General features: G+C 44.4%; 2 protein-coding genes across 3 annotated transcripts in view; one reads left to right on the forward strand and one right to left on the reverse strand.

The window, feature by feature from the left end:
• Positions 1–8,451: 8,451 nt before the first annotated feature.
• Stx6 (syntaxin 6) lies at positions 8,452–47,830 on the reverse strand. Of its 2 annotated transcripts, XM_046419517.2 has the most exons (8): positions 47,562–47,828; positions 38,356–38,525; positions 35,248–35,342; positions 27,783–27,845; positions 24,360–24,485; positions 22,651–22,757; positions 18,126–18,220; positions 9,787–10,003 (listed from the first exon to the last, which is right to left on the reverse strand). In XM_046419517.2, exons 1-8 carry the CDS (start codon positions 47,594–47,596, stop codon positions 9,927–9,929), a joined length of 768 nt encoding a protein of 255 aa, XP_046275473.1. In that variant the 5' UTR covers positions 47,597–47,828; the 3' UTR covers positions 9,787–9,926. The 2 variants fall into 2 exon arrangements, with proteins under 2 accessions (XP_058427355.1, XP_046275473.1); XM_058571372.1 differs by lacking the exon at positions 18,126–18,220 and having other exon boundaries at positions 8,452–10,003; positions 47,562–47,830.
• A 13,912-nt stretch (positions 47,831–61,742) lies between these two features.
• LOC124075887 (major histocompatibility complex class I-related gene protein) overlaps positions 61,743–72,089 on the forward strand; it is a 19,675-nt gene continuing 9,328 nt past the window's right edge. Inside the window, exon 1 of the mRNA XM_046419532.2 lies at positions 61,743–61,894. Within this exon, the coding sequence (XP_046275488.1) occupies positions 61,840–61,894 (55 nt within the window). The 5' untranslated portion in view covers positions 61,743–61,839. The remainder of the gene's footprint in view (positions 61,895–72,089) is intronic.

Genomic DNA, 72,089 nt, shown 5'->3' on the forward strand with positions numbered 1-72,089 from the left:
GGCCTTGCGACCAGGAGGGGACTGTACAGGTGGCAGCAATCCCATCCTCCCTCCGGAGGCAACTGTGAGTCGCATTGGCACAGCAGAGTGTCGCCGTGAGCCTGGGCAGAACGAAGGACGCAGGACGCACCAGGCCGCCTCTAGCCTTTGTCCACACCACGCTCAGCAACTTCTCCGCCTCTACTCACGGGTGGCAGAGAATGCCGCGGCCTTTGTGACAAGGCCACTTCCTTGAGGCGGCATCTGGGCACAGGCTGGCTTGAGCTGCTGAAGTCGCAGAGGGCGGGTTTCGTGGGTTTTGCACGCCCTTGATCGCCAGCAGCACTGCGGATGCCCAGGCCCGGATGAAGAGGACCCCCCTTTGCCCTGGAGGAAGGCACAGTTGGGGGCAAGAAAGGGACAGACAACCCCAGCACGGTGCCTGGGTATTGTGAAAAGCGCTGGAGACAGGCGCAGAGCCAGGCTGGGAGGACGCAGCTGGCCTGGGATGGGAAGGTTAATGGGGCGACCTCAGGCCCTGTTTGTGTGGCAGGAACCCGGGGACCCAAGAATGAGCTTTAGTGCATGCAGTGTCCCCATACCTCAGGCAAGAGAGGGAGCCACAGGCATGGCTTGAACTTTGGAAACCAAAGTAAACCTGGGACTCCGGGGACTGTGCAGTCGCTGTCCACCCCACCCCCCTGCCTGCCAGCCTGCTTCAGGCTGCTGGGACACAGCCCTGAATCCCTAGGGCAACTCTGGGGGTGAGGGCAATATAGTACTTACCTTGGAGTTAGTCTGAAGAAGGAATCTGAGACACAAAGGTTAAATCACTACCCAAGATCCAAGATCCACAGCAAATAATTGCGGAGGCAAGATTCAAACCCAGTGGATTGCACCTCAACCGGAGGATCGCAGAACATTGCCTCCCTCCACCTCCTTAGCCTGACAAACCCACGTGTGGATGGGCCATAAGAGCAATGCTGCAGGAGACTAGCATTTGACCAAAAGAAAAAAGAGTGGACAGAGGCTGCAGAACAGAGCAGCTGGCCTAAGGCAAGGGCAGGTTCCGCCCACTCTGGTTGAGCTGCTGGGGAGCTGAGGAAACCTCCCAGGCCTGGTCCCTAGGGAAAGACAGCCTAGATTCCCATCACCAAGAAGAGGTGCAGGACTCAGGAGTGGTGTAGTGTCATGCCTGAGGACTTCCTAGTCCTCTGAGTGGGCTCCAGGTTGGGGATTACCAAGTGGGCATTTGGGGGCAGGGCTTCATCTCACCGCACCTTCATTCACTTACTGTTCCCTTAAATGCTTATTGGGGAGTCTTTGCTGGGGTGTCCTTCTCCTTGTCTACCCACACCACCTGGCAGCCTTCAAAGAGATTATGCTTCCTGTCTCGGGGAGCACCCAAGCATGCGGATTCTGGCCCCCTCTCATTAATTTCCATAAAATCTTGTGCCCAGGGCTCTGTAAGGTGACTCTCTTTAGGTCAAACTTACCTGCCAACAACTGGACTTCCCTGGTCCATCGGCCCAACCCATTTTCACCGCTCCCCCAATCCCCAGGCGAATTCTAGAGCTATTCAAAAGGCCCGGCTGTCATTGAAGCCCCTTCCCTCCCTTTCCCCACCACCCTCCGTGGAGCTTCTTTCCCACAGAGCCAGAGCACCTGCTTAGAAATGGCAGCCGCCTTCCTTGGCAAGCAGCTCTGCTCAGCTCTCTCAGGCTGTGGGTTTGGCCAGGTCGGAGTGCGGCCCCTGAGGAAGGGGCTGCTGGGACTGGCTCGGATACTCAGCCTGCAAAGCCAGGGCTTAACAGCTGCCTGCCAGTCCTGGAGGGTACTGCCGGCTGTCCTGTGGATGCCTGGCCACCCGCTGAGCCTGCCTTTGTCTCAGCCTTCTGCAACCTGGGCTCAGGCCCCTACTCACAATGTGGAACTGCCCTGAGGGCTCTGGCCAGGTGCCAGGCCTGGGGAGCGGACTGCTTTGCTCTGGGGTGCCCGCATCCCCAGCTACAGCTGTGAGAAAAAGGCAAGCCGGCATGCCCCAGGCCACAATGGAGGCACCAAGGCAGGAGGCCCCACTCTACTGGGACAGAAAGGCTTCCCTGGGGAGCCAGCTCCATGCCCTGTGGCCCCCAAGCTCACCAGCCTCCACCCGCTCCAGAGTTAACTAGGAACAAGGAATGCTGGCAGGAGCCGAGCTTCTGGCAGCCTTCAGATGCCAGTTTTGGTTCTCATCCTGGGCACCCAAGACGTCTCTAGGCTTTTCTGGGTTTATACAATCGAGTTTGGCTCACTTATTTTGCTTAATTGTAGCCAAATAAATAAAAGCTTCAAAACGTGTTATCAGTTAGGATGACCTGCCCAAGATCCTGGACCAGGTCAGCAGATTTCTTGAGTCTACAATGGGCTTAAAAAAACTGAGACATGGTCAAGTCCAAGGCAACTGGTATCCATGCTATATCCCGGCACTGCTGAGTTCAACGCCTTAATCCTCCACTAATGTGCACAGCGGCTTTGATGCCTCCTCCCCCTCGGCTCTGTGCAACCACTGCTCAAGTTAGAAGGATGGCTGAGACCCGCCCCCCACCACTGAAATCAGTCTCAAGGAGGAAAAGGTCAGACCTGGGTTCCAAGTCTCTCGTGTGCTTACTCTTGTTTCTTAGTTACTTCACACCTTACTTTTCAGGTGTAAAACAGATCTCAACAGCGTGTACCTCATAGGTTGTGAGAATTAAGGGGAAACTATAGCCTTGCTGAAAAGACCTGCCAGGTCACCAAGTACCACCCAGAAGCACTAGCTCTTTAGATAGAAAATCTGAGAAACTAGCTCCTAAAAATGACTGACGAGCTCTTCCCAGAGGCCAGCACTCCAGTAAGGGGGAAAGGGGACCTGAGTCTCTTTTGTTCTAGTCTCTGTGCTCCCCACACTTTGTCCTACAGAAACCCCATTCTGGCACATCTTGAATGTGTGGTGTGGCTGGAGTCCCAAGCTTGGCCAGAGGAAGCACAGTTCCTACTTCCCATCTTCCTGCCTGACCCCGCATCACAAGTGGGTGTTCATCAATGGGGGCAGGAGAACAGGGGCCTGTGCTTGGATATGAAAAAAAAAAAACTAAGAACAAAAATGAGAAACAACGACAGAACACCCGAGACAGTTTAAGGTCTCTCCATTTCTCTTTAATACTGAACAGTATTTTTCATACAGTTGTAACATGATCTCAAGAGAAGTAAGAAATATTACCGATAGACTTCGGGGTGTAAAAATATCACTCTTAAGGGTGGCTAGCTGAGTTTTTGTTTTGTTTTACCCAAGTATATTTTTTCAAGTTTTCAAGTTTGCAGTGTCATAAATCTTAGGATTACAATCAAAGCTGTAGATGATGTTTTATTTTGTAGGGATGCTTTCCTGTAGCCTGAAGTCCGAGATGCTGTGGCAGTGGTTCTCAAACTCAAGCATGCATTGGAACCCTCTGGACAGCTTGTTAAGACAGTACTGACCTCCAGACTTGCCGATTCAGCAGGTCAGAGAGGGGTCTGGGAATGTGCATTTCTAACAAGTTCCTGGGTGATGCTGTAGCCACCCTGGTCCCATACCACCTCGGAGGGCCACATATAAAGGAAACAAATCTAGCTGTGGTCAAGGCTGGTTAAACTTCCAGCCTCTGGCTCTGGCCCCTTCTCACCATCTCAAGGGAAGCTGCTCAGGTGTCTGCAGTTCTAACCTGACCCCATTCCCTTAGTGTGCACCTTCCAGTTACTTAAAATTAAAATGCTGCAAGGTTATTTATGCGTGGATAATATATAATGATTGATTTCTGCTGGGCTTTGCCTATCTCTAAATCATACTTATTTCTAATAACAAATAAGCCAAGGAAAAGCCCATTTCCACTTACAAACTTGTAACCCATCCATCATTTAGGGCTGGGGTCCCTTGGTCCTCCCCTCAGTGGCTTCTCGGCCCCCTCACCCTGGGTACTCTCTCAAGTCTGTCCGTGGAGAGCTGGGCCCACTCTTGGCCAGTTATGAAGCCATCGCAGGAGCTTAAAAGCAGTTCCAAAAGCTTCTCTGGGGTCCTGGCTGTCCTCTCCCCATCCCAGAGGGCAGGACACACACTGTTTGCTGGGGATAGAGACATCGGCCTCTCCCAAGCTGGACCTCAGCTCGGGGACACACCTCCCACTCACAAACGGCGTCTCGGCGGGATCTACATTCTGTGGAGCTGGCAAACAGCCCTGAGCTTGATCCCACCCCAGGGCTGCAGCTGCCACCAAGGCCAAGGAGCAGGGCCTGAGAGCAAACGAGGAAGCTGACTGGCCTTATTTTAACATCCCCTGAATAACCAAGTGGCTCTGAGTTTGACAGCTCATGACCTTAAAAGATAACCTGATACCACGCACTGTTCTCAGGAAGGTCTGGCTACAGTCGGCAAACCAGGGCCATGAGATGTTCACGTGAAGCCCAAGCAACAGGCAGGCATTCAGGACAACGCGGTCTCAGCACAGTGAACATCTACACAGGGAGGGCACCTCTGGACAAAGGTCACATCCAGAGGAAAAGAGCACCACATGTTAGTTTATGGCAGAGGGAAACCAAGTTTTTTCCTCTCCAACCACTTCCCCAACAGCTGAATTAGTGAAGAGACTGCAGTATACAAAGAGCTCCCAAATATGTCTAGGTCACTACAACCTGGCCTCGGTGCCACTGGAACTTTCAGAGCTTCTGTATTCAAAAGGAAAAAAAAAAATCACATAGTCTACAGCGAAGTGTTGTGCACAACTCAGTATCCAATGACCTCTGTCACCGAAGTCAGCCTCAACTTGTTCCACAAGCTGTGTGGGCGCCCGGTGGCCAAGTCCAGAATGCAGTGCACCCCCATGCACACTGGGGTGAGCTGTTATTGTTCATCTGCAACAAGATCACACTCAGTGATCCCAGGTCCCTCCGAGTTGACCCTCTAGAGGGCACAAGGCAGGTCTGCTCTGTTGGCATTTCTCTGCCTGAGTCGCCAAGCACCAGGCACAAGGCTCACTCGGGGCTGCCTGGGGCTGAGGGGCAGCTCTACTCCCTATAACACTCTTGCTTTTTGGATCCAACACCAGAGGCAATTCCCAGTGAGCATTACCAAGAAAACAGGCGACAGTGGCACCCATGTTTACAAACAGCTGACCAATGTGGCCACACCAGAATCAGACCATTTAAGCAAATTTTCTGAAGGCTGGGAGTTAGGGCAACTGGACATTAAAAGGAAGACCACCTCCTCTTACCAGGCTATCCGGGGACTCAACTTGCCCAACTGGGAAGGAAGGCCCAGGAGGAGCAAGGTGCCTAGCAAGGCCTCTCATCGGGTCCCATCTTTAGTGCCCTCTCCACGGCAATGGAGGGGGAGATACATCTGAGAAGCCTTTGGTTCACCTTCTCTCTAGGCAAAGAACATTCCTTTGGGAAAAAAATATTCTTGAAAACTTGGGAGGGAAAGAAATGCCGGTGAGAGAAAGAGAACTACAGGCTGCACATTCCATGTTTTAGCGTGTGGTTTCCAGACAGCCACTTCTTTTGCTTACAGATTCACCTTGTGGTACCAGGTGGAGCTGAGCAGTGCACCATCCACACAGCTGAAATGCAGCTCACAGTCGTCATTTGATTTCTTGATCTTCATATGCTCCAAATTCTTCAGAAAAGTTACAGGCAATAGATGTCCCTCTGGTCTCACTTTATAGCCAGGGAAATTACCAAAAGAAAAATCTTGGCTCCACCACCTTTACTTACAGAAGGTAAAATACTTAACAGAGACAGATTTCTGTTGAGTTAGACTCGATTTCTTTTCACAGCCCTTAATCTCACGAGGTGAGAAGGCATGGAAGTTGCCAAGTTGTTGGCTACCAGACCCATCAGTCTGTTTAACTCTGGCTAAGAGCAGAGAATAATGGGCAAGTTACCAAGTTTCCCCCCTTCAGCTCTGGTGTGAATTCTGAAGTTGTGCAAGATCCTCATGTAACACACACACACACACACACACACACACACACACACCACTGCAATTCCATTTGCCACACAGTCCAAAGCAAATGTAGCATTGTGATTTTTCACAGTCCTCACAAAGACAGGAACACAAATTAGAGGACTAGAAACTGAAGGTGTTTTGGTTTTCCAGCTGGACTCCCACTCGGGCCAACTCTCGGTGGTCCATTCGCACCTGCCCTCCAGATCGGTCACATAAATGTTCTTCTCACAAACATAGATGTTTATGAGCTCTTTGAGCTCCTTCTCTCTGATCCACCGCATTCTGCCAGTTCTTTAAAAATGACGACTGAGCCTCAGTGTGGAGGCTGAAGGGAAAGACCCTGGGCTGCCAGCAGGAGGCACTCACAAGCAGCGAGGGTGTCCCTATCGCCCCCACCCCCACCCCCGACTCTGGGACAGAGTGAAGGGAACACTTAGGTTATCTCCATCTCTGGGGAAGAAATATTTGTCCTTGAAAATAAATGTAGGCCCCTGGCCTCTGCACTTCACTGCCAGTTTAGGAGTCTGTGTGGAGGCCCTTCCAAGGAAGGCTGTTCTGCGGTGACTCTCAGCGGGCACAGCAGGGTCAGGCTGGCTCTAGGTCAGTCTAAGGTGGGAGTGGGAGTGCCTTGCAGGGGGAACCTGTATTTAAGTTGATTCTCCCTCTCAACGTTCCCTACTCAGCTTTACCCCATCATGTCTCAGCCACCGTTCAGCAATCACCTTCCAACAGTGAGGTCTTACTCCTCACACTTCAGACAGAGCCCTAATATCCAGAGTATACAAAGAACTCCAAAAATTAGACAATAAGATAACTAACAACCCAATCAACAAATGGGCCAAGGACCTGAACAGACACTTCTCAGAGGAGGACATACAATCAATCAACAAGTACATGAAAAAATGCTCACCATCTCTAGCAGTCAGAGAAATGCAAATCAAAACCACCCTAAGATACCATCTCACTCCAGTAAGATTGGCAGCCATTATGAAGTCAAACAACAACAAGTGCTGGCGAGGATGTGGGGAAAAGGGTACACTTGTACATTGCTGGTGGGACTGCAAATTGGTGCAGCCAATTTGGAAAGCAGTATGGAGATTTCTTGGAAAGCTGGGAATGGAGCCACCATTTGACCCAGCTATTCCCCTTCTTGGTCTATTCCCTAAAGACCTAAAAAGAGCATGCTACAGGGACACTGCTACATCGATGTTCATAGCAGCTCAATTCACAATAGCAAGACTTTGGAACCAACCCAGATGCCCTTCAATAGACGAATGGATTAAAAAAATGTGGCATTTATACACAATGGAGTATTACTCTGCATTAAAAAATGACAAAATCATAGAATTTGCAGGGAAATGGATGGCACTAGAGCAGATTATGCTAAGTGAAGCTAGCCAATCCCTAAAAAGCAAATGCCAAATGTCTCCTTTGATATAAGGAGAGTAACTAAGAACAGAGTAGGGACGAAGAGCATGAGAAGAAGATTAACATTAAACAGAGATGAGAGGTGGGAGGGAAAGGGAGAGAAAAGGGAAATTGCATGGAAATGGAAGGAGACCCTCAGGGTTATACAAAAGAACATACAAGAGGAAATGAGGGGAAAGGGAAAAATAATACAAGGGGGAGAAATGAAGGTCAATAGAGGGGGTAGAGAGAGAAGAGGGGTGGGGAGGGGAGGGGAGGGGGGATAGTAGAGGATAGGAAAGGTAGCAGAACATGACAGTCACAAGTATGGCAATATGTAAATCAATGGATGTGTAATTGATGTGATTCTGCAATCTGTATATGGGCTAAAAATGGGAGTTCATAACCCACTTGAAGCAAAGTGTGAAAGATGATATATCAAGAACTATGTAATGTTTTGAACAACCAACAATAAAAAATAAAAAAAATAAAAAAAAAGAAAAAAAAAAAAAAAAAAATGCCAATGCAAAAGAATGGAACAACATGCTGCCCGGGGCCACCAAACTTGGCCCTAAACTAACGGGAGTGTCTTACTCATAAAATGACCAGGCGTGTTCTATACAGGCCTTACTGTACTGACCAGGGTCTGGTGACAGCAGGAGAATAGCAAGGCTTTTGAACAGGGGACCTTGTCATTCTCTGAGGTGCTACTTCTCATAATGAGGAGTGAGCAGAACGGCGCTTAAACAAGGTCCCACTTATTTTTAACAAAATTTGACTTCTTAATGCAAACCTAAGGACCATCCCTGGTCTAAGTTTATAGAAGACTATCTGAATAAGTCTTAAAACTTTTAAAACATAAATAATCTGATATCCTACCTTTGAAGCCCTTTGTAACAGTCTTTTTCCTAATTTAAAAAGAAATAACTTATTTATATATCAAAATTTGAGTTGAGTGTAAACATGGATGCCAACCACCCTTTCAGCTTTATAAATTTGCTTTTAGCTTTCATTAACAGGCAGATTTCCTTACCTACCATGCTCCTAAACAAGATAGAATAGCCTTCTTTAAAAATTGTTACAAATATTTATTAAAAAGTGCAATTCAAAAGTTAGCTGGGCAAGCGCACTTGTTGCAAAAAATCACAAAAAAGGGGAACCTCCCCCCCATAAACCAATCCACAAGAAATACAAACAAAACAAGAAAAGTAAGAAAAAAGTTAGGGTGCCGAGGAAAGCACAAAAAGACAAGGACAGGAGGAGGCCAGGCTTCAACTCTGCCCGGGGGCTACTGCTCTTTCCAAGTGCAAAGGCAGCGGCGCCCAGAGGCCAGCAGCCCCCGGGGCCCAGCTGCGGCTCTGGGTCCAGCTGCTACTCTAACATCAGGTTATGCATCGGGGAAGCTATAAAAAATATCCTATATACATGTGCGCATTCAAGGCCTTTAAAGCCATCAGAAGCTTGAAGTGTAGTGTCTCAGCAGCTTCAGCTACTTAAGCTCAATTAAAGCATCTATCATTACATTTGGATTGGCTCAGTTATTAGAATGGATGATCCAGTCAAGCTGACATCTTCAGGAAGAAAAGAGTCAGGTTCACTTACCCGTCTTGCCATTACTCACAGGGTAAGGGAAATCTGGCCCAGAAATAGCCTTTTTGGGTCAAGATGGTTTCTGCGTAAATGTAATAAATGTACTAACCACTCCAACCCCATCCCCCAATGGAGAGTGCCACCAGAATAAAATAAGTGTCAGTGAGGACAAGCCAGCATCCTAATCCGTTTGAGTGCGCTTCTGCACTGTTCAGCAATGATGTATTCAAGGGTTCCCCTAAAAATGTAAGTTGCACCTCTGGGAAGAAGCCCTGGGACAGCGGCGTGCAAAGAGCAGGTCTGGCCCCCCCTCTGGAGACACCATCACCCCTTCCCTGGGCTGCGCCAGAGCAGGTCCTGCTGCGCCTTTTAATTGCTCTTGTCCATTAAAGCCAAAGGCTGTCAGCGACCCCAAGCCCCAGGGTGTCTCACTGTTTCCATTAGTTTTCCCACCACACAAAAAAAGCACCTGGAAAAGCAATTTTATCTCAGCCCTGACCCCTGAAAAATGAAACACGGCATTTGCAGTCACAAACTGCTTCTGAGCCTTCTGTCCTCGTCAACAACCAGCTCTTGGGGAGTGAGAAATGCTCTAGCGATGGGAAACGGCCCGCCCAGGCCGCCTCCTGGACAGGGATCTTTTGATGGACAGCAGAAGAAAGGAGCTGCCAGAGACGGGCGAATCAGGCTCTGCTGACCCTTCTGGGCGACTCAGTCTCTCCTCAGGGAGTGGGGTCCAGCAAGGCAAAGCAGTGGCTAGTGGCCCCCAAACAGGACGGGCAGCAGGGGTGTCGTCCGACAGGAGTGCAGTCCCTCTTCCTCTTCTCGCCAGTCCTGCCAGCGCGGGAGGGAGGGGCGTCTGGCGGTGGAGTCGGGAGGAGTGTGTGCCCAGGGCACTGCCCCTGCCCTGGCTCCTGTGCAGGAGGAACCCGGGCCACGGGGGCCACCGTCACAGCACCAAGAAGAGGACCAGCACGACCAGCAGGATGGCGAAGAGGACAGCGATGGCACACCACTGGCGCCGATCTGAAAGGCAGGGCAGAAAGATTAGCCCTCCTGGGGCTGTGTGTCCCCAGACACGGGTGCAAGGATTAAGGCAAAGGGGCAGAGGACCTGGACCCTGCCTGGTTGCCTGGGACGCTAATGGTGCTCTGATCTTGGGCTGCGCTTAAGACTTTGAACATGGGCCTGGTAATAAGTACGTGCTCTGAGTCCAAGTCTTTAATTAAAATCCGTGGCTCTTAGCTTTTTTCTGGGGGTTAGTGCGTCCCTGGAAAAGGTGCTGGAGTTGGCATTACAGATCAAAGCCTGCCTGCTTTAATCTCCCACCAAAGTCATTTAATTCAACAATGATCATGCTCTTTTCTCAATGAGAGGGTGGAAGGGAGATGAAAGCTACTGCTGGTCACTTCAGGAAATGAACAGCTGAAAAAGCTGCTCTCCAGTGAGAGAGGAGGATTAATTTCATACCATACCACTCAAGGAAGACGTAAGATTACTTAGCCAGTAACTGTGATAAAGTAATTTATATGGCTCATCTGCAAGTGCAAGTGGAATGCCTTTTCTTTTCTACACTGCCAACAGGTTAGAACTGCAGGCACAGAACACGGACCCGAGTCCCTCTCAATGGCCGAGAGCAGGGAGGGCAGCGGTCAGAAGAACCCGGGCAGGCCTGGGGAGGCGGCAATGCCGCCTGTGGTCCATAACTCTACACCAGCTGTAGCTACAAGGGGACAGTCACACAGTGCGCAAGCATGGAACACAGGAGATGCCATCATCATCAGGAGGCTTCCTTACCAGGGGAGAACCAGCTGGCCCTCATAGGTGAGCCCTGCTATCTTCCACAAAGGGTCTGACTGATGGAGAAGATTTTCACTAGGCCATGACGAGGCAGCTCAACCACAGGAATAAGAGTTCCAGCTGAGCAGCAGGATAAGGTACACGGATTCAGTAAGTTTACTGGAAAGCCCACAGGCCTTAGCACACCAGAGACCTAGGCTGTGATGAGGGCTGGATCTAGGAAAACAGATGGCAAATGGCAAACATCGCCACAAAGCAAAACATGCACTTAAAGTCATTTTAAATGTCATAGATATAAAAGTCTTAGAACTGGCCAAGAGAACTGCCAAAGACACTAGGTAAACACTAGAAAGACACTGGTATTATCTTAGTGTGCAAACAAACCCTGTCTACCTCAGCCGCGCCAGGACCCACTAAGTAACCCTGGGATCAGGACCAAGATCCCAGGTCACCCACGTCTGTGCTGAAGTCGTGCTGCTCCAAAGGACGCGGGAGCAGGTTCAGCCTCCCACAGCCTGTCAATGTGCTCAACTAACACATGCATGGTCAGGAAGGCTTGTGTATCCACTTTCTTTCTTCTCTCTAGAGAGCTGAACTTCCAGTTTCCAGTCCAGCATGGAGGGAGCTTAGAAGTTAGCACTTTTTGTCCCATCAAGTAAAAAGCTGAACTGAAAACTGAGTAACTTCCTAGATCCATCAGACAAATAAGGTCACAGGGTAGAAGGCTGCCTCCAACACTGAGAAATCTATGGTAAACACAGAAAATCACAACAGAACAGAAATCCTCCGGCAGCAGCCTCCACTGGAACCGGTGCCCCGAGGGAAAGCTGAACAACCATGGTCAACACTAGAAGCTCGGGGTGGCTAAGTCGCAGTCAGAAGAGCCCCAGGGAGTCTCCTGAAAGGGACCCCCGCACTCCTCTGAGTTTTACCTCCTGAAGCTCAACCAGATTCTCACAGAAAATGTGGAGAAAAATCTCTTCTCGCTTCTGAAAGATAAAGGGGTAAAAAAACATTTTGCAATAAGCCAGAGAACTCTGTTCTTCACAGGACCATTCCATTTTTTCTGCACAAACTGTTTTGCCAGAGCCTAACCTGTTGGGGTTTATCAGAACTTAATTACCAGGGAGATGGGAAATGACCAACTCCAATTCTAACCTAGGCTTCCTCAGAACCTAACTATAATTTTCCTGTGTCACCTGGATAACCCCAAGTGTGGAAATGAGTTAAGATACAACAGCAAAGAATGCTATCCACGAAAGAAAGAACTGATATCGGGACTTCACTAAAATTAAAAACTTCTGCTCTGTGAAAGACACTGTCAAGAGAACGAGACAAGCCACAGACTTGGGATAAAAAATTTGCATAAGACACATCTGGTAAAGGATTGTTATCCAAAATGCACAAAGAGGGCTGGGGTTGTGGCTCAGCAGTAGAGCACTCACCTAGCACATGTGAGGCCCTGGGTTCGATCCTTAGCACCACATAAAAATAAATAAATAAAATAAAGGTACTGTGTCCAACTACAACTAAAAAATAAAAATTAAAAAATGCACAAAGAACTTCTAAAATTCAACAATAAGGAAACAGTCTGGTTAAAAAAAAAAAAAAAGCAACAGACCTCAACAGGCACTTCACCAAAGAAGATAACTGGATGTCTTTTCATTCAACATCAGCTGTTATAAGGCAACATGGCAAATCTAGACAACAATGAGAAACCGCAACCCCATGTCAGAATGGCCAAAACCAAAACATGAGAATACCAAATGCTGGTGAGGCTGCAGAGCAACAGGAGCGCCTGGTGGAAATGCAAACTCGGGCCGCCACTCTGGAAGACAGTTCACTGACTTCCCACAAAACCAAACATACTCCTGCCATAACCATGAAGCAGCGATGCTCCCCGTATTTACTCAATGAACTACAAGTCCCTACAAAAATCTGCACATGGATATGGCAGCTTTATTCATAATTGCCAAACTTGGAAGTAAACAAGACGTCCTACAGCAGGAGATGCCTAAGTCAAATTAGTGCCCAACTATCCATAGTTTTGCTTTCCACAAATTCAGTTACCTCAAGTCAACTGTGGCCTGACAACCTTAAGTGGGAAATCAAAGACATGAACAATTCATAAGTTTTAAACTACTGCCAGGTACAGTGGCACACTCCTGTAATATCCCAAGGACTCGGGAGGCTGAGGCAAAAGGATTCCAAGTTTGAGGGTAGCCACAGCAATTTAGTGAGACCCCAACTCAAAATAAAAAATAAAAAGGACTAAGAACACAACTCAGTGATAAAGCAAAGAGTTCAATCTCTAGTACCAAAAACAAAAACAAAACAAACCAGTTTTAAATCCCACTGTTCTGATTTTGTGATGAAACCTCATGCCATCCTGCTGTATATCTTGCCCAGGGAAGTGCATTATTCCTTTGTCCATCATATCCACACTGTATATGCTACCCTCCTTTAGGCACGTAATAGCCATTTTGGTTATCAGAACTGTAGTATCTCAGTACTTGTGTTCAAATAACCCTCCTTGTAGCAGCCTCATGTTGTGTCACACTGCCTGTGTCACCCACTTCACTTCATTGATCATATAAGCCTGTATCATCTCACATCACTGTAAAAATGGTGAAAACCATACCAAAAATTTTAAGAGACCACAGTCATACAACTATTATTATAGTATATTTTGTAATGATTCTGTTTTATTATTGATTATTGCTGTTAATCTCTCCAGTGCTTGATTTGTTAACTGAACTTCATCACAGGTGTTACATACAAGGGCAAACAATATATATGGGGGTTAGTACTATCCATGGTTAGAGGACCTCTGGGGGTCTGGGAACCTATATAAGGCGAGAATGACTGTAAACTGTGGTATATCCAGTCAACAGAAAACTATTCAGTGCTAAAAGAGAAATGAACTATCAAGCCATGAAAAGGCATAGAGAAAACTTAAACGCTATTACTAAGAGTGAGAAGCTGATCTGAAAACGCTCTACACATCTGACTCCAACTGTATGCACATCTGACTCCAACTGTATGCACACTGGAAAAGGCAAAACCATGAGGACACTAAAAGGATCAGTGATTGCCAGGGGTTAAGGAGGAGGGAAGGATGAACAGGAATCAAAATAAAAACTACAATGAGCTTCCACCTCACCAATGACAATGGCTATTATAAAAAAGACAACAATGACAAATGCTGGCAAGGAGAAAAGGGGAGCACTCACCCACTGCGGGGAATGTGAATCAGCACAGCAAATGGGAAGGAGGTTCCTCAAAAAAGTTAAAAATAGAGCTACCTTGCAACCCCGCAGCCTCCCCTCTGGGTCTATGCCCAAAGGAGATGAAATCACCATATTGAAAACACACCTGCACGCCCAGGGCACTGCAGCGCTATCCACAACAGCCAGACTGAGAATCAACCTAAATGTCCATCAACAAACAGAAATAAAGAAGATGTGGTACATCTGCGAGATCCAACACTCTTCAGCATGAGATCCTGCCACTTTGGACCTAAAGGAGACTGTGTTGACTGAATAAGTTAGGTTCAGAAAAGTAAACACTACATCACCTAACTCATATGTGAAATCTAAAAAAGATCTCATCACAGTAGAGAGCAGAATAGTGGTTACCAGAGAAAGAGTGGGAGATGGGAGAGGTTGGCCAACAGGGACAAGGTTGTACTGTTTGGCAGGAGAACTAAGTTCTGGGGTTCTATAGCACGGAGAGTGAATAGAACTAACAACAGTGCATCACAAAACTTAAGAGAGTCAGGAGAGAGGATTGTGAATGTACCCACCATAAAGAAATAACACAACTTCAAGGTGATGGACATGCTAAGCACTGGGTGGGGATCACTCACTACCCCAAGCATATGACAATCGAAACATCACACTGTACCTTGTAAATATGCACAAATATTATGTATCAATCAAAAGTTAAAAGAAAAAAGAAATTTTAGGGTACTGAAACTTCTGTATACGATAGTGGATACAAGTCATATTTCTGTCAAAATCTGCAGAATGAACACCAAAAGTCACCCTAAAGTAAACTATGGATTCTGGGGGTGATGATGACATCTCAACATAGGTTCATGGATTTTAACCAATGTACCACTGTGGTATCAGAAGTCAAGAGAAGCTTGGTGGAGGGAGGAGGGGTTATAGGGGAAATCTTTGTATTTTCCTTTTCATTTTGCTGTGAACATAAAACTGGTTTAAAATATAAAGCTTATTGATTAAAAAAGAGAAACAAATATTTTCAACAATTTAAAACCACTCGTACTAAATGGTTAGTTCATACTCTCACTGGGCAAAAACACAGAAGGTAACTGCTTGCCCTGCCCCAACCTCCACACACCTCCTGTGTGCGCGGGGTGGGCGGGCAGCACCAGGCCATCCTTGGTGCATGATTCCCAGACCAACTCAGATTCCCAGTTTCTGGCTTCGCATTAGCCTCTAGCCAGATTCCTACCCTCCCCAGTCACTTTCTTTTCTACAACCGCATTAAATAGGGGTTTTCCTCAAGTGAAAACACACAGCACAAGAGCTAGCACAGCCAGGCCTGCTCTTTTAAAGCCATTTTCCTTTGAAGTGGTTAAGCTGTTTCTCTGAGGCATGAACTAGGTAACTCCAGGGAGCTGCTGCCCTGGCGGACTCCTCCCAACGCTTCTTGCAAGGCTTCAAGCACAGAAGGAAGGGGCAGAAACCACAGGGGCTTTTGTGACCTCAAGTGAAAAGTTTAACCTGTGTTTTCTTCTTTCTTCTTCTTTTTATTTTTTTGTTGTTCATGCTACCCCCACACCCACACTGTACCCCTGAACTCTACCCCCAGCCCTCAATCCGCCTTGCAGCCTTGCAAGCGCAGGGCCTGGTAGACAAAGGGGAATGAAGGGAAGGGAGGGGAGACGGGACAGGGAAAGACAGCAGAGTGAATCGGACATCACTTTCCCGTGTTCATGCGTGAATACACGACCAGTGAAACTCCACATCACGCACAACCACAGGAATGGGAAGTCATGCTCCATGTGTGTGTAATATGTCAGAATTCATCCTACTGTCATGTGTAGCTAAAAAGAACAAATTAAAAATTAAAAAAAAAAATTAAGAGGGGAACAAAGAGAACTCCAAAGGTAATTGTTCTGACTTCCCCTCTTGCTCTCCAAACACTTTCCTCTGTTAAACAGAAAGATGAACGACAGAATGTTGGGAAGTAAGGTGAGTGTGGGGGGGATTCTTAAGTATATTCACTTAAGAATATACTTCTCCGGCAGAAAAATGATAAAAGTTAGTGTTTCTCTTGAGTCATTCAATAAGTGAATGTGGACTCTGGGCTGACTTCTTCGTGAGCAGGGGCGAGGGCTCGGCCTTGAGCACTGTGGAGGTGTGTGCAGGGCTGCCTCATCAAACTCTGGTGAGTAGATTTGATTTAAAAGCAGTTAGCGTCATCAAAAGTTAGGAGGGGAATAGAGGCAAGTACAAACTGCCTGCTCCACAAATTGGAGCAGACCCACCTGCAGGAGGCGGCCCTGGGGTGTTTCTCTTGGTAGTGAGCAAAGGTGAAAGGAAAACAGTGAAGAGCTTTTAGGACAACTGCTGTTTCCAGGCTCTTTTTCTTGTGCAAATATAACCAAAGTTCTCGATCTGCTTCCCAAACTTCCCCTTTGGAAGAAGACAGAATCAAGCACAAGCAAGACCAGTGCTGTTGTACCCACAGAGGCGCTGACCACAGTGCACTATTCAGAGCAGGAACACTGGGGACAAAGACAGTGCATCTTTGTTCAGTTGCCCTTCCCAACAGGGCTGGCGCTGAAGTAGCTACTTGACTTTACAACTAACACATACACTGGTGAGGGGCCGCTATTTAATCTGCTTGTATAATACTTCATTAAAACTTTTTTTTTGTTTTAAGTGGAGGGTGGGAGAGGAGAGAACAGAGGGAATAAAAAAGAAGACGCTGCCAGCCTTTCTCTAGGCATGTGACCGATGCATGAAGCTGGTCCTGCTGCCGTTTATACACAGCTGCAGACAAGGAAGAGCCTGCTCTAAGCAGAAAAATACTAGCCCCTGGAGAGAAAGAAGGAAATAACTAGATTCCCCTTTGTTTTGGATTTGACAGGTCCTCTGCTTCCTAGGACCATCTGGTGCCTTAGGTAATTTTTAAACTTTTCGTAAGTACTAATATGTAGTAGACAATGTTAAACACTTCTATATTATTAAATTTCATTTAATCCTCACAAGTACTTAAGAGGTAGGAATGAACCCTTTTTGGGGTGGGGGGGCAGGCTGCTGAGAATCAAACCCGGGGCCTTGCACATGCTAGTCAAGTGCTCTGCCGCTCAGCTGCATCCCCTGCCCTCAGCCTATTTTCAAAGATAAAAACTGAGCCCAGAGAGCCGTTATGTAACCTGGCTATGTCTTAAACTGCTGCAAAGTAAATGCGCATGTGTACTTAGGGCTTATATGTCACATGTACCTCATAGCAAGAAATTAACAGAAGAATGAGGTGTCAAGAAGCAGGAGCTCGGGGCTGGGGATACAGCTCAGGTGGTAGAGTGCTTGCCTCGCATGCACAAGGCCCTGGGTTGGATCCCCAGCACCACAAAGAAAAAAAAAAGAAAGAAAGAAAAAGAAACAGGAGCTTCTAATGTGTTCTGTGGTCCACAACACTAAAATTACCTCAGGGAGTCTCTCCAACCACCAAGCCCCTCTACCAGATAAAGATGATGTTGGAGATTTTTATTGTTTGTTTGTTAAATATATTACTTCCCAGATAATAGGGGAGGTGGTTTCTAGTAGTCAAAAAATATAAAGCATCATTGGAATATATCTTCCTACCCAGTAACCGATTTGAAAACTGTTTGTTACTCCTTCATCCTCATCCTCTGGTATAAATTTGCTAGGACATTTCATTGTGAATTTAAATACAACAATTTAAATTAAATCTACAAACAAGGCCATCTTACTCTGACATAGTAGACATTTTTCTATCAGTGAAAGAAAGTTCCTAGAAAATAACTGGCTTATTTATTGCTTTAAATAAGTTCCCTATTTTGGCAAGGAAATAGGAAAAAAAAAAAAAAAAAGGATTTCGTAATTACAAAGAAAGTTGCCCCACTAAAAGAAAAATCACCAAACGTTGCAGGGAGGGTCACAAGGCCCTTTTCCCAAGTTAGGGGTACAAGAAGAAGCTGAGGCCTCTGTATTCCTGTCTTTTATTCTCTGATCCTAAGGCACCTCAAACAAATGCTCCACAGGAAAGGGGTCTGCGTGGGCATACCTGTGAGGGGACCCCAGAGCACTTCGGAATTAAATACGAACTCATGAGATTTAAACATACATACCACTGGTCATGTGAGACACTTTTGCAAGTTTCTTCATCACATTGTCTAGCCGAGACTGAGTGCTCTCCAACTCGTGAGAGAACTCATCCAACATGCTAGAAAGAGGAGGCAGAAGGTTGGTGATACGCACAAAACTCAGCAAGGCACAGACCATGGAATGACGTCAGGATCTAGGTTCTATTTCAGCCAACTTAAAACGGGCAACATTGGGATTCAGTACCCAGTCTATTACTCAAAAATCCTTGGGACAAGATATGCTTCTTTTGATTTTGGAATTCTGGGAGTTTATAAAAAGATAAGTTATATATGCTACTATTAGTCAACATCCCCAGCCTGGTCTGAGGCATGCCCCCCACCCCCATAATCAACACATTTCTTTTTTTTCTTCATTTTTTTGTAGTTGTAGATGGACAGCATGCCTTTACTTTATTTATTTATTTTACGCGGTGCTGAGGATTGGATCCAGTGCCTCACACATGCCAGGCAAGCACTCTGCCACTGAGCTGCAGCCCCAGCCAACACATTTATTCTTCTGTGGAAAAAACTATGAAAATTCACAGGTGCAGTCAGTTCAGACGAGGTTTTCTGTAAGACGAGCATGCTGCATATTAAAAAAGAGAAGCTTGATTTTTAGAGCTTTCTGGATTTCAGAATTGCAGATACGGCAGCGTGGACCTGACTGCACAATACTACAAACTTACTGATAGGGCCACAGGGCAGAATGCGACTCTGAGAAGTCAGATAGCCAGGCTCTGTCCTTCTACCTTGGTCAAGGTACCCTACAACTTTGGGGGGACTGTTTTCTCACTTGTAAAATGGGGTGATCCTACCAGCCCCATTCCCCTCATGGGGTACTTGTGAAAACCACATAAAATACAAAAGCGCCGTGTGTCAACAAGGGTTAAGGAACGTACTTTAATGAGATATATTCTCCCTTAAATCCCTCTTTGCTTGATCATAATCGGAAAGCGTCGGCACCAACATCCCTGAGGGGCATCACCACCTCCCCTACTCAGAGGAGCCACAGTTTCCTCCAGGAAAACCAGCACCAGGAGACACTTTCCTTATTTGCTGGCCAATGTATAGCAGAGAAAGCAAACACCAAAATCCGGTCCTCTTACTCCATCAATCACCACACATTGCAGACCTTTCAGCTGTTGATTAGCCCATGATTATTCTGCGGCTAGAATTAACACACCAATTAGTACCAGGGGCCTGACTACAAAGGCCTTCTTAACTCTGACAGAGTCACTGGCAGCTAGAAACTGTTGGTCTTGGTGTGTGCCCAGAAAGGACACATGACAGTCCTGCAGGATTTGGGACCATCAACTCCTCATTAAGTCAATTACTAAATAAACTCCACATCAACAACTAAATAAATTTGTGTCCCTTACCTTAATTCTCACACTACAACATTTTTAGCTCCTCTTAGAGCCTGGCAGCACTGCAGCCCTGCAGCTGGCAGGCCTCTGTGGGCAGGGCCCAATGCTGAAAAACAAGAGCTACCTTTGTGTGCTGGGTACGACTTCTCTTACTGAGACAAAGCAGGCATGTCGCTAACCTTTAGCCAAGGACACCCACAGGCCAAGCGTCCAGTCCTGCTCTAACTCAATGCCCGCCAGCCGAAGGGCACTGTGGCACACATGACATTTTACAATTTCCAGGAGCCATGTTTAAAAAATAAAAACTGCTGAAATTAAGGGGCTGAGGTTGTGGCTCAGAGAGAGAGCGCTCACCTAGCACGCACAAGGCACTGGGTCTGATCATCAGCACCACATAAAGCAAAATAAAAATATTGTGTCCACCTAAAACTAAAATATAAATTTAAAAAAACTGCTGAAATTAACTAATAATCTACTCTATTCCAATATGTGAAAAATATTACCACTTTAACATATCATTAATGCAGAAATTACTAATAAATTATTTTATACTTTTTTCACCTCAAAATCCACTGTGCACTTGACTCCTAGAGCACACCTCCATCTGAATGCTCACACTTCACCTGCTCAACAAGCACATGTGGGTGTGACTCGTGCTATTTACTGGCACCATCAGCCAAAGATTCATGTTTTTTCCTTTTAATTTACTTATTTTTACCAGAGTGACATACATACCTAGTTTAAAGAGATAAATGGTCTGAAAGCCTTTTTACAAAAACCATGGTTGTTTTCTGTTCCCCAGGGCAGGTGCTTCCACCCCCTCACAGTCTTCTCTTGGTACATTCTCCATTTTTAGAAGTAACATCCTTGTACCCCAGGACCTTGACTTTTATTTTTATCTTCAGACTTTACCTGTTGGCTCAGCACTACCATAGAATTTAGCTCTCTTCCTATCTGATCTCACCTCTGCATCCTCCCCACTTCCCTCTGATTGTACAGTCACAGTTTGATTAGATCAATATTCAGCATTTACATTAGGACTACTGAATAAATGCTACCCATGGCTGGGGGCTGTGTGGTGGGACTTGGAGCTCAGTTGTGGTCACCTCTGGCTGAGGGTTCACCCTTCTCTGGCCTGCCAAGTCTATAACCAGCCTCTGCCTGCTTTCTAGGATCTAAACTGTTATGACTGTTTTATTTCATATTTTATGACCCCATAAGTTTTAAGCCTTAAAAAAATTCCTTTGCTATTGTTCTAGTGGATTTAGAGGGAGTAGAGATGGGGTGTGCTCAATTCACATCTTTAACTGGGAGCCTCAGGTTTTCTATATTGTCTGTTTGCTTCACCAACAGACTACCTCAGGTCATTAATTCCTTCCCATCTCAACAAAGGAATTTAGAGTCTAATCTGTGTTTGACAGGAAGCAAAGTCTAGATTCCTGCTATTCCAACTGCCTAGCTGGTCTCCCTGCCTGGATTCACCCTGGGACACCACCTAAATCACACAGCAGCTAAGCCTCTCCAATACCTGATCCCACCTCACTCCCAAAGCCGCCTCCCTGGTCTCCCAGCAAGCCCAACCCGAGAAGTCCTGCCTCCTTACCACCCAGACGAGGCCTTTCCTGCTCCCTGTCTGCCTCCCTATCTGGACTTTGGCCACTCCCTCTGATGCCCATGCTACAGACACGGAACCTCTCACTCCATTCACCCTTCTGCCTCCAGATCTTTACAGGTAGGTGTTCTTTCTTCCTCCTGGTGCACGCCCCCTCACTGCCTTCTGGCACAAGCACGAGTCCCACCTCACAGGCTATCTTCTACCCAGTCTGCAGGTTTCAATTAAACCCTTCTTTCTCAGAGAATTTCGGCTGTCAGAGCACCCTGGGCGGCAGCGCTAGACCAGTCCCGGGGAACTTCCTACTTCACTGTCAACGCTTACCATATTGACTTCATTTAAACAATGTCCATTTCACTCACAAAGTGGCCAACTCTCTGAATGGCAGACACAGTGTCTCTTCTGTTTGTGCTATGTACCCAGGGCCTCCTAGGGGGCCTGGCGTAGAACAGGTGTCCAGTAAGAATCTATAATGGATGCTTGTGTAATCTAAGACTGAGATAGGAGAGTTTTGAAATATCCTGATGGACTGTCTTGTTTCCCAGAAAAAAATTTGTAAAATGGTAAAAGTACTGCATGGTGGCATTTAAGAAGGTTGTTTTCGCTGGTCATGGTGGCACACACCTTTAATCCGAGTGACTTGGAAGGCTGAGATAGGAGGATAATAAATTCCTAGGCCTGTCTTGGCTACTAAGCAAGACCCTGTCACAAAATAAAACTTAAAAGGGCTAGGATGAAGCACAGCAGTAAAGTTTGCTTGAAGTCAATCCCCAGTTAAAAAAAAAAAAAATTTTTTTTTTTTTTTTTGCTATCATACTTTATGACGTAAAAGAGATTGGCCATTTAAAAAGTTATGTTTCCTTGGTCTGGGGCTATAGCTCAGTGGCAGAGTGCTTGTCTCTCATGTGCGAGGCACTGGGTTTGGTCCTTAGCACCGTATAAAAAAAACTAAACAAATGAAAGCATGCTGTCCATCTACAACTAAAAGAAAATAAAATTTTAAAAAAAAGTTATGTTTCCTTGATTTTTTTGTTTTGTTTCTGAGAGGAAAATTTCCTTGCTAAATATAGAGTTAAATTTCTTAGTTTTTCTATTAAATTATTATTTAAGTTAAAGCAAAGTCCTGTCAATGCAGCAGCAGCCACGAGAAGACAGAGTGGCAGAGCTCCTAATGCCACCTGCACAGGCCTCCCTTCACACTGTCCATCCCCTTTGGAACAAAAATCTCCAGAGGTTACATCCCTGTTCACATTTGCATTCATAATCATGCTTCAAACATTTGCTCAGAGAAATTTGTATCTGGTTTTGGAGGTGTTTAAAAATAATAACTATGCCCAAACCCTGCTGTAGATTTTATCTAAAGAGTTGCTTCTTTAGGGGAGGCTAGTCTACAACAGAATAAAAATGCAGCTATAAATAAAACAGCTTTTGGTTTTACAGTCACATAACTGCCAGGCCTTTCGGAGGTCTGTCCTATGAGATGGCTTTTTCTTCGGTCTCACTACAATGACAGGGGTGCCTCGATACTCACACTGCCTGTTCCTCCAGCTCCCCTCCAATGCGCTGGGACATGTTCTTCAGCACCCCAATGCTGCCAGAGACCAGCTCCAACTGCTCATCCTGCTGTTCCACAATCAACTGGTGCCAGAGAAACGGGAAATAAGCAATTAAAATCCATCTTACCTGGTTCCAAGCCCAGCACTCTAGCAGCTGCTAGTTTCTCTGCCAGCTTGGGACAATTCACATTCAGAAGCAAAGCCCAGAAATCAAAGGACCAGACCGTTGCCTCTGAGAACACGCTGCTCAAAAGGCTGGATTGTCAAGCTACTGATATCTCCTGCTGATCCGACTTGTGAACAGTCAGCAGGGCTTGAAACCACCAAGAGAGATTTACTCTGGTTGGCTGAAGTCCAATAAAGGAACAGACAATGGCTGAAAACACAAATGCAGATGACCACTGAGTCACGGGTATGTTTGGGAAGAGGAAGTCCACTGCCAGGATCAAGGTCTCCAACCACAAACATACTGCCAGCTTAAATGCAAGAGACTGTCAAATCTCGGGATGTGGGAAAACTACAGTGTTTTTCTTCCTCCACAAACACAATCTAGAGGAAGCCGTATGGAAATGTTATCTCAAGGACAACTACTGAATGACAAATTAATGTTGACTTTTAATTGTGCTTTATACCCTCTCTTTCTATTAAAAAATGGCTGCTTGGAGGGAAGATACAGCTCAGTTGGGTAGAGTGCTTGCCTCGCATGCACGAGGCCTTGGGTTCAATCCCCAGCATCATAAAACAAAACAAAAACAGTTTACGTCTGGCTAAAAAATGGTTGCTTGGTTAACAGCAACTTGAGTAAACTACTAGTTAAGGAGACATACTAATGGAAATAAAAGAACACATAACCTACACATACACAAAAAACACAGAATTTAAGAGCCAATAGTTTTAATAGACCTGATCGTCCAACCCCTAGATAGCTTTCTTTTAATAATCACAAATTAGAAGCACAACATACATATAGTCAATTTCATTTTCTTTCTCCTCCTCAACTTCCATCAAAGCAATTATTTTTCCATTTAATAGAATGCATTAATAATTTTCAGTGAAAAAACAAAAACTCAAATCTTTCTGGAAGGATCTTCATTGACATGAACAAAAAAAATGAGTGTATAAGAGGTTGGGGAAAAGGTTTTATTTTATTTTTAAAAATCCTTGGCCTTGTCTTCAGGGTTTTGTTTGTTGAAGTGCTGGAAGTCGAACTCAGGGCCTTGTGTGCACTAGGCAAGTGCTCTAGCCACCAAGCTGCACCTAGCCCCTGCCTTTCAGTTTTCATGTCTGTCTGCTTTCTTTTTTTTTTTTAATTTTTAATATTTATTTATTTATTTTTAGTTTTTTTTTTTCTCGGCGGACACAACATCTTTGTTTGTATGTGGTGCTGAGGATCGAACCCAGGCCGCGTGCATGCCAGGCGAGCGCGCTACCACTTGAGCCTCATCCCCAGCCCTGTCTGTCTGCTTTCTGAGACCTAATCAAGCGTGGTTCTCTGAATACTGTGCTCGAAAGGCTTTAAAACCCCTCGTGTATGTGAACATTACACAGTGGCACAGTCCACCGCGGGGCAAGCTCTGCTCAAACCTGCCTGTCAGTAAGCAGTGTGGCTCCCATGGCTGGCGGAGGAACCAGGGGAGGTATCCCGCCTGCCACCTCCCCTCCTGGCCGGCTGTTCTCAGGGTACCTGCTGCTGAGCCTGCTGCTCCTCGATGAAATGGGAATTGGCTAAGTGCAGCTCTCGATCCAGACGCCCGTACTGATCTGTTGTTCCTGTGCTCCAGGTCTGGCTGCCACTGTCTCCTAGCAGTGCCTGTGTGAATGGGGATGATCAGAGTGAGGAACAGCAAACAGGTACCATCTCTGAACAGTGAGGCATCAGGGTGACAAAGAGTTCTCACATTTCTCACTACCTGGGCCACACTTCTATGGGTGCCTGTGTAGTACAACTTAGGGACTGCCCTGAAGGGCCTTCTGTCTTCAAGCCCTCCCTAGGTCTGTCCCATTAAAATGCAAATAAGTGTCCACACTAACCCAACAAACAAATCTGTACATTGTAAATTGCCTCACAATTTAACAGCACTCAGTCCCTTATGACAGCTCTTCCAAGGACCCCGAGTTTCCAGTCCAACTGGTTTACAAATCTGGAGTCTGTTATTGAAGGACGATCCAGGAAGCTTGGGGGCCTTGGGGGATGGGCATTTCCCCAGGATGACAAGAAGGTAAACAATAGCCCCTCATACACAGAAGGCACAGAACCATCCACATCTGCTGAACTCAGTCTCTGAATAAAACCCGACACCTTCGCTGGAACTGAAAGCTAGACTCCCAGAGGATGCGGGGTTGCTCCCCCAGGCAGCAGGACCACAAGGAGTCGGTGTTCTCCTCCAGGGTTTCTGGAGGCCAGGGGTAGCTTTCCCCAGGATGAACTCAAAGGAGTTTATAGCCAGAAATGGTTAAGTTTGAGAATATCTCGCTTACGGGGGAGGTCAGGAGGGAATGTGAGACCCCTTCCGACTGCTCACAACAGGAGTGCTCTAGGACTCAGAAGATGCTGGTGACTGCAAATCACTCCTCTTTGTGGAGTGGCCAAAGCTTTGTACTAGGTGCTTTTTACCTCTGGCACTACTAAAAGCCTAACCAGTTACTTGATTCTCTCTCTGAAAGCCCCACCCACGCCTCTCTCCATTGGACACTGACCTCCTCCTGACTTCAGAAGTGAAGTCTACTACCAGTCAGGACACAGGGGCCAGGAGCGGGCAAGTTCGGGATGCAGAACACCAACCTCTGAGGCTGTTGTCAGAGGAGCACCTGAGATACTTACTATGGAAGTTCTTGTTGAGATCTTTGAGGCTCAGGGTATCAGTCCAGTCAAGAGGCTGGATGTGACTGTCTCTGGAATAAAGCAGACCTATGGCCTTTGGTGGTGGCTCTGCCCTGACCTGTTCTTAGGGATGTCAAGATTTAAAAGATCCGGCTCATTCTAATCCCAAACTCTAAGGACCTCTGTGGAGGACATTGGGGTCTCACGACAATTTTTTCAGTGTCAGAAAAGGGGTAGAGTGCACCACAGAGCTTTAGGCAGGGACCTGGGGCTCCGTCGGGCTGTGTACCGCAGCCAGGGCTATGTTGTCCTACAGTGTCCATGGTCTACCCTTGGTGAGACATACGTCATGTTGTTCAGAGTCATGTAGGTTTTATCGTGAAATAGCTTAGAGTTCATCAGTCTGATCCCCGGGAGTCTCATTCAGTGGGAAAGAAGGAGGAGGAGGCCGCAGCACTGAGCGATGAGCTTGCAGAGAGGTGGAGGCAGTGCTGGTGAGGCTGCGAGTGGCAAGGCACCTGGTACCTGGCACAAAGACCAACTGCCCACATGATGCCTGGAGAACCCTGGCCCCGCTGTTCCTCGAAAATAGGAGGCCCTGTGACCTGTCACTCAGACTAAAACAAGACTCCAAGTCGTGCTTGGAAAGGAATGCATGAATTCTCACTTCATTCACATTACTTCACCTAAACTACCCAGAGAATAAACACGTTAAAAGTAACAGAGGACAGGCGTTACCTACCTCACTGTCACGACTACTCAGGTATCGTCATTTACTTTCCTATATGCTCATGTGCAAATGACAAGGGAATTCCCAAACTAGCCAGCTGTGGTCATTTATTAGCTTCTTTCTAGAGTTAGAGCCAGGTGGAATGAGCTAGCTAATGACTTTTCCTGCCTGTACTATTAAAAAAAAAAAGAAGAAGAAGAAGAAAGAAGGAAAAAAAGGGAGGTAGATAAAAACAAATCAAAACCCCCCAAACAAACAAGACTTCAAACAGGAGGTCAGGTGATACTTGTTTTCAAAATTAAGGGTCTCAGCAAACACCTACTAGATATAGAGATTTATGTCAGAAACTACCAATTCCTAATTAGTAATAACAGTGAGGTAATCCCAAGCTACAAGGCTTCTAAATGGATTACTGGTAACTTTCTGGACTCTGAATAGTCATTCAAAGCAAATAATATCACTCTGAACAACCTTGTGATTTTCCATGAAATCTTTCTTACTCCTAAAGCAAAACAGATATTCACAGAATTTATAAAAACAATTTGTCAATAAAAATCATCTACCAGCTTACCAACAGGTTAAGGAACATTCTATCCACCAAAGGAATGTAAATCAAATGTGAATTTAAGTTCTAGGTGATGACTGTATATTTTTAAAAGGATCATATTTTAACAATTGGAAATGAGTTTCTTTCATACACCATGAGTAATTTCTTATCACCACTTAAAGAGATATTTAACTTAACACACATTTAAAGTTCTTCAAACGTCTTTGCATTAAATTTCAATCATTAAGTGTCCAGTGAGTTCTATGGGTAGGCAGGTAGTAGCAGCTAGAGATAAAAAATCAAAACAACAATTTTCATCTCAAGGAGCTTGGGGTCCAGCAGAAAGAAAGAGAACAAGTAACTGAGGTCCTCAGAGGAAGCCTGGCATAGGGTGTGTTCAACAGGTGCAGAATAAACCCCTGAATAAAGAGCTCTGCGGAGAGTGCTGAAGGCGGATAAGCAGAGGAGAGGAGAGGAGTGGAGCTGGAGGTGGGAAGCCAACAGCCATGTTGGAGCAGCTGACTGGATGCCATGGTTAGACCATGTGTTAAACCCATGGTCCCCAGGCCCCTGGCACTGCTGGGAAGTGGCAGAACCTTTAAGAGGTGGAACCTAGTGGCAGGTCTTCTGGTCATTGAGGAAATGCCCTTAAAGAGGATAGTGGAACCTCACCCCCTTCCTCTTTCATGTCCTAACCATGAGATGAACAGACATGGCATGCTGCCACCATGGCTGCCTCACCACAGGCCCAAAACCAAGGGGGTCAATGATCATAGACTCAAATTCCAAAACTGTGAGACAGAACAGACCTTTTCTCTTTATGAGCTGATCATCTCAGACATTCGTTATAGTAACAGAATACAGACTGATACACTAGACTTCCCCGAAATCTCTCCGTGTCACTCCAGGGTCTTGCTCTTTGTTATGTGATATAGAGACTGTCCGCATTTAAAACTCCTATGTCTAATCATGTATTTTCTTTGACACTTAGATTTTGATGTCTTCTCACCTGCCTATTTTTCCTTTCAGCTAACGCCTGCACAGATGAAGTTGACATCTGATCCTTCATGTCCTAATGAGACAAAGAGAAGAACAAAAAGTGAATGAAAAATATCTTTAGCAAAATACATATAGTTCATTATTATGTTTTGTTCTGTTTTTTTTTTTAACAAAAACCTTTTATTTTTAGCCTCAACAATAAAGGAAATAAAGAGACATTCCCTTAAAAAGAGGTAACCTGAAAAATAAACTTAAAGAGGAGCAAAGAGGAAGGGAACTAACTTTTACTGGGTTCCTACAACAGGCCAGAAACAGCTCTCACTGAATTTTCTCAACAACCCTGTGAAACAGGTGTTATCACCACTTTCAGGTTGAGGAGACCCAGATCTAGAAAGACATGTACAACTCTGAAAAGCTGCAAGCCAGTGAATGGTGTCCCTGAGGCACACAAACACCTGTGCTCAAGGACTAGCATCCTTTAAAAAAAACATAAAAAATCACGAACAATATTTATTGTTTTCAAACACAGAACATTTTCATATTCACATTCCTTTTCTTTCTTTTTTTGGTCCCGGGGACTGAATGCAGGGGCATTCACCACTGAGCTGCCTCCCCACCCCCTTTAGGTTGAGGCATAGTCATGCTAGGTTGCTGAGGCTGACCTCAAACTTGCAGACCTCCTGCCTCAGTGCCTCTGCAGCTGGGACTGCAGGCATGCTCACTTACCCAGCTCACTTATTTCTGAGTTAAAAGGAAGTACAGACTATTTCTAACCAGAATGAGTTTCCACAGTGGCATCAAAAGTAATTTTGTATGGAAAGAAAAATAAAGGTATTATTAAATCTGGAGCAAAATACTTTATTAAATATAAACCATTTTGCTTTTCATACTTAACCATTACCTGATATACAATAAAATGATTTAAAATAGGATGACTACAATTTTCTTTAAAAAAAGGCTGTCATGATACATTATACTTTCTGTTGGCAAGTAGATTATTTTTATAGATGCACATGTTAAGGTATTGATCTTTTTTTTTTTTTTTTTTGGTACTGGGGATTGAACTCAGAGGCACTCGGCCACTGAGTCACATCCCCAGCCCTATTTTGTATTTTATTTAGAGACAGGGTCTCACTGAGTTGCTTAGCACCTCACTTTTGCTGAGGCTGGCTTTGAACTCGAGATCCTCCTATCTCAGCCTCCTGAGCCACTGGGATTACAAGCGTGAGCCACTGCACTCAGTAAGGTATTTGATTTTGATGGAAACTTCTTCCATGACCCACAGTAAATGAATGGTAGACGAGATGGTACCATGGCTTTTATGATTCCTACTATGGTAAAATTGCCTTCTTTCAACTTTCAAAGCTCATACTCATTCATTCTCAAATATGCATGCCTCTGATACACGCCAGGCATACAGCAGTGAATGACACAAATGAGGCCCCGTTCTGTTTCCATGGAGCTGCATGGTGACTTCCCTGAGTCAGACACCTCAGGTGCTGTTAAAAATGCAGTTCTCTAAGGCCCCACCCAGACCTACCAAGTCAGACTCTTCATGGTGAGGTCTAAACTGGCCCCTGTGGTCTACACAAAAGCTAGATGCCTCAAAGTGAGATGATCAGACAAACTAGTATCTCCTGGATACCCTCTCGATTTATCAATTAAATGAACAGTTTAAGATAACATTCTGGTATCCAAACAAAAAATTCCATTCATTTACTATACATTAATAACTATTAAAAAATACCTGAGAAGTTCATAGGGAGATAATACAAGCTTTAAAAAATGTGCCCAATGCATTGTACCATAACTTTCTAAAAAAAAATGTGTGTGTAAAAAGTAGTATCTGAGCCTCTGAACGCCGCATATGGAATGTACTCTTGCTGTCAGAGGTCAGGATGCAAGGGGAAGTGGCGACGGTACTGGAGCACCAGGCAGCTGCCGGGGTGCTGGCAGCCCTGAGACGCTCTGGGTACTGCTCAACAAATTCACCACGCTGTACACGTAGGTACCTGAACTTTTCCTGTTATATTTTAATTAAAATGTCTTTTTAAAACATACTGCTCCCAAACAATGACGGTAAACTGGACCAACTCTTTAAAAATAAAAATTTTCACTTCATTTGAAGAGCCCCAAAACAGTCACTGCCTTGACTCACAAATTCTACTAACAGCAACTTACTTTAAGGAAATAACATCAAATATATACCAAAAGAGACGTGCAAAAACGTGTGATGCTATGTTATTTATAATATAGAGCTAGAACTAAGAAGCATATCCAAATAAGGGAACAGCAACTTATACTATATAGTATTATATACTAGACAGTATGCTTATGAAGAGTCCTGGAACGAGACAGCACACAAATGACCAAACATGAGAAAAGACTCTAACCACTTTTAATCTAAGGGAAACCAGAGATACGTTCCCTAATTCCACAAGAAAAGAAGAAAAAGCCTAGTAATACTTAGTGTTGGTGAAATATGGAAGCTGGGGGCAGGGGCACATGCCTGTAATCCCAGTAGCTCAGGAGGCTGACGCAGGAGGATCACGAATCCAAAGCCAGCCTCAGCAAAAGCAAGGCATAAGTAACTCTGTGAGACCCTGTCTCTGAATACAATACAAACTAGGGCTTGGAATGTGGCTCAGGGGTCGAGTGCCCCTGAGTGCCCCAATATCCCGGCCCCAAAAAAGGAAAAATGAAGCTAGGCATGGTGGCCGGTAATCCCAGCCGCTCAGGAGGCTGAGGCAGGAGGATCACAAACTTAAAGCCAGCCTTAGGAACTCAGTGAGACCCTGTCTCAAAATAGAAATAAAAAGGGCTAGGGATGTGGCTCAGTGGTAAAGTACCCCTGGATTCAATCCCCAGTACCTCAAAATAAATAAATAAAGTCTTCTGAATTGGGAGTGTAGCTCAGTGCTTGCTCAGCATGCACAAGGCCCGAGGTTCATCCCCCTCCTATGAAGTCTTACTGTAGATACCAAGGAAATACTAACCAATATTTAAAATGTGTCTCCTCATTGAATTCCTTACTACTTAAACAAATATATAGGTTATGCTCACAGAGATAGTTACTGAAGTATGGTTTGCAACCGCTAAAGATTAACAATTAAAGTATCTATTGGTGGGTCAATAGTTAAATAAATCATAACAGAACCAGATTAGAGAAGAGGTTACCAGCAGGGTCTTTCATGCCAAAAACTTAGGTTCAAAAACTGGTAATGCAGAGAATATCATGCTAAGTGAAAGAAGCCTAAAACCAAGAGCCAAATGTGTTCTCTGATAAGTGGATGCTGGTCCATAGTGGGGTTTGGGGATAGGGAAGAATAAAGGAACTTTGGTTTGTGTAGAAGGGAGTCAGGGGAGGGGTGGGGTTGTGGGGACGGGAAGAACAGTAGAAAGACACACATTATTACCCTGTATACATGGATGATTACACTAGTGGAGTGTCTGAACCATGTACAGCCAAGGAAATTGAAATCGTGCTCCATTTGTATACTATACGTCAAAATGCATTCTATTATAACAAATTAATTTTTAAATAAAGATAATAGCTGTGCTAAATTGGGCAAATTTCTCAATTTCTTTCTTTCTTTTCCATTTATGGAATAATATCATTTTATACAATCACTGTGGGAATTAATAAAGACATGAAGAATGATTAATAACAGTGGTCAAAAATCTAGTAAACACTCAAGTAAATACTATCATGTAAAAGGAAACAACCATGAAAAGGGGTTATCTAAATCTGCAGCCACTGAGCCCTGAAATGGAGTCAGTAAAAGAGAAATTAAAATGAATTTATTTTAATTAACTAGAACTTAAATTCAGTTACTGGAAAACTTCTATTCATGTTTGGAAAAAACTGGGTTTGTGACTCTCACTGTAAATTTTATAGATGCTCTCTACAGATGAAGTTCTTCCAATGAAAATCTCACATCTGAATTGACATGTGCTTAAGTGTAAGATACATGCCAGATTAAGCAGTCTTGGTATAAAAAGTTTAAAAGACTTCAATCTCTCATTAATGTTTCTTAAGATTGATTACATGTTCAAATGATAACCTTCTTGATAATAGGTTAAGTAAAATATACTTAATTTACTTGTTTCTTTTCCTTTTTCATGTGGCTACTAGAAATGAAAATGCTTAACACTGAACAATAAGGTCACAACTACGAGAAACACTGCCAGTAGGCACTGAGGAAAGTGACTGACGTGCTGTTAGTTATCATTTCACATTTCAGTTTCTTTTTCTATTTTATCCTCTTGCAAAATTGTTCTAATTCTTTAATGAACATGCATTACTTTAATGAAATACATATTTTAAAGGTGCAATTCTAAAGTTTTCTGCTTAATAAAAACTGTGATTGTGTTTGTGTGTGTGTGTGTGTATGTGTGGCCACGGCTGCCGGTAAAGGGCTAAGTTTTAAGGACAGCACTTTATCTATGTAGGTTAGAGTCGCCAGATACCACATTACAGATCACCTTCGCACTGGGATGTGGAATTCTCAGCTATGTTACTAAACAGTTTTCAACATTTTGTAACAACCTATCATGCCAAAAACATAATTACTCATCTTCTTCCTAACACATGAAGTTAGAACCAGCAGTCAAAAAGCAGTTAGTCCCAATAAAATATGGTTCATTTGCCAAACGAACAACAAATGTCCTGATCATGTTCCTGCTTCCCTCCACGCTGTCTTCCAAGCGGAACCAGAGGCCACATGAGCCCAGTGCTCCCCACTCCTGGGCTTCCCGTCCTAACATCATGTGCACACAGACATCTTACGCTTTCTGATTAACCACTGTCACTTCTTCTTGACTTACAACTGTAAACTAAATATTTCTTGGGTTGGAATAGATTTTTGGGAGGGAGGTGGAAAGAGCAGGGCAATCTGAGTCCCTTTGAAAGTTAAAGTTGGAGAAATTAGTGAGGCTCATTTCATTATTAAAACTGAGATCCAAAGAGACTGACTGATTTACTCTGTTTAAAATTTATTAATGTCACAACTTAACCTAGAACTTAGATTCCCTGACCACTTATTCATTATTGTTCTGCCATATACTGCAAAACTCACTACTAAAGTGGAGTCAATTCTGGAATATATTTTCAAAACACAAAAATTTCACATGTGAAATCTCTGATATATAGATGACTCCACAAATAAAAAATGATGATATCAAATATATAAAGCCTATTTACATAAAACTAGAATATTTTGCTTTCTTCTTTTTTATTTCTATTTTTTGTGTGGCGCTGGGGAGTGAACCCAGGGCCTTTGCATATGCTAGGCAAGTACTCTATCACTAAACTACAGCCCCAGCCCAAGTACTTTATTTTCTTCAGTAAAAGCTGCCACCAAAATTTAATAAAGACTTCACAATAGGCTGGGGTTGTGGCTCAGGGGTAGAGTGCTTGCCAAGCATGCATGAGGCACTGGGTTCAATCCTCAGCACCACATAAATGTAAAATAAAGATATTGTGTCCACCTAAAACTTAAGAATAAATATTTTTTAAAAAACTTCACAATCTTAAATGACGTGTGGAAGAACATTTGCAACAAGACTTTTTAAACAAACACTGTTTAGCTGAGTGTGTTTCTTGTTTTTGTTTTTACTCCCATTAGCAGTGTTGCTGCTTCCTTCTCCTACAGATTTTCAAAATCAAATATTGACTTTAAAATCAAATCAGCAGAAGCTCAGTTAGGTACTGTTACCCCACCACTGGCAAATACTGACACCTCATCCAGGCACTGTGGCAGGCAGCTGTAATCTCAGCTGCTCAGGAGGCTGACAAAAGAGGAATGCAAACTCAAGGCCAACTTGGACAATTCAGTGAGAGCCTTCCACAGGATAAATTTTCTGTTTTTGTTTTTTTTTTTTTTTAAGGCTGAGATATAGCTCAGAGGCAAAATGCTCCTGGGTTCAATCCCCGGGGGAGTGGGGAGAATCCAAACTAACAGCTTCTCCAAAATTAAAATTAAATTTTAAATTTAATAAATTAAAACAAGAACCATTAAAAACCTAAAGCAGTCAGTTAGATCACATAGTTGAGGGTGGTTTAGATCTCAACTCCAGAAGGACAGCAACATTTTGAAGTACTGATGTGATTTATAAGACTAAGATTATACTTTTAAAAAACTTTGAATATTAGAAAATGAACTTTGGATTCTACTTCCAATTATACCAACTACCTTAACTTTCAAAATATGTACCAATGAATTCCAATTTTCAAAATTCACAGTAATATCTCTCAGAAATAAAAATATAATATCCAAGTAAAGATCATACACTTCATTGCAAGGCACCATTTAATATTACAGCTGTGGTCCATGGAAAACAGAAAAGAAGAAAGACAAAAAGAAAGAAAAGAATGCTGTATTTATTTTTAAAAACTGAGGAACTGTATAAAAAGATATGTCACTTAACAACAGGGCTTCCTTATCAGAATATTATTTCAAACTGGCTAGAAATTAGGAGTATCTAATCCAAACCTTCATTCTCTAAAGGAGGCACCTGAAGTCCAGACACACTTCTGCCCCTTTAAAATATGGACTTGTTTACAAGCAATTTAGGTTTAAGTATATAGAAAGACAACTACTGAATAAAACAAAAAACAATATCCAAAGTTCAGTGATAACCTCCCATTTGATAACATGAAGAGGAAATCACGTGGCAGAGTGTCCTTGGCAAACGTGTACCAGGTTCTTGCCATATGTTAGCACTGGTCTGATCCCAAGTCTTTTTATTCAAGGAAGCTGCTTTCTAGTACATATGTTAAAGACAGCTGGTTCTCTTACATCTAGTTATGCTAATCAAATGGCTTAGCCATATAGTTTCAAGATACAAAACATATCTTAATGATGCAAGATTTAAACCACATTCTCTTATTGATTCTTTAATAATGGGTATTATTCTTAATAATTTGGGGATAAAGATTTGACCACTTGACTGGTTCTTTTTACATGTTGAGACACTTGCTTGCCCTGGATAGCTCTGGGAAGACTGTCAAGCAGTGTGTAAGGTAATGTCAATAACATGGGTTCCAAGAGTTCCAGAAGTAATTCGGACAGTGGGAGAGGCTGCCACTCAAACCCAGGAAGACCCACTCTTGAGCAATGCAAGCCAATACTGTTCAGGCAAGAAACCAAACAGCTTGTGCAAAAGTAATCCTTCCTTTTGTCCAGAAAGAATGTACAAAGAAATAGAAAGGAAAAATTAAAGGTGCAGACTGTAGGATCACACTACTAATCTTTTCAAAGCCAGCAGCTTATTGTTTCATTTTTGCTCTAATAACCATGACAATATTAAAAACAGAATTTTTTCTTTATTCAAAGACGCTATATGTGGGAAACTGGCATTTAAGTCATACTAAAAAGTAGTCCAGAGTCAACGTTAGTTTACAATTAATGGAAACATTTCTACAGTTTAGCTGTTTCTTACAAAGATAGCAACAGTAAGAACATACTCCTTACCCTGACAACTTGCCGAGTACTTGTAATGAAGGCTTTTCTTATACTCAACTCGGTAGCATCAAGGTTGAATTTTCTAGGATTTGCTTCAACTATGCGTGGGTCAAAAAGTTAAGGTAAAGCCATTTCACCATCGAAAACCTAACAAACAACATTTTGTTAAACCACAGAATCCCTCACATACAAGCAATAAAACCCAGCCCAAGCCTTCTGTAAATAGTCACCTTGATGCTAAGCATTTTCAAACTTTCTCTGCCTACAGCTACACAAATGCCCTTCTGCTCCAGGATGACCTGCCAGATCAATCTCTGCTAATTGGGCTCACTGAAAATCCATGGCCATCTTGACCACAGCTGGGCCTTGCTCCCAGCCAGCCTGTCTCTGTCCACCTCTTCCCACTGCCACTGTGTCCTCCATGTCGTGGTCTTGTGTGACCCCCAAAGCCTTCTTCTCTGCCCTTGGGACCCTGGAGTAATACCCCAGGGTCCCAGGTCGAGGCCCAGAGATGCCCACTCCCCACAGTGCCCAGCATGGCTGCTGGTGGGCATCGGGCAGAATCTTCTTGCTGCTTACCAACACTTTTGCCCCTCCTTTTTTGACTTCTGATTTCTTTTCCCATGACAGCTTTTACAAGCCTTTCTCAATTTGCCATTCCAAACCACTTCCCCTTATGCCAAGATTCTAAACCACCCTCTTAATTTAGCAGGATCAAGCCTTCAGGGAAGATGCCCTTGACTCCTTGCCCTCCAGCCTGGTACAACTGCATAAGGTCAGACACTGGGATAGCTCGGTACTTCTTTCTCATAGCCTGCCGTTATGTATTTGTGCTGTTATTTGATTAATATCTGTTTCACTGGCACTCTTAAGTTCCATGAGGGCTGGTATACTGGCTTACTTATTAATCCAATCTCAGTAACCAATAAGATGCCTGGTCCATAGTATACTCAAGAAATGTTTCCTGAGCTGAGTGGGGATGGAGCTCAGTGGTACAGCACTTGCCTAGGGCCCCGGATTCAATCCTCAGCACCTGCCAAAATAAAAGTTTGCTGAATGAATGATGAAAATCTTTCAAAACTTGTCCTCTTTATCTCACAATTTATCTCCCTCAATCTTTTTTCCTTTCCTTCGGTCTCAAGGAAAGAAGTATCTCCCTATATCTATGGTTTTGATTCTGTCCCCTCCCATTTTATTTTAGGGAACATACTCGACTTTTTTTTTTGTAGTTGTACACAATAACTTTTATTTATTTTTATGTGGTGCTGAGGATTGAACCCAGGGCCTTGCTCATGCGAGGCGAGCACTGTACCACTGAGCCATAACCCCAGCCCCCGTATTTGACTTTTAATAATTTAAATGGTATCCGGGGTCATTATTACAGAAATCATGCACTGAACATTTTAACTACACATGAACCTGTGCTAACTAGTGAGTGATTTTTTTTACAAAAGCTGGTTTCCTTGATGTTTTTAATCTTGCTTAAAACTCAGAAATGCAACTGGCAGATTTTCTATCTAAAGTTTTCATAAACAGGATTTCCAATTTAAAAAAGCCACATAATTCAGCTTCACCAGTTCTCCAGGTTGTCAGCCAGATCAGTGGACTTAATAAACATCAATAGCATTAAATTAGTATAACTAGTTCTGCTTTTACTAAACTCAATTTCATGGTACAAGATAACTCTCCAATGGACAGTGGCATTTTAACATCACTTCTTAAATAGGAAGAAGTCTACAAGAAGATTTTCTTTTAATAACACTAGTCTGTATACACCTCTCTGTAACAGGAACTACTAATACTCTTTTTTACAATACTGGGGACTCAACCCAGGTTCCTGCATGCTAAGCAAGAACTCTTACCACTGACCTACACCTCCAGACCAACCACCAATACTGTCTAGATGCTTACTATGTGCCAGGCCCCATTCTAAGCTCTTTTCATGGGTAACCTTCTTGACAATCCTATGAGTTCAGTACTCTTGTTATCCTTTCTACTGAAGAGAAAACTGAAGCACTGAGAAGTTTTACAACATGCCCAAAGTGCCCAAGCCACTGTTAGTAAGTGCTTGTGATACTGTAATATAATAAGTGTATACTGGTCTCTGCTCCTGGTATACAGCTCCTAAAACCCTTGGGATCTCTGGAGTAATAAAGGTCATTGTGTATGTTAACGAGGTGACTGATACCTGGGAGCTCCTAGATAACCTTGGGAAGAGGGCTGGTCACGAGGGAACAAACTGATCAGAGGGTAGGAACTTTCAGCGCCGTCCCCCACCACCTCTGGGAAGTGGAAAAGAGCTAAAGATTGAGTTGATCACCAATGATCAATGATGTAATCAATCATATGTAATGAAGCTTCTGCAAACTCCATATGGCCAGGGTCTGGGAGCTTCCAGGTAGCTGGACGTGTGGAGATTCCTAGAGGGCAGTGCCTCTATATACTTCACCCTACAAATTTCTTCCACCTCACTATTCATCTATGTATTTTTAAATATCCTTTATAATAAATGGGTGAGCATAAAGTGTTTCCTGAGTTCTGTGATCCGCTCTGGAAAATTAACTGAACCTCTGTGGAAGTGGGGATCGGAAGCACAGGTCAGAACCTGGGGCTTGTGAGTGGCACCTGAAGCAGGGACAGTCTTGGGGGCAGAACTCTGGATCTGTGGGATCTGATGCAGTCTGCAGGTAAACAGTGTCGGAGCTGAAGTGAAGTGCAGTAACCCTGCTGGTGTCTTCTGGCTCAGGGTGCTGGGAAAAACTCCCATCTGTGTGATGACAGAAATATTTTACTGACTGTGAAAGTAGAAAGAAAAAACTGTTTCCACTTTTACACTGGTAGAGCCACAGCCTGAACACCCGCGTCTCACTCCAGGGTCCAAAAGTCACAACCACTGCACTATGCTGCCTTTATATTGCGGAATTTGTCATGTGCTGTAGAATAGGGCTGCTTACTTGGCTGACCGGGCAATTATTTTAAATGTGTCATACTACAAATAAGAGGCACATCAACAATTATAACAGGAAACGTCTCATCGAGGTACTTGAGACATCTGGATAAAAACCTGCCCGTTTGTCGGTTCACTGCCAACAGCACAGACACCACAGAAAAGGATATTGATGGTCTCGTCAAGGTCCTCCAGATCCCACTCTATGCTCCGGAGGTTGTTTCTCAGCTCGTTGGTGGTCCAGTCGATCTCTTCCCTGGTTGCTGCAGAGGGGTCCTGCAGAAGCTCTGTCCATCTCTGAAACAATCCCTGGGCAGTGTTGACTGCTTTCTGTACCTCTCTGTAATCAAGATGAAGGGAAAGGAAAAGTCACAAACAACGTGTGGCATGAAGAAGTTCCCGGGTGTCTGAAGTTAGCATGGAGCACCAAAGGCCACCCTCGGCAACCACCATTCCCACAGAAGGAGGCTCTTCAGACGCAAATACCAAAGTTGAATCACACAAGCTCTGTATTATGTTCTCAGCTGATGCTCAGAATAAAATAGCCATTATTTAAGCAGCTACAATTCCAAGTTGTTTGAGAGGGACACATTTAATTTTTCTCTGAAAAGATTACACTTAAAAGTCACACAAAGACGCAATCCTGCCAATAAACTAAAGGGTCACTAATATCCCCACACGCTTCCATGTGGGTGACAGTAATTTATATTCAGATGAAAAAGTCCTTGTACAGGCTTTCTTCTCTTGGGGTGGGAAGTGGGGGAGGAAGGACTCTCTTGACGGCTTGTGTTGTAGAGGTTAACTATTTTAGTCTGAGACATTTTTAAACCAAAGATTTCATGAGAAGATTTCCAAATATTATTAGTTTTAAATATATCTATTTTCCTGGATTAAGAAATGTTACATAACAGATTAGCATTTTTCTTATTTGGAGTGTGAGATGAGCCTAGTAAGTGCTCTATCTACATGCTTTTAGGTTAGATATCGTTGCAAGATTTTAAGAACTATCCTCCCCATGGGCCAGTACCCACCATTTAAATGTTATATTCTAACACTACCGCATTAAAAACCAAAGAGAATCATTTTAGAATCTCATGGTTTCTCATGCACAATCATTATAATCTCACTGCTTCCAAACTAAGAGAACTGCTTTGATCCTCCCACAACTTCTCCACCAATTCTTCTGGAACAAACAGCACAAAAATGTGTTCTAGCTGATCAGGGTGTCTGTTGTCTATGGCTTTACAACAGAATTTGCATACATCCTCTTCCCTCTGACATTTCAAACACCGGAAAAATCAAAGCACTCATAAAAATAAAGAAAAGCATCTTATAATATTTAGGTCTATAGGGTACTTATGAGAGCTGAAAGGCTGAACATTAAAGAAGAGCTAGTGGACTTGGACAGAGTAAATCAGTGCACCCACCAAGGAGGTCCACATCTAGTTCATGGGCTAGGCAGTCCTATCAACTGTTCCTCTCATGTCAGCCTACAGACTTTCAGTTCTAACGATAAATTCTATATAAGATAAAATCAGAGAGAATTAAGTAAGATGTAAATCTACTATCTTTACTCTTCATTAAAGTTTCTGGTCAATTTGGAAGAAAATGAGGATGGTATCCTATATGTAAAGTAGTTGGCTTATTTTTAAGTATTTAGTATTATCTATGATAATGAAAAACAAAGAGTTAAAAGGTATCTATAAAGACATCTCATTTTAAAGAATATAAAATTTCTCAATTCTGTAAATATGAATTCCTTTTTAAGAACTAGAAGCCTCAAACCAAGAAACCTTGCTGGGCGTCCCGTACTCTCCACGCCAGCAGGCAATTTATGACGATGCTGGAATTAAACTCCAAGTCGCAGTGTCCTGAGGCTTGGCCCTGATGCTCATCAGCACTCACAGGTTCAAAGCACTTCCTTTAGGCTGATGACTACCGGACCACATTTCTAACCCTAACTCCTCACCCAGGATTAATTCCTGTATTTCCATTCCATTAGGAACATTCTATTTGTCTTAAATCAAACTAATCACAGCCTGCCTACAAAAAAATCAGGTACTTAAACACGCAAACAAAGCCAAAATTAAAAACAAGAGGGAAACCTACTTACTTCCCTTTCTACCAGTACCATTTCCCAAGTCTCAAAACTCATCTAGACCAAAGCTGCTTTGCCTCCTCCTTCCACTTCTCATCCTGCACAACCTCCACTTGAGTTCAATCACTAGATTTTTAGATCTGGAAGGAACTTTCAAGATAATCTAGTCTGGACTCACTGAACAAATAAGAGTAAATCAGTGCTGGGGCTCAGACAGCTTGGCTGCTTGCCTCAAGTTCTTTTGACCCTGAGTGTGAGACACATTCCACTATTAAGACCTATTTAATCCCATTTTGCAAAGCCTCCAGACAAATCTATTTTCTTTGTGGAATCAGAGGATCTGGGTCTGAGTCCTTGAAAGGAGCCTGTAAGCCAAACACCTGCCTCCAGCAGGGCAGAGCTGCGAAAGCCTGGGACTCTGAGTCAGCTGCTAGGTCTTCCTCCCATCCCCTCCTGGCTCACTGTGGCTCTGGCCTGCTCAGATGCTTCCCCAGCCAAGGAGAAAGCAAATGAAAAGCAGACACTCCCTTTAAGGCCCAGTTTGAGGCCTAATTCCTTTATTAAAGTATCTTTCCCCAACATTCCCAGTGTGGGCCTTTCCTTTTTTCAACTATTCCAGAATCTTGCACACAATATATCTTTCACGTATCCTGGCCCAGTGTTCTCCAAACTGGATTACTTATTATAGTAAGTGCCTGAAAAGTTGTTTCTACATTAAAACATCTGATTCTACTAGACCAATACTGTCAATACAAGTTTTCTTAACAGTGCATGAAATGCATGATGCTTGCCCTCATGTGGCTTATAATTCAGCATTAGGAAAGCAAGATATTCAGAAAAGAGAGACAATACAACATACACCGTCTTGCTTAACTGCTTATTTACATCATTATTTCAACACCAGTCCACAGCTAAGAACCCAGAAATAAAACTGTCCTTGTCAGGAACACAAAACCCCCAAAGCAGCAAAATGTCAAGGAGCGTGGCATTTATACACAATGGAGTATTATACAGCACTAAAAAATGACAAAATCATGGAATTTGCAGGGAAATGGATGGCACTAGAGCAGATTATGCTTAGTGAAGCTAGCCAATCCCTAAAAAACAAATACCAAATGTCTTCTTTGATATAATGAGAGCAACTAAGAACAAAGCAGGGAGGAAGAGCAGGAAGAAAAGATTAACATTAAACAGATACATGAGGTGGGAGGGAAAGGGAGAGAAAAGGGAAATTGCATGGTAATGGAGGAAGATCCTCATTGTTATACAAAATTACATATAAGAGGTTGTGAGGGGAATGGGAAAATAAACAAGGAGAGAAATGAATTACAGTAGATGGGGTAGAGAGAGAAGATGGGAGGGGAGGGGAGGGGAGATAGTAGAGGATAGGAAAGGTAGCAGAATACAACAGTTACTAATAGGGCATTATGTAAAAATGTAGATGTGTAACCGACGTGATTCTGCAATCTGTATTTGGGGTAAAATTGGGAGTTCAAAACCCACCTGAATCAAATGTATGAAATATGAAATGTCAAGAGCTTTGTAATGTTTTGAACAACCAATAAAAAAAAAATGTCAAGGAGCCACACAACCGTGATTTTTCTTTCTTTTTTAACATTTCTAGTTGTAGATGAACAACACCCATGTTTTATTTATTTATTTATATGCGGTGCTGAGAATCAAACCCAGTGCCTCACACTTGCAAGGCAAGCTCTACTACTGAGTCACCACCCCAGCCCACATCGGTGCCTTTTACCAAAAGGACAGACTCACTGGGCATAACACACAGTAATGTACCCATACGATACTCTGGATTAAGAACAGATGGCACATGTGACAGTGGTCCTGCAATCATGGCCTGGTGATGTCACAGACACCTTGGTTTACTGAAGTACATCTATGATGTCTGCACAACAGTGAGCCATTTCTCAGAATGTATCCCCATTGTGAAGCAACTCGTGGCTTAACTCTTGTATCTGAACAAGCTCAATTATGTGGTTTTTCTTAGTGGCTTGTTATTAGAAATTGCAAATTCTCAAAGGCTAAATGTTAAAAAGTTACAAGACCAAAAACTCATCAAACACTGAATAGTTCTTACTGAACATAAGGATTCTTAGTGAACATAAAGATGAAAACAAAATTCAAATATGGTATTTTTCACTCATCAGTTTCTTTAAAAAGAAATTCTTAAGTACAGATTTACTAAAAATGAGAATCTGGGGCTGGGGTTGTGGCTCAGAGGTAGAGTGCTTGCCTAGCATGTGTGAGGCACTGGGTTCAATCCTTAGCACCACATACAAATAAAATAAGTGTATTGTGTCCATGTAAATAAATATTTTAAAAAAATGAGAACCCTTGTACTGGCAAAGAATTAAGGGAAATAGTCCCCTTTAACAGTATGAGGGGGAAGGGAGGGTGTATTTCAGATGGCAATTTGGTGATATGCATCTAAAGTTTTGTTCTGTATACCCTCTGAATGAGCAATTATACTCTAGGAAAATAGATTATGAAAATAATCAGAAGCAGCAATAAAGACCTATAACAAATGGATCACCACCATATTAATTGTTAATAATGAAAAATTAGAAGCAAAAATGTCCATACTAAGAGATAAATTATATTTATGTCAAAATATAACACAGTAGTTAAAAGTCCCCTCCAAGATTGTCTAAGGATATAAAGAAATACAAATGAAAAGATCATGAAGTGATATATAATGTATAATCCCAATTTCTAAACTATTAGTAATACACACACACACACACACACACACACATATCCTGGCCTTTCTACTTAAACGCTTATAAACTTGAAGAAGTTATTTTTTTTTTTACTGTGTAACTTTCCCCATTATAAAATGATAATAGCAGTAGTACCCATATCATTCTTAATACTGACTTAAGAATGGAGCTCAATAGTAGGGTACATGCCTGGCATGTGTGAGGCCCTAAGCTAGATTTCCAGACACCATACACATACACACACACACACACACACACACACACCCCAATCCCTGTTTTGAGATTTTGCTCTGAACAAGGCATTGAAAACGTCAAAACCTCTCAAAAGGAGCTTTAAACACTCAGGCGCTAATCGCTGCACATTTAAATTACAACAGTTATCTCCTTTTCCATTTTCCCAATTTTATATTCTTAAAACCCTAATTTCATGTCATTTCCCTGCTCCAAAAATCTCTACTGGCCTCAAGATGAGGTTCTCCTCAGGACAACATAGCTTGGCCCTATTCTAACTGTACTGTGAAGTTATTAACAGTTTGAGTGGAATTGGGCTACTCATATGTGACTCCTAGGTCCACTTAGCTGTGTGACCCAGGGCCAACAAGCTAACCCCAGTATGCTTTCTCAGCCAGCTCCTTCTCTCTAAAACGGTGCGAGTACCCTAACAAAGTGAAAACCCACACAAAGTGCTTCTTTCGCACACAATGCCTGGCTCAGAGATGCAGCCTTTAAATCTTAGATATTATTCTTACTTTCCCCCCCAAAAATGCATACTGCACTGGGCCACCCCTCATGGCCTCTGCTGGCGGTGTCCCCACCCATGAAGCACTACTCCTCCACCACCACTACAGACAAAGAGTACACACTCAACACTATACAGTCAAGGTGCCAGGCTGGAAATACAGGAAAAGCAAACAGTCCCAATGCTCAGAACTCACAGTCTAATAATGAAAGACAGCCAAAGAGAGGTGCAATGTATCGCGGGTGCCAAGGGAAGCCCTTCCTGGAGGCAGTGGAGATACGCTGAATCCTGAAAGCTGAGTGGGTGAATCAGGCAGTGGGTGCGTATGGAGTAAGAGCACCCAGCATGGCAGGCACAGTCACTGAACGGAGCCAGGCACTGCTGGAACACCAAGGCTGAGAGCAGACAGAAGGAGTGGAGGCTGGAGAAGAGGTGGCTTCAGGAAAGTCACTGCACATTCTTCTGTAGGCAACAGGCTGCCACTAAATGACATTAAGTAGGGTGTGGCTGCTTGGGCTGAGAAAGGCTACTTTGTGCTGTCCAACACTGAAGCCACAAAATAATGACTGATTAAAAAGTAGCTGGCGAGACTGAGGAACTAAAATTTAATTCTAATCCATTTAAATTTAAAAACTGACATGAAATTCAGTTGGTAGAAAACTACAGTGTATGTTTGGAACAATTAGGGAATATGAATTTACCTTTTCAACTGTAACTAATGAACGCTAAATACAGATCAAGTTTTTTGGGGTTTGTTTGTTTGGTACCAGGGATTGAAGCCAGGGGCACTTAACCACTGAACCACATCCCTAGCCCTTTTTTACTTTTTATTTAGAGACAGAGTTTCCTCTAAGTTACTTAGGGCCTTGCTAAAGTTCCTGAGGCTGACTTTGAACTTGTGATCCTCTGGCCTCAGCCTCCTGCACTGTTGGAATTACAGGCATATGCCACCATGCCAGGCCAGATCAAGTATTTCTGATGAAAATTTAACATCCAAACTGAAATGAGATGTAAATGTACAGTAACACGACAGATTTCAAAGAGAGTATAAAAAGTAAAATATTTAATTAATAATCTTATACTAATCATATGTTGAAATAATATTTTGAAAATATTAAAGAAGACATTAACATTAATTTCACCTGTTTCTTTTTACTTTTTTTTTTCTTTCCCTTAAAAATTCCTGCCCATATTGGGCAGGAATTAAACAATCCTTGTGTGTCAGGCTCCTGAGGGGCTAGGATTACAAACACACTGCTTCTTCTTCTTCTTTTTTTTTTTTTTTTTTGTAGTTGTAGTTGAACAGCATGCCTTTATTTTATTTGTTTATTTTTATGTGGTACTGAGAATCGAACCCAGTAGGCAAGCGCTCTGCCACTGAGCTATGGCCCCAGCCCCTTCTTTTTACTCTTTAATGTAGCTACTAGAAAATGTAAAATGACGCATAGCTTGCATTATATTTCTACTAGACAAGACTGACCAAATAGATCCAAGGGGCTCAGCACAGTGGCACAAGCCTGTAATCCCACTGGCTCAGGAGGCTGAAGCAGGAGGATCACAAATTCAAAGCCAGTCTCAGCAACTTAGCTCAAAACAAAAACAGGCTGGGGATGTGGTTCAGTGGTTGAGCACCCCTGGGTTCATCCTTGGTACAAAAAATAAAATAAAAATTTAAAAAAAATCCAAAGGCAGAGGAAAGAGACTCGAAGCAGGAAGACCAATAATAAACCCTTTCATGAGTGTCCAGTAAGAAAAACAAGCCTGAGTTACCTAAATTCTGCCCACCTTCAAAACCTAACTCAAGTCCTACTACAATTCCAAAAGTGCCTCCCATCATAACCATTCCTAAGGAGCTGCCTTTCTCTGAATTCTTGGGATGTTTATCATCTGTAGTATTCACTAGTTCCTTAATCATTTACCACCTGTCATTTTTACCTAATTTTGGGGTGATCTGTTTCTCAGATTAGACTAGAAGCTCCTAGTCCAAGGACCATAATTTAGATATCATTAATATCTCCACATTGTGTAAAGCATTTCAATACATTTACTAAACAGAAGCAGCACAGGGCTCCCCAAATATGCCATCACACAAACATCTGGAGACAACCTTGTGACTGACTTTACCTTCCCACAACAGAAAATAGTGAGAATCTCTTTTCCTTCAGGCATTTTAAGATGATATAAATGTCAACCAAAAAACCAAGCCTGTGTTCCACTAAAGCAGTGATGTCTAATAAGCATTGATCGACTATATTGGATACTATTAGGAAACTGTCAAGATGACAGTGCAATTAGGGTTTTCACAAATTGCAAAGTCAAAAAACAAAAATTCTGATTGTCTTCAATCTCAATCTCTACCGCCAAAGATAACCTTTGCATCCTAAGCATTAAGAACTTTCAACACTCATCTTTAAATTTTAAAACTTAACCCCCAAACCAGTTCTAATAAATAACACTTCCCAGGGAGGGAACTATATATTACTAGTAAATCTACATCTTGCCATTTTCCCATCTAAATTAAAGTAAGGTGAAGGGGGGAAAAATATGTTTTAGTGAAATGTTAAGAAATAGTTGGAATATATTTTACTGTATCATGAATAATAAAGTATTTCATCTATAGTACCATTGAAATTTTGGGGGAATCCTTAAATACAAAACATATTTGACAGCATACAGCTTAATTGGTCAGATTTTACCAGTACAGATATAGGAAGCTAGTAGCAACTAGTTGAAAACGAGGGACACTTTATGGTTATTAGTAATCCTCTTCTTGGATTGTAACAACTTTGCAGCTGTCAAGGTTTTTAGGTTTGTTTGCCATTCAAAACACAAAGCTGAAGAGTTATTAGAAATAAGACAGGAGAACAGATCTTTCTTGAATTTGTTTAATGGCTACAAAGTTGTTACAACCAAGTGCAACTGAAGTTTCTATCTCCAAACAACCCTACAATCAAAGATGGAGTCAGGACAGCTCCCAGGGAAAAATAAGGCTGTTCAATCCCGTAAAGCAGAATAAGAGGTGGAGGAAATCTGTCAAATGGTCTGGACAAAATCAAGGAGTTAAAATGAAACACTCATTTCCTTTAGCACTGTGGGAAAATCCGGGTTGCTCATAGAAAGCTGAGGAAAGTTTGGTTTGGCTGGTGTCATTTTGTTTTCCTTCCAACATCAGCACCGAGTCTGCAGGACTGCTTTCCTCCCCTCACATTACTCAGTGAAAACTCCCCCACTGAACTGAGTCGTCTTCCGGTGCAGTGCTCCCCAGCCTCCCCGATCAACACCCGCCCCCGCCGGGCTCCCTGCAAACGTGCTCAGACGCCTCTGGGCACGTTGTGGTCTCGCCGGTCTGCGGGCGAGCGCTCCAAACTCAATGGACAATGGAGCTCACCTCCGTCCACGCGAACTACAAAGCTCGGGAGGGCCATTTCCCTTTTCCTGCCCAGATGCTGTTTTCCCTCCTTCGAAGCTGGATCGGAGCTCGACGACAGTCCCCAGTCCTCTTTCCACACCTGCAGAGCTCCACAATCTCTCGATCCCCAAATAAGTTACACCGCCGCGCACAGCCCCAAAGGGGACCCCCTGGGTGCTTGGTTGGGGACCCGGGTTCCACAATCCAGGTAGGACGGGAAGGGGATGTCTCTGGACGCTTGGTCATGGCCTTCAAGGCTACCCTTCCCTGTCCCCTCTCCAGCCTCAACTTATCTCCCCTCTCCCTACAGCAAGAAGACCGGGGAGGCACGGGTGGCCAGCACCTCCACCGCCACCGCCTCCTCCAGTGGAGCCCTCGCCAACACTCACCCTTTCACCACAAAGAAGGGGTCCTCCATGGACATGGCGTCCCGGCCCCCTCCGCCACTCCACGCACAGGGCGCCCGCGCCCTTCTGGCCTCCCTCCGCCCACCCACCGGCCTCCAGGAGTTGTCGGCGCCTCGGCCTGGGGTGCCCTGAGCAGCGGGCGCGCGCGCAGAGCCTGGGGTGCCCGGACCGTCGCTGGTCCAGCCCTGGATCTGCACGGCGGGTCGAATCCCGGACTCCGGCGCCAGCCCCCGCTGCAGCCTCCTCCCCCGGCTCCTCCCGGCTTGTCTGTAGGCCTGACCCCGCCCCTAGACCTTTAGCCGCAGCCAATCACGAACGCGGCCCCAGCTCCACTTCCGCACCCGCGCTCACGTGACCAACGCAGGCCCGGCCCCCAGTCGGCAGGCCCGGGGCAAGCGTCACGCGGTTCTGGGGGCGGGGCTCGAGGGTAGTGGGGCGGTCTTCCCCCGCCTCTCTGCTCCAGCTTCAGCGAGTAGGCTCTGCCGGATCCCTCAGACTGAGGCGTTCCGGTTTTCTGGAAAGCCTTTGCTGTGCCTGATTTGCATAATCCTTTTGCCTTTCCTCTATTTCTAGTACTTGATTTAGATCATAGGTGATTTATAAGTCCATGTCATCCTCGTCTTCTAATAAAGCACTCTAATACACACTGTCTGACCATGATAAGGCTGCACAACTCTTATGTAGGTCGAGCAGTGTGCTGAAAGGTTTTATATGCATTATCTCAATACTCTGTGGGGAAGGTATTATTATTTTCATTTTGCAGGTGAGAAAGTAAGTTCAGAGAGGTTTCAAGATCTGTGGTCACACAGGACCACAGAGTCTGTGCATTTTCCACCAGATGAGGTATGTGTTCTTTGCAGGGCATTACAGCTTGAGTAACTTTTCATACAGCCTGTGGTATTTCCCAGGAGAGAGCACCTTTGAGAGACAAAGAAGGGTATAGTAGCTGCCTCTCAGCTATGAGTCAAGGCGTTCTAGGAAGCATTTTGTCCAGAATGATAAGCCGATTCATATGTTAGATGTGAGTTTGTGGGTGGGGGATGGGAACTTGAATTGCTGAAAATCACCAAGCACTTTACGTGTGGTGCATTTGGCAGGGTTCTAAGTGTTATCCTGTTACTCTCACAATGAGGTAATTATTGTTATTTATTATCTGCATTTTATGAATGAGGAATTTGAGACTGGAAGATTAAGTGACTTGCCCAAGGTCAGCAATCTCATTGGAGCTGACAGAATAATCAGAATCACACAAACACCATTGGAACCTGCACTCTATTGCTCAATTCCTCGTCTTTAAAATGTAACAATAATAGATAGCTCATTGATTATAATAAAGGTTCAATTTAAAATGCATGTAAATGTCAAGGTCCCAGAGGAGGAAGGTAGTGAAGTCAAGGACACCAGTCCAGAAGCTGCTGTGGTCATTTGGCCTGAAATGATAGGGGTCAGACCAGGATGATGGCAGATGAGAATGGAGGAAAAGGAGTGAATCTGAAATATGTTTCCAAAGAAAAACAAAACAAAGCACCTAGACATGATGAAGGAATGAAGAGTTGGGGAGCAAAGAAAAGAAAAGAGATGAAAGTCAAAGAGTTTAGGTTTCTTTAAGACCTTGGAGGAGCAGGGGAGGGTAGATGTGGGCAAAGGGAACTCTTGGAAAAGAATTGCTTAATTTGGCTATGGATATAGGGAGGGGTGAAAAGGGGTGATCATTCATTCAATAAACACATGAACATTGAGGGGCAGTTGAGTACAGAGATTAAGAGTCCACTTGGAACCTGGTGGTTTGAATTTAAATCCCAGTTCTGCCGTTTCCTGTTATGTCTTGGGAAAGCTGCTTAATCTCTCGCTTTCCTGGACAGTGAAGTGGACACCCACAGTCACAACACCTTCCCCATAGGAGGTCATGTGTTGTGCTCCTACACTGTTCCAGGCACTGAGGACACAGAAATGAGTAAGGCTAGGTCTCTGACTTTAAGGGACTCTCAGACCACCGGGAGAGACCATAGTTAAACACAATGAGAGAAGGGCACTGTTGCCATAGAAACAAAACCACAGATACTGGGATGCAAGAGACAAGGTACACGTTTATTTGGCATGTATAATGGCTGAGGGGTTCCTAAACAGTGGCTAGAAGAAGCCAGCAGAAGGGGTTCATGATGCAGGAGAGCCGTGGCAGAGGGCATTGCTGGAGTAAATGGAACAGGCAGCCAGAACTAAGGCTGGGAGGTAGGCAGGGTCAGAGTTCTGGGATCCTTTGTTTGTGATGTGAGGCACTGGGGGCACTCTCCTGTAGATCATGTGGACTGAGGGAATTGGCTGGGTCAGACTGTGGCAGCTGGAAGGTCATGGTCCAGAGGAAGGATGAAAGTGTCCTGAGCCAGGTTCACAGCAACTAAGACGGAGAGGAAGGGTGCATTAGAGAACTTTGATAGAGGCAAGATCTGTAGAATTGATTGATTGGTCCAGTGTGCACCGAGGTTAGTGAAGGAAGAAGGAAGGCTTGCAGGGTTCTGTGGTTGCAATGGGGTAGTTGGGTTCTAGTCACCAAGAAAGGAATCACAGGGGGGAGATTTGATTTGGGTGGCTCTAACTTAATTGCTAACATGTTGGTCTTCCCACCAAACTTAACTCCCAGAGGGACTAGATACAATGTTAGTACTATCTGCACCTCAAGGCCTAGCACAGCCTCTTATAATCTGATCCATGAACTTATTAATTGGACCACAAGTAAGAGGTCAGTTTTATAAGCAGAAACGGAGAGTAGAGGACAGAGGCTTGAGAAGTTCTCATAATTAGAGACTTGGGAAAAGAACCAACAATAGGGAGGTAGTAGCAGACTGAGATATGAACTATGTGGGGGTCTGGGAGTGTGCCTTTATTAAATGTGTCATTTTCCTCCACCCTCTCTCAGACTAGACCTCGCCCTGCCCTGTCCCAGGAAAGGGAAGCTTTAGCTAAAATGCAAGGAGAAACAAAGGAAGTTATTTGTTGTTTTTGTTTCCCCATTTAATAGGTCCCAGGTCCCAGCATAAACAATGGCTTGAAGTGAATACTCAGCAAAAAGCCATCTCCCCACACCCCTACCCTCACCACTCAGATTTCTGATGGAGTAAAATATCCAAGTAGTGATTGCCTTGAGGAGGAGAGGATTGACTGGGAAGGCAGACCTTCTGGGAAAATAGAAATGCTCGGCATCTTGACAGGGTGTGGGTCACACCAGTGCACACTTGCCAGAACTCATCCAACCGGGACATTGAAATTCTGTTCAGGTTGCTGAAGGAGGCTGAGGCGCCAACTCTGACTTTTCTGTTGAGTCCTGAGAGGGCATCAAGCAGTACCTCTGGTACCTGAGTGAGTCTCCAAATGAGATAGATATTTGAGAATAAAGATAGAGATACTGAGGTTCAAAGGGAGTGACCGTAAATCACTGTAATGCAGGAAACACCCATGAATCATTGAAATGCAAAAAGCAAACATGAACAATTGCACTCTTGACCCATGCCCTTGTAAAATGAGGGCAGTGTGCAAGGGCAGGGAAAGCCAGCATGAAATTGTGTAGCCCCACCCAGCCTCCATCTCTAGTCCAGTCCCTAGCACCATTCCTCTATAAATATGAACACCACACACCAACGGGTTGCTAGCTCTCCCTCTAGAGATAGCCTACTAGAATTCTCCCTTGAATATTATTCCTTGCTTTACCCAGAAGGCGTCTCTCTCTTGAGATTGCCCCTTTTCTCCCTCAAATATACATCTACTTTCCTAAATAAACCTCTGTCTGTGTCTTTGGCACTTGCTGAAATTCTTTTTCATCACGTATGGCAAGACCCCCACTGGTCCCAAGTTCAGTTTCCCCTTCTCTCTGGGAACTCCTCAGACCCATCCTTAGAGATATCTGTCCGTCTCTGACACCAAGTTAGGAGAATGAATGATAGAAGGAACTTCCTGGGGTCCAGCAAGGTATCTTGTGATGAAATAAGGAGCTAATAATGTGGACAATAGGGTCCAGGTGGCCAGGCCACAGAGTGGGACTATTTGTATGATTTGCTTATTTCACTTAGCATAATGTCCTCCAGGTTCATTCATATTGTAGCTTCTTGCAGAATTTCTCTTTTAAGGCAGAATGATATTCCACTGCAGACACACAGGACTTCGCTTGTCCATGCATCCTTCAGTGGACACTTGGGTTGCTTTCATCTTTGGGCTGTAACGAAAAATGGGGCTATGAACACAGTTGCATAAATTTCTTCAAAAAAAGCTTTTAACTATTTTGAATACATGCAATACATCAGTGGAATTGCTGAATTATATGGTAATTCCTTTTTTAATTTTTTGAATAACTCTTTTACATAGTGGCTGCACTATTTTACATTTCTACTAAAAAATTTGGCAACTTTTTACAATGAAATATTTTCTTGAATAATCAGGAATACAAAAGTTAAAAAAAAAGAAGAAGAAGAAAAGAAGCATTCATAAAGAAGAAGTGAGTCAATCAAGTGGTCACATGTCAAAAATAACATAGAAGTTTTAAATCTTTTTTGGAATAAGGCAAGTTAGGTATAAGGTCCTTGCTTAGTATCTGGATGGCCATCTTAAGTGACACCCACCATTTTTAGGAAAAAGTTTTGCTTTCCCATCCAAGGGCCTTTCTGAGAAAGGCTTACCACTCCCTCACACCAACCCAAACCCTAACCATGCACATTAGGACCCGCCCAGCTCTGATTCCTGAGCCTGCCCCATAGAAGTCCCAGAATCCAAGCCTGTTTTGCCTCTCTCCGCTATAGAGAGATGGCCTTTATTTGTCAGCTCTGACAAATAAACTCTCATGTGTATCTTTGCCTGGTTGCCATCTTTCTCACTTACCTGTCTCTCCTTCCTCGCTTTCCCTTCATTTTGGTGCTGAAATTTAGGAAAAGGTTCCCCGGAGTGCCCTCTCCCTCTTCAAGGGTCACTGAGCATCCCTGGGCTCCAAACTGAATTCTATCGTGGGACCAGGCCCTCCATTCTGCTGAACACCTCTCTGCACCCACCGCTGGATATTCCAGGTAAGACCTCTGTCTCCAGTTGACCTAAACGACTTACAGGTCCTGAGAAATGTTCAGCACTCCCAGAGTCACCGCATGGTCGGAGGCACCCCCAGCCACAGCTTTCACAAGGCTGATCCCTATCAACTGGGTCTATAGGTGGTCTTTTATTTGGGTCCTGGGTTTTGAGAAAAAAACACTGAGTTGATTGGGAGTTGTTCCTGGTGAGACCACGGCCTTGGATTAATCTCTATGGGTTTCTGCCCCTTCTATAGGTTTCTGCCCCTACTACTAGTTCTGGCCAAGTGCCTTGGATTAATCTCTATGGGCTTCTGCCCCAACACTTACCCAGAGGTGGTGATGAGCCCCTGAGCATAACCATCCTTTCAACTAGGAGATATTAGAGACTGGGGGATGCCCCACCTCTAAATTCAACTCTCACATCTCACCATGGGCAGCTCCTCATCCATCCCTCCCATCGTCCCCTAGGCTGCCTCCTGGCTAATACAGGGTCTCTCTTACCCCGGACCTAACTCCACCCCCAAAATATATCTGCTTGTGCAATCAGATCTGACCTCAATATTCTTTGGATAACGACTCTAAACGGCCACTTAACGGCACTCTAGATCCCAATATTATCAGGGGTCTTTTCAACTATAGTGTTCCAGAAAATGGAAAGAGATATCATACGCTCAGGCCTTCTCCTCTCTACAACTTCTCCTCTCTGCAACTCTTGTTCTCCTGCACAAGTCCTCTTAGCTCTCACCTCCCCTGTGCCTGCTTCCAAAGGGACAGACAATCCTACCTAGGACTCCTTCTCCTTCGACCCAGTGGATGAGCCTCCACCATACCATAATTCTCTTTCTAATGAAGCCTCCTCAGCAGCTGTCCCCTCGGCCCCTCAGCCCTTCTCTCCTCCTGCCACACTCTCACAGGCTGTTGCTGTCCAACCTGCATCTCTGTGTCCTCTACATGAGGTGGCTGGGTAATGATGTAATCCAGGTCATGTGCCTTTCTCTTTGTCAGATCTTTCACAGATAGAAAATCGGCTTGGGTCCTACACTTCAAGTCCCATCACATATATCAAAGAGCTTCAATATCTGACTCAATCATATGATTTGACCTTCCACGATATCCATATGATCTTGTCTAACACCCTCCTGCACAAGGAGCAAAGGCAAGTTTGGAAGCAAGCTAGAAATCATGCTGATAAGGTACATCCCCTTATCAGCACTGAAGCAGTCCCTGATTGGGACCCCAATTGGGATTATAATTCGCCTAGAGGAGTAACCTGTAGAAACCAATTCATTACTTGCCTCATGGCAGGACTTAGAAAGGCAGCCCATAGGCTATCAATTATGAAAGGCTCCAGGAAATCTTCCAAGGTAAGAATGAAAACCCTTCAACATTTTTAGACCACGTGACCAAGGCTTCATTACAATATACTAATCTGGACCCTGAGACTCCAGATGGAAGATAACTACTAATGACCTACTTTTTCTCCCAGAGTTTCCTCGATATTAAGGCCAAACTAAGGTGCCCTGAAAGGGGGTCCCTAACTCCCTAAGCTGAGGTTCTGGGAGTGGCCTTTAAGGTGTATAACAGGAGACACAAGAGGGGAAGCAGAAATATCAGATGCTCACTCGTCCAGCCTCAGCATCTGCCCCTGGTTCCACTGGCCTGTGGAAGGGTCCCTCAGAACTGCCTGGACCCTGTTTTAAATGTGGTCAGATGGGTCACTGGGCTCCTACATGTTCCAAGCCTTGCAAACCTCCATGCCCTTGTCCTAAATGCCATCAGGAGGACACTGGGCCACCAACTGTCCCCGAGCTCATAGTGGCCCCCGGGCCATCTGGCCCTTCTGGTTCCCCTTTCCAGCTATTCAGACTGGCTGCAGAGGACCTGGAGGCCCAGGTCCCCACCACCCGACCACTACCCTCACTCCGCGGGAACCCAGGGTAACTCTGTGTATTTCAGGCAGGCCTGTCTCCTTCCTAGACACCGGGGCCACATACTCAGTCCTCAAGGAGTTCTGGGGGCCTACTACTTGCTCTGTGACCTCTATTGTCGGGGTGGAGGGTGAACATTACCAACCCTTACAGACACCTAGCCTCATTTGTGCTTTTGGCTCTCTAATTTTTACCCACTCCTTTTTGGTCATTCCACAGTGCCCTGTTCCCCTTATGGGAAGGGACATCCTCACAGAGTTGGGGGCTATGCTCTCCTTCTCCCCCCATATATGCTTCCATCTAGACTCACCTGCTGCTCCCCTGATCCTCCTTAGGACCATCCTTACCTTAGGACCATCCCCTATTCCGTCTGCCAGTGCCTTCCCATTACCCCCTTCCAAGGTGGACCTTACTGTCTGGAATGTTCAAGTCCTTCCATCCTTCACACCACAAGCCCATGCACATCTGTCTCAAAGACCCCCTCCATTTTCTGGCCCAATCACAATATCAGCTCTCCTGACAGAAACTCCTAGGCTCACAGCCGATCATTCAAGACCTCTTGTGAAAGGGCTTCCTTAGACTCTAAATATGCTTTCCACATTCTTCTTTCCCACTCTGCTATTGGAGGGAGCGCGGATTCCTTACCACCAAGGGAACCTCAATTACTCATGCCCCCTTTATCTCAGATCTCCTTCAGGCCTCAAAGCTTCCCACTGCCGTTGGAATTTCACATTGTAGATCCCATCAGACAGACACTGCCTTTGTGACACTTGGCAACAACAAGGCAGACTCTGAGGCGAGGGCCACCGCCCTCCCATAGCCTCCTCCACCTGCCATCCTCTGCCTTGCTAGTCCCCCAATGGACTCTTCCCCACCTGACACTCAACAGATGCTTACCTTCCTTCACAACCTCTTTCACCCTAACACCACATCTTTAAAACAATTTCTCACTTCCCACCTTAAACTCTCTCCAGAGGACCTACAATTTCTCTCTGCCTCCTGTGAAATCTGCCAAAAAACCTATCCTATCTCCACTGTCCACCCACCTGCCTTCCCTTTACACCAGGCAAGAGGACATCTCTCTTGCTCTGATTGGCAGCTGGATTTCACCCATAGGCCCCTGGTCAAGCGATACTAATTTCTCTTGGTACTCGTCGACACCTCCCCGGAATGGGTCGAGGCTTTTCCTACCACCAATAAATGTGCCCCCACGGTAGCCAGCATCCTCGCTGAACACATTCTTCCTCAATTTGGCCTCCCCTCCTCGCTCCAGTCTGATAATGGTTCTGAATTTACTTCCCATGTTTCATGGTCTGTAGCTAAGGCTCTCAACATCTCCTGGCATTTTCATATCCCCTGCCATCCCCAGTCCTCTGGCCAGGTGGAACATACCAACAGGACCTTGAAGAACATTCTCATTAACTATCCCTTGAATTACATTTAGATTGCATTAAATTCCTTCCCTTGGCTCTTCTTAAGTTATAAGCCCTCCCAAAAAAGGCACTCAACATCTCCCCTTTTGAGCTTTATGGACAGCCTATCTCCCTGCTCAGCTCACCACTCTCTGGTTCTCCACTACCCCTTGCTCCTCATCTTTTCTGGCCCCTTCTAGCATACATTAGGTGGTCATTCTTACCACTCCCTAGGCCCCTAGGCACCCTGCCTTGAGGGCATCCCATATTGGGTTCATAACTCCCATGTAAAATTTTTTTTCTCCACCCAATAGAGAGAAATGATGGGAGGGGAGGGAGGGGAGGGAGGGGAAGGGGGGAAAGGAAGGACAGCAGAATAAAATAGATATTATTATTGCTGTATGTATATACGTGACTGTGTGACCAATGTGATTCTGCAACCTGTACACTCAGAAAAATGAGAAATTATACTCCATCTGATTCAAATGTATATGTCAAGATCATTGTACTGTCATGTGTAACTAATTAAAACAAATTTTAAAAAATAAAATAAAATTATTTTCTCCACCCTTTTATACAGTAACACCCACAGGCCCTCTCAAGGCCAGCACCACCACTCCCCATCTTCCTTCGGTCTCAGAAGACCACGAGGACACTGCAGAATCATGAGCACCATCCTTCCCCTTTTCAATTTTGCCCTCCTCCCTTATTCTGCACTCACCTCCCAGGGGTACTATTACCAGAAATTGCCATTCCAATTTCTAGGAGACTTACAGCAACTTGCTTAAACCATACTAACCATACAATCCCAGCTTGATTCTTTAGCTGCTGTGGTTCTGCAGAATTGAAGGGGCCTTGATCTTCTAACAGCTGAAAAAGGAGGACTTTGTACCTATAGGAGGAATGCTATTTTTATGTCAATCAATCTGGTGGGCTGGAGTTATGGCTCAGCGGTAGAGCCCTCGCCTAGTACATGCGAGGCCCTGGGTTCGATCCTCAGTACCACATAAAAAAATAAATAAATAAAATAAAGGTGTTAGGTCCAACTACAAATAAAAAATAAATATTAAAAAAGTCAATCTGGCATAGTAAAGGACAAGATAAAACAACTCCAACAGGACCTTGAACATCAAAAACAACAGCTCTCCTCTGCTGAACAATGGGAGCTAAGTAACCCCCTTCTCCAGTGGGCACTTTCTTTCCTGACCCTGTTGATCCCTGATGCAAAGAAAACACCACTGACCCCAATTTTAAATCAAATTAAAGCAAGCTTGTATTGTGTACATAAAAAAGAGCTGGTCCGAGGCTGTCTCTACCAATCCAGGCTAGAGATCAGCACCCCCGCTCTCTAGGAACAAGGTTTTATAGCACAAAAAGTTGCAAAGGGGGGTGTCTTGAGAACTCACAGATAACAGGATTTTGACAAGCATAATACAAAGGTAGATAGTAGGTAAATGATCTACATGGCATGATATTTCAAGGAGGGAGTAAATTCAGATCCCAATATCAGAATTTATGAGGAGCCCCTGAGGTTTCAGAGAGGTTTGTTATCTGGTCAGGGAAAGTGAGGCATAGGTGAGTTCAAGGCAGGAGCAGGAATTCCCAACAAGTTTAGAAAGCACAGTAATTTATAGTAAAACAGAAATTAACTTCTCATGACTTAGTGATGAGATAGATCCCAATCTTAGGATGGAATTAGGCTGGGTTCATCAACCCCTCTCCTTGTCATGGGCCTTCTGTTAATGCTTGCCCCCGCGTCATTAGATTGGTTAAAGATCAGATCCAAAAAATCTCTAACCAAACTGTAAACCAGCTTTTGTTACAGAAATACAAATCCCTCACAAAAATTGGGCCACGGGGGGACAGCGTTCCACCACCACTCAACCTCCATCATCTTTCCAATGACATCCCGCACCCATAATGAGGGACTCAAATGCTGCCCCTTTCCCAGCAGGAAGCAGTTATAGAAGACTGACCTATATCCCTGTTCCCTAAGGGCCCCAATAAAAAACAAAAAAGGGAAAGAATATAAGGTCCTTGCTTAGCATCTGGAAGGCCATCTTAAGTGACAGCCACCATTTTTAGGAAAAAGTTTCGCTTTCCCACCCAAAGAACCCACTATAGAGAGATTGCCTCTCTCCACTATAGAGAGATGGCCTTTATTTGTCAGCTCTGACAAACTCTCATGTGTATCTCTGCCTGGTCTCCGTCTTTCATTTCTCACCCGTCTCTCGTTCCTCACTTTTCCTTCATTAGGAATAATGACTGAATTGATTGATATTGGTGAGTATTAAAAAGTAAAAATGTGCTTTTGGAATTCAGTGTCTTCCTCGACGTGACAATGAATTTGAACATTTGCAGGAAGGGGAGTTATAGCCTCGACCTTGACAATCCTTTATGAATTTGTCCATACAGAAGAAAGGAAAACCACAAACTCAATACTTGAATAACACAGATAATAATACTGATTGCTGGCTTTTAATTTCTAGCAGTGGGCATTCTAAGCACTAAGTGATACATTTTCATTATCTTCAAAAGTGGCTCCAGAATTTCCAGGTGGAGTAGGTTCTAGATTGTAATTTGGTTGCACAGCAGGGCTGGGGGCTTGGGTTGAGGTTGCAGACAGAACCACTGGTTTTTCTTAGATTATAGGTTTATTTAGTATGGCTCCAGAGAACTGACCACAATTATGTATGTGTAGTAGTCGGCTCTAACGACCCAACAGGTGACAAGCCATCTCTTGGTTCCACCACAACTGATTTCCTTGAATCTTCATGACAACCTTGTCATGGAGATACTGTTACTTCCCCATTTTCTAAAGGAGAAATCCAAATGCAAGGTTAATAGCTTGCCTGCAGTCACATAGGTGGAAAGTGGCAGAGCCTCGTTTGAATAAAAGCTTGTCTAACACCTGAGCCCATGTCCTTTGATACGGCATTCCATTGCCTGTTTCTACAAGGCTGTCCTGGCCTTGGCCAAAAACTGGCAAAGGGATTTTACCTACACACAGAGAATGGCATGAATCAAACTTCACACACAGACTTCTAGTTATTTTTAATAATATATAACCAAGAGGAAACTACTTATTGAATGTGGTAAGTTACATTATATTGAAAATGACATTATTTAACAAGTATGATCCACTTACTAACTCAATAGCTTTGTCTTCTATTTTTGGAGGAGTTTTCCCATTTGCAAGTGAGAGTGATGCCTCAGAAGGCTTTAAAATGTATATAACAAATCAGGTATTAAAAAGCTAAAGACAGTTGGGGTTGTGGCTCAGTGGTAGAGCACTTGCCTGGCAAGTGAGAGGCCCTGGGTTCAATCTTCAGGACCCCATGTAAATAAATAGGTAAGTAAAAATTTTAAAAAAGATCTACTGACAACTAAAGAATATTAAAAAAAAAAGCCAAAGACATAAAGGGATTTGTAGTTAATAAGGTAAGACAGGCTGCTTTGAAAAGTGCAGCCTAGAATTCAAGGACAGAGGTAGGACTTGTTTTTCCCAGAGGATGCCAAGGACGTTAACTGCCCCCCCTCCGCCCCCCCACCAGGCTCCCAGCTTAGTGAGGCTGTCTTGTCCTTTAAGATCTTGGTCCTGATCAAATCTATTTATTTAAAAAATTTAAGGAAGAGTAAAGCTATACCTTAAAAGCACATATTCATACTAGAAAATATCAATTTGAAAAAGAATTTACAAAATAGTATTATTATTTGAAACCCCTCTTTGGGAATAATGAACTCCAAAATTTGTGCATGTATACATACCTATATATTCACAGCAAAAGCACTAAAAAGACACACACTAAAACATACCAACAATGGATTTATCTGAGCGACTGACTCTACTCTGATTTTTTTGGTGTATTTTCCAGATTTAATTTATTAATTAGAAATTAGAATAAAATGACTAAATGAAAGACATAATCACCATACCTTTTTCTTTCTTTTATTTTTATTTATTTATTTATTTATTTTTACAATACTGGGGACTGAACCCTGGGCTGCATGCATGCTAGACAAGTGCTGTACCACTGAGTTACGTCCCCAGGGCCCATATCTCCTTTTAAATAGCACACATGCATTCGGGGGAACAAGATAGTAACAGAAATTGAAAGGGAAAATAGACTTGCATAGAACTCCAGCCCTATGGAGAGACATCTGGAGGTCTCTCAAAGGGGCACATGGGTGCCCATATGTGTGAGGGAGGCACAAAGGAAGACAGAAATACTGATGGAGGGGAAGTGCAAGGGGGTAGTTAGAGGATGCCAAATGTTAATTTCATTATTATGGTTTCTTTTTGTCTTTTGGAAAAAGGAAGACTCTAGTTTCCTCTTACTGCTATAAAAAAAAAATCACACAAAGTAGTGACCTAAAACAACACATTTACTCTTTTTTTTTTTAAATAACATTATTTTATTTGTTTATTTTTTTATGTGGTGCTGAGGATCAAACCCAGTGCCTCACACTCAGGAGCTCTACTCCTGAGCCACACCCCCAACCCCACATTTACTCTTTTACAGTTCTGGAAGCCAGAGTTCTGCAACTGCATCTTACAGGCTAAAATCGAAGTGTTGGCAGCTGCATTCCCACTGAGGCTCCTGGGGAGAATCTTTTCCTTGTGATGTCCAGTTCTGCAGGCCGGCTGCATTGCTTGGTTCATGCCCCCGTTTCAGTACTGGCATCCTTCCAACCTCTGCTTCCATCCTCACATATCTCTGACTGACCCTCTTGCCTCCCTCCCTTGTGGTTACACCAGGACCCCCAGATAATCCAGGTTAATCTCCCCATCCCAAGAGCCTTAATTTAATCACAGCTGCAAAGTCCCTTTTGCCATGTAAGGGAGCACATTCACAGGTTCTGGGACTAGGGTGGGAACATCTTTGGGGCTGTGCATCACTCAGCCTGCAGAAGGGATCTGCTGTGTGCGGTTCCACTACTTCTCAAGTACATTGCAAACAGAACCATCCTGTGAAATACATGCTGGGATTTGCTTTTCAAGTTGAAGACACCAAGAAATTTGGGATACTGCCCCAAATTCAAGATCTGGGATGCAAACCCGGGTCCCCGAGCCCTAGCTCGAGTCTGGCCTGCCTCATGGCCTTGCCTCCATTCTTCCCTCCCATTCACCTCTACTTCCTCTTTCCAGTCTGGGCCTGTCCCCCAGCTTCTTGGACAAGCTACAGCTGTTGTTTTCCGACTTGTCATGTGCTCCTGATGACAGTGTAGTCATAGCTTGATCTTGGGGGTGGCTGATGGAGCAAGCTGAGTGGCTGCCCTTAGGAGTCTTCTCTAAGGCCTTTTTCTTGCCCTTTTCAAAAAGGATTTCCGGGGCCTACCGTGCCCGGTACAACAGCATCAGGGAACACAGCCTTAAGCTAAAAACTACAGAACACTTTGAGTGGCACATGCTTTCTCAGACATATGGGCTATAGCATTGCAGGCAGTTAGAGAAGGAGTCCCAAACTCTGGGAACTTGTGACTTTCTCATTGGTACAATTTAAACTCCAGGGAAGTGGCAAAGGCAGCAACTTGAGCTCCCTGAGTAACCATGTATTATTAACCTTTGTTTCCTAGGCCTTGGGCAAACCTGGGCTTAATAAATATTTAAAAGTTGGGACGAAGGTGAAGACCGGCTTGCCACAGGAGCAGCGTCTCAAACACACAAAGGGTTAAAAGTTAATGCATTGACTTGCCTGCCTCTATTCTACCTAGCAGCTGATGATGCTCTGTGTTTTCCCCTGTTGTTATTGGAAGAGGACCCTGTGTCCTGCCCCTGTTGCTAAATTACTCAACACAGGCTGCAGTTTAGGTTCTCAAAAAGATCAACAGGGACCCGAATCAATCGGAAAGCAAAGGACTTTGCTGGGGGCTGATGGTGCTCCTGGTACCTCTAATCACTGTATTCATGGTGAAGCTCAGTCATGCCCGTGAGTACCCAAGTCCTCTGAGAGGGGCAAGGAACAACAGCTTTGCTTCCTAAAACTTGTGGTGAAAAATGAAACCAGGGGCAGAAACGTGGGTGCATTTCACTCAGGACTTGAAGGGGCAGTGGATGAGCTGGACAGTTGTCTGGCAAACGTTTTAGGGTTTTGAGGTCACCACCTTCTGAGGGGTTGGCAGCCATTCTGGAAAGACCTTCCTGGTAGCTTCCTCCTCCGTTTCCTGGGAGCTGCGTCCTTTCTTTTCTGCTCACATTCTTGCCCTTAACTTTGTTTCTCCTCTTCTCTAACTTAGCAAATCTCACGGGGTTGCAGTTGCGTTCCAGGGGCACTGGACAGTGGACAGGACCCATTGTCCACAGGTATTGTGTTTCGTCCTCACCACAAGCCCTGCCTGTAACTAGAGATCCAAGACAGATAAAAACCGGGCTCTGGGCTTGTTTACTGGACGTAAGAAACTTTAATCCACTAATCGATAGTAGGAAGAGGTTTTCATTGTTTAGGGGGCTCATGTCACTGGGAAACAGAAGCCTTCTGTTGCCCCCAGTGCAGGAGAGGCCCTTGGGAGACAGGAAGCCCCAGCCTTCCTCTGCCCTAAGCAACCACTCTCCAGGCTGAGGGGGGTACTTCCGGGGGAGGGAGGCGGAAGGGGAGCCAGAACTCAGACGTGGCCCTACCCCAGCTGGTGACTGATGAACATGTCGGGAAGGAGCTCTTTCAAGTCATCTGTGTATGACTTCTACAAATACTGATTGATGGCCTACTGTGTGCTAGGCACGCAGTAGGATATGACAGCGAATAAGATAGACAGTCTCTGCTTCTGTGAAAATGTAACCCAGGAAACCTTGTCATTTAAGTCAGAAATGGGAAACACTGGGGATAAGGGTAAGAGGCAGAAGATGGGAAGAGGAAGGGAGAGGGGAGTTAAAGGGTAATATTTCTAGAAATTAAGAAGTTGATACATTACCTACGTTCACTCCTCAAGGAACTCTCCAATAACATAGAACAATGTTCCTTAAACTTATTATCCACTCCAATGTTCTCGTGTGTCCTTTTGGTACTCTAAGAAAATATTCCCCATTTAAAGATATGGGCCTGGTGCCGTGGTGCCTGCCTCCCAGCTACTTGGGAGGCTGAGGCAGAAGGACCCACAAGTTCAAGGACGACCTGGGCAACTTAGCCAAAGGGAGGAAAAAAGGTCTTGTTTTTTTCTGCAGGCCTGGAGAGATGGACTAAACTTACGTAGTGAGCAGTCTGAATTCTAGGCAGGTCTTCTTTCAGTCCAGAGCTTTCCCCAAATACTATGGTGCCCCTGGATGTGAATAGGTGGCCCTCGGGTACTTGGTGGAAAGGGAATTGAAATAAATGAGTGATGAAGGGTGGGGGAGGTCCCTTTGTGCTGCTTAGTCTCCTTTTGACTCCTTGGATTCCTTCCTTCCCTGTCCTGCTGTGTCCCCGAGGCCCATGGCTACAGACCGCATGGTCACCCAGGCTCTCTTACAGCTGATTTCGGGGTGGGGAGGGTCACCCAGTGCAAGACTCAGAGACGAGAGACCAGAGAGTGGGAGGAAAAGGAGGGCGAGATACGTCTTTCTCACACCTTCCCTTCTGCACCGCCTCTGGCTGTAGCCGGGTCCCTCCCCAGTGCAGTTGGCCTGAAACAGCCCTTCTTAAGGGTTCTCACTCCCACTGGGCTGAGGTAACTCTGTTTGCTGTTCTGATTTCTTCAGCTCCAGAGGTGATAATGGCTTCCCATTGCTGCTAACCTCTGGGAGCCCCGCATCCTTGTTTGTTCCCTAGCCTTGCCCCTACCTATGCAAGGTGTCCCTTCATTAAGGTCCCTGGGTGGGATTTGTCTGGGGTGAAGGCCGTTTCCTGCCAGGGCCCTGGCTGAACATTCCTGAGCCTTAAGTGTTATTAACAGGGAGAGACATGGGGTTACGAGAAGGGACTTGGTCCACCTGACATTTGTGTCTACTGCTGGCCCTGGATAAATGCTACTATACCGTGATAGACAGGAAACACAAGGAGGAGATACCACAGCGTGTGGGGTCACAACTCCAGGAAGGGTCAAAATAACTCCACTATCACTTCAGTGTTACTCTTAGCAACTCCACAGCCTTCGGGTGACCATTTCTTGCTTTATGTTTTTCTAGCTTCTGTTCCCAGTTCTATGATTTTTCTATTTCTAAACTCTCCCTTGTGAGGCTATCCTTAAAGCAGCGAGAGAGAGCCTCACTTTTCTCTTATTCCCCTGGCCCTACCTAATGTCCAGTAGGTACTTCATAAATGCTTCCAGAGTGAATTTATGTTAAAAAAATAAAGACCCTAAGAAATTGAAATTATCTGACTATGAGCAGTAGATAGTTTGGGCAGCAATAATGACTGCAAATTCAAACCAGTGGTTTGCTGTGTTTGCAGAATTGGTATTTTAAAAAGCTATTTCAACCAGGCATGGTGGTGCATGCCTGTAATCCTAGTGGTTCGGGAGGCTGAGGCTGGAGGATCTCGAGTTCAAAGCCAGCCTCAGCAAAAGCGAGGCACTAAGCTACTCAGTGAAACTGTCTCTAAATAAAATACAAAATAGGGCTGGGGATGTGGCTCAGTGGCTGAGTGCCCCTCAGTTCAATCCCCAGTACTCCCCTCCCACCAAAAAGGGTATTTCATGCTTTTAAAATTCATCTTGTTGTTTTTTTCAGCCTGTGTGAAACTGGGAACTGGTGGCAATGTGGGTGGACATAATCAGGCTGGGGACATGTACAAGATTTCTCTTGTGTAGCCATATGTGGTTTGTGTGTTTCATCTTGACATAACCAACGTCGGCCTCTTGATATTACTCAAAAATTTATGGATGTGTTAATCTACTATGTCCATGCATTTCATGAATGATGGAGTCCTTCAGATACGAGGACCGATAATGGAGAAGCCCCCTAAGCTGCCAACTGGGCTAGAGTCAGAAGACAGGCTTGCAGATTATCTGCTTAGAAATGACCTTGAGTTCAAAGAGTTAACATGAGAAAATATGGGCATTTGCTATACACTTTATTAGACTTCAGTCTGTTTCCATGGAGCTGTTGCCAAGGTACATGCAATAGAAATGTCTCCAAGACAATACTTCACTCCCCTAAGGCCCTCTTCTGGGTTGAAATTGAATCTATCTAAATCTGAGAAATTTGACTAATTCACAGATTTTTCCTTTTCACTAGTTGAAATATCTATTTATTCTCACTTGACCTCAATCCTCTTATTCCAGGGGATTGCCAAGAACTGGAGGAGGGAACCCAGATGAAAGGTCAAACATACAACTCTTTAAACACTTCTCTCTTATGAAGCCTAAAGTGAGACAGATTACAACGTGCATTCTTTCTGACACCTGAATTTATATTTATTAGGGAAAACTTTTCAAGAGCATACCCAACAAATCACGTTCTGTTACAACTTCAATGGATCACTTAAAAAGCATAAGGTTCATAAAATTGGGATTCTTTTGGGAAGTAGGAGATGTATGGTCATCATCATACCCAGAGGGTACAGAAAAAACCACCAGAGCTCATTCATTTACTCTCCAAAGCTCTACGGGGCCCCACAGTGTCCCCCCAATGTGCAAAGCACACACCTTCCTCAAGGACTTGGCTTACTGTGCTGTCTGGAAGGTTCCTCTTGCATGGCTCCCTCCTTCATTCTATGCACATATCTGCTCGGATATTACCTGCTCAGAGAGGCCTCTCCCGGTCCTTCTATCTAAGCTATCAACCTTCCCCACACTCTCTTGACTGCTTTATTTTCTATCGAGTTTTTATCACCGCCTGACCTTATATTCTATATTTGTATATTTCCAATATCCTTTGTAGAAATTAGCTCAGAGGGCTGGGACTTTGATTTGTTCATTGCTGTGTCCTTAGCAGCTAGACCTGGGCTTCCCAGAAATTCAGAAAATAATAAAATGATGTGCTGGTAACCTTCAAAAGAGTAGCCGCTGGCCAGGCATGGGGGAGCACTCCTGTAACCGCAGTTCCTGGGAGGCTGGAGCAGGAAGATCGTGAGTTCAAGGCCAGCCTGGGCAACTAAGTGAGACTCTGTCTCAAAATAAAAACACAGGAGAGCTGGGGGTGTAATTCAGTAGTGCTAGAGCACCGGAGGCCCTGGGTTTGCTCCCCAGTTCTAAAAAAATAAAGACCAAACCAACAACAGTGGCCTCCAAAGAGTAACTAAGAAGCCAAGCTGTCACATTTAGCACTTATAGCATCCCATTAAATTCCTGTCATTAGACAAGTTGTTAGGAGAGGGGACTGGCAGTTCCTGCTGCATGGAGAGCCATCCACATGGCTGCATTACTCCAGAAGTGTCCAGAGGTTCTCTTAACTAAAAATATCGCCTTCCACTTCTCCCCCTCATTCCCGCGATGCCTGAAATTCCAGCATAGTTCCCAGGAATCATAATCATTTTGACCTTATTAAGGCATCGGTCTACTTGGGAGGGATAACAAATAAATTGAGTCAGGACTCTCGGCCACCTACAGGAAAGCCTGGAGCCTGGGCCCCAGGGACTGGGAGATCAGAGACAGTGAGTCCTCCTTGACACCAGGAGGCGGGAGAGAGCAGTTGATGCTTCAGGGACAGAAGCCCGAAGGAGGCTGGGTTGGGGAAACACCCCGCCTCTGATGAGGGTTAGGCGGCCTAAGGTAGAGAGATCAGATGGTGATTTCCTGTTCCTTCATTTATGGACTCTGAGGATGATCTTGGGCAATTTACTGAATCTCTCTGCACATATTTTCCATCTGTGGAATGGAGTCTTAACCTCAGAAGGTTATGGTAAAGAGTCAGTACAACCCCTGCTCATCGAGGGTCTGGAATGCTACCTGACACATGGTACTTGCTCAATAAATGCATAGAGTTCTGATGGTTATGATTAAGATGCGGCTGCCCTTGGTGACTCATTGAAGGCCACCTGATCTGCCACCCCCTCCTGGGAGCATTTCCCTGTGGTCATAGGAGAGCAGGGTCTCTGCCGTCTGAGCCGTGGGAGCACTCCAAGGTACCTCTCTGTGCTGTGTGTTTTACTGCATTGCATTTAGTTATGTTACACGTTTAGTTCCCCAACAACACCACGAATTCCTGGAGGAAAGAGCTGGTATCTGATTTGTTTTCACACGCCTCACCTGGTAGATAGTCAATAAATGTAAATTGCCCCTGGGGACAAATACCCGATAACACATAATCAGTTATCTTATAATCCAGTGATTTTGGCACAGATATTTGTAAAAATGGCCCAAATGGCTAATTTACAAATTCAAGGGACATAATTTAGGAGTATAAATTGGAGTCGCACCTGGTGTGGGAGCTGTTTGGTTGTGTTGGTCGGCCTCTCTAGCAATGTCTATCAGAGGCTAACGGGACAGGGCAGCAAATGCCCTTTGAGAAGCGGCTTGGCTGGATGGACGGAAGATCAAACTAAATCAGAGATGTTAGCCCATAAGTAGGCTGATGCTAATAATATGCTCATGAAAAGGGAGCGATAAACCCAATTTCCTAAGTATCTGATCAAGAAGAGAAAATCAGAAGATTAGACCTAATTGTATGAAATTGCCATTTCTGTGGGGTCATATTAGTCTTTTCAAGTGATTCAACCTTAATAGTGATGTTAGAAACTTGAACATCCGGGCAACGTGTCCTAGTAGGATGTCAATTATCACAAGGTCTAACATACAGGGAGAGAGAGGGTACCATGGACTTACCCCTATCTTTTCTGCTCTGAGTTGCTGACTTCACATCTGTCAACTGACATCACAGCACTGCAAACATTTTGGAAGTCAAACTAAGAGCAAGTGTGACTTGTACCTGTGGCGCCACCAGATGGTAACAGGGCCCATGACTGTGATGTCCTAGAGCGGCGTCACACAGGTTGCCTGAGAGAGATGGACGGGCAGCCAGGCAGATGGAATCCAGCCTTTAGGGGCTGAGCAGCCTTTGAAGTCAAGGCTGGCTGGTGGAGAACAACTGCTCCCAAACCAGGAATTGAACTGAGATTGGGGCTGAAAAAGGTTGGTGTAGTGAACTTACTTCTATCTACCTCGTTTAATTCTACATCATGCAAACATTTATGAATTTATATTTTTATAAGAAACTAAGTGTGGGCGGGGTTGTGGTTCAGCCGTAGAGCACTCGCCTAGCACACGTGAGGCCCTGGGTTCAATCCTTAGCACCACATAAAAATAAATAAGTAAAGGTATTGTGTCAACTGAAAAATTAAATAAACATACATAAAAAAAGAAGAAACTAAGTGCTATAGTTTGGATCCTGAATGTCTCCCCCAACACCCATTTGTTAAAGACTTGGTCTCCAGTGCTAGTGGAAGACAGAGGAACTTTTAAGAGCTTGGATCTAGTGGGAGGTCTTCATATCATTGAGGACATCCCCCCAAAAGGGGATTGTGGGACCCCAGCCCTTTCCTCACTTTTTGTTCCTTGGCTGTTGATGAAAGCAGGTTTTCTTTAGGAACTCCTTCCATGATATAATGCCTCCTCACAGGCCCAAAACAACAGCATAATATGCCATGGACCAAAACCTCCCAAACTGTGACCCAATTAAACCTTTTTCTCTTTATAAGTTATCTCAGGTATTTTGTTATAGTAATGGAAAGCTGACTAACATAGTAAAATTATTTAAATTGTAAATATTGTATTGGAAGAAGAAGTTAGGAGACCTAGAATAAATCTTCCCATCATGAAAATAATGCCCCAAGTTGTTAGTACTTCTTTTTGCTTATTGGCATCTACCAGGAATATAGACCCAGATATCATTATGGGAATTCCAGAGTCCAGGAGAAGTTCTACAACAGTCCAACTGAGCTTGGTAACACAGCTTTTAAAAACTTTTTTTCTTCTTTCTTCCTTCTCCTTTCTCCATTCTTTCCCTGGAATCTGCTTTCTATGAAGGTTTTTCTTATGAATAACTGTGGAAATGATTCCTTCCTCTTTCTTTCCCCTTCAATGTCTCAGCTTTAACCATACATAGCTTTCTTCCTGATCCCAGAACAGGCCAGGTTGCTCTTTCCTCAGGTCCTTTGATGGCCCCTCCTGCCTGGACTGCTGTTTCCAGATACCAGGCAGCCTTCCTCATTCCCTGAGGGCATGCTCAGAAGTCACCTTTTGAGGAGAACTTCCTGTCTCAAATTGTGTTGCCCATTCTCTCTCTCTCTCTCTCTCTATATATATATATATATATGAATCTGTCTATCTTTCTTTCAGTTATATTGTCTGTCTTTCTTCTCTTCTACCCACCAGAGTGTAGACTCTAGGCAGGCTGACATTTTCTAGCTCTTGTGTTGCTCAGAGCTAGAAGAGTTGCCAGGCACTCACTGAATGTATAAATGGATGTTAAGAAAGTGTAGAGCTAATGCTCATGACTTGTTCTCCCTTTGGCCTCCAACTTGGAACAGTCGCACCTCCAGAATAACCACAGACCCTTTCCCGATATGGAGAAACAGAGCTGTTCAAAAGCAGTAGCAGGCCCCAGCATATCCACCCTTGGCAGATTCTAGATCAGATGTAATCTGGATTTTGACTGTTCCCTGTGTGCCAGGCTTCCCTTGAATGAAAAGTATTTTGAAACTGTAAGTTCCAGGATAAATAGATCCATATTCATTTTTGCATACTTCATTATTCCAAGGCAGAAAAATCAAGTGCTTCACCGACAATTTGATCCTCCAAGTATTTACCAGCTTCCTACTTTGTGCCAAGCTCCTTGCACTAGACCTTGCTGGAAATGCAAAGGAAAAGAGCTAAGTCCCAGTTCTTAAGTGCCTTAGGATAGAGAAGTAGGTATCAGATAAGCAAAGGTAAGCAGCATAGAAGCCGACCACGGTAACTGTTGGTTCTGTGATAGAACTCATGCTTCTGCTTCAATCTCTGGCTCTGGTTCTTTAAGAGCCAACATTTTTATGTGAGAGCCTAGAGGTTTCTGCTGTCTTCCCTCCCAACCCCAGCTCCATCCACCACAGGAGGAGAAAGGGGGAAGTAAGAGGTCAAACAGTACAAAGGGTCACTGGAGCTCTTATGCTACCCAAGCCTCGGGGAAGACCAGCTTCCATCTTGCTCAGAACTGCTGCTGACTTGCAGGATTGAGGCCTTTGGGGAGGGAGATCAAGCAATTTGGTCCACCAAATAGCTACCAATTGCCCATTCCAGCTTGAATAGCTGAGAGAGAGAGAGAGAGAGAGAGAGAGAGAGAGAGAGAGAGAGAGAGAAACTGCCTTTATAGAACTGGCACAATCAGGCAGAAGGACCCCGGGAAGGAGCATCCCCAATCTAGGTAAAGGTGCTCTTGCCTGTGGTTTGTTGGTGCTCAGACTTGATATGCACATTGTAAATTCTTTCATAAACAGAGTGTTGGTCAGCTTTCCTTCACTATGACAAAAGCCTTAGGTAATCAATTTATAAAGATAAAAGACTTATTGTGTCAGGTGTCCCAACATCTCCTTCAAGGACGTGCCCCCAATGACCTAAGACCTCCCACTAGACCCCACCTCTTAAAGACATACTGGGGACCAACCCTTTAATGCAGGGGCCTTTTGGGAACATGTCAGATCCAGACTATAGCAGGCAGTTGAGAGAAAACAAAATTAAAAACCAAATTGCTCACATAGAAACGAACCCAACCATTTTGGGAGCTGATTTTTTAAAAGTCTGAATTTTTTTTCTTAACTATGTGCTTATAAATGAAGAAGAAGGAATGAGCATTGTTAGGTGTCTTTAGCCTGGGGACTAGGAGGCTGACCTTGGCAGCAGGTTCTCTGCATGAGGAAGACCCCATCAGAAGACCCGAGTGAGTTCCCAAAGCAGCTGGCAAGTTGGGGTTGAGCAATCTGGAAAGACTCTGGGGAAGTGGTGTCTAGTGCAGCCATCGGACACAGGCTGCAGGGAGCTGCTACCCCCCCATCTGTGCCCCTCCCTCCAGCCACACTCCGGGCACCCAGAACCTAGAGTTCCCGTCAGGTCACTCAGGGCTGTGTGGCCTCCTCACTTGTCCATCGCCTGAAGGGTGGAGTGTGCTGCTTGTGAGGCCCTGCTGGACCTGAGGGGTGACCAGAAGGCTGCATTGTGGACAGAGCCTGAGCGGGAGTTCAGGGGTATTTAAACATGTGCACAGGCCCTTGGCAGGCCCAGAAGTGGGAAGAGAAGGAGGTGGGTCCCAGGTTGAGGGCCAGGGGCTGAAGGACACAGGTCAGCTTTCTCTGTCTGTGTCGCTGCATTCAGGTCTAGAACTTCACAAAGTCTGAGATTTTAAAATTTGGATTTGTCCGTCAGGGTCATATGGAGAGCTATTCCTAAATGTCAGAGTATAGGATGTATTTAACAGTTTGCTTGATTTATTCTTCTTACATATATGGATCTCTGGGCATGTGGACCTCCATTCATCCTTTCCACTTAGCCATGTAATTGTCAGAGCTGGTTCCAAGAGTGTCTTTGGAGATGGGTTTTGATGCCTGGGATGGATTTATTTATTTTATTTCACTTTTTTTTCTTTTTGGTATCAGGGATTAACCCAGGGGTACTTAACCATTGAAACATATCCCCAGCCCTTTAAAAAAATATATTTATTTAGCTGTAGATGAACACACAGTATCTTTATTTATTTTTATGTGGTGCTGAGGATTGAACCCAGTACCTCACACCTGCGAGGTAAGTGCTTTAAATAGTAAAGCTACAGCCTCAGCCCCACCCAGCCCTTTTTATTTTTTGTTTTGAGACAGGGTCTTGCTGAGTTGCTTAGGGCCTCACTGAGTTGCTGAGGGTGGCTTTGAATTCTTGTACCTCCTGCTTCAGTCTCCCTAGTCGCTGGGATTACAGGTGTGTGCCACCGTGCCCGGCTCTGGGAAGGACTTAGATGGGGCAGAATGGCAGGAGGTAGCAGGAGGAAAGGCTGAGGTGGGTGTTTCCTGACAACAGCAAGCAGAGCCACGTGCCTTCTGTCTGCCGGCTCCTTGGCACAACACGGAGGCCTTCTCAGCCTGGGCTCTGCGTACCTCCCAGGTGTCATCGTCCCAGTCCCCTCTGTGATGCTGTGCACAGCTGTCCGAGGCTATCTGGTTCCCAGAGCACAGCTCTCAGACTTCCTGGCTACACGCATGGCTTCGCTGCTCCCACTGTTCTCCCTCCTGTCCCCTCCCTGTCCCTTCGCCTGCT

Source organism: Marmota monax, unplaced genomic scaffold (genome assembly GCF_021218885.2).
Source record: "Marmota monax isolate L192 unplaced genomic scaffold, Marmota_monax_Labrador192_F-V1.1 WCK01_AAM20220418_F8-fsc00209, whole genome shotgun sequence".
In the NCBI taxonomy this organism is placed as follows: Eukaryota; Metazoa; Chordata; class Mammalia; order Rodentia; family Sciuridae; genus Marmota; species Marmota monax.

What these genes read in the sequence shown, in the direction of transcription:
- Stx6 (XM_058571372.1), bottom strand. Translation starts at nt 47,596, where the DNA reads ATGTCCATGGAGGACCCCTTCTTTGTGGTGAAAGG. An exon ending in GGACCTTGACGAGACCATCA is followed by an intron (nt 35,343 to 38,355) that starts ATATCCTTTTCT and finishes TTTTTGACCCAC; the next exon opens with GCATAGTTGAAGCAAATCCT. An exon ending in GTACTCGGCAAGTTGTCAGG is followed by an intron (nt 27,846 to 35,247) that starts GTAAGGAGTATG and finishes TTGTCTCATTAG; the next exon opens with GACATGAAGGATCAGATGTC.